At 40.6% G+C, this 54,851-nt stretch overlaps 2 protein-coding genes across 4 annotated transcripts; one reads left to right on the top strand and one right to left on the bottom strand.

Moving 5' to 3' along the window:
• Window positions 1-6,195: 6,195 nt before the first annotated feature.
• LOC124137684 (glyoxylate reductase/hydroxypyruvate reductase-like) lies at window positions 6,196-15,491 on the top strand. The gene is made up of 3 exons (XM_046504091.2): window positions 6,196-6,509; window positions 11,025-11,195; window positions 12,426-15,491. The coding sequence occupies exons 1-3, from the start codon at window positions 6,305-6,307 to the stop codon at window positions 13,025-13,027; spliced, it is 978 nt and encodes a 325-aa protein (XP_046360047.1). The 5' UTR covers window positions 6,196-6,304; the 3' UTR covers window positions 13,028-15,491.
• A 6,664-nt stretch (window positions 15,492-22,155) lies between these two features.
• Window positions 22,156-48,822, bottom strand: LOC124137683 (selenocysteine lyase-like). 3 transcript variants are annotated; one of them, XM_048391659.1, is made up of 13 exons: window positions 48,675-48,822; window positions 47,725-47,834; window positions 46,222-46,293; window positions 44,402-44,430; window positions 42,478-42,652; window positions 41,059-41,186; window positions 36,835-36,993; window positions 35,419-35,525; window positions 34,157-34,193; window positions 32,439-32,522; window positions 30,936-31,035; window positions 25,135-25,204; window positions 22,156-22,422 (listed from the first exon to the last, which is right to left on the bottom strand). In XM_048391659.1, the coding sequence occupies exons 1-13, from the start codon at window positions 48,689-48,691 to the stop codon at window positions 22,266-22,268; spliced, it is 1,245 nt and encodes a 414-aa protein (XP_048247616.1). In that variant the 5' UTR covers window positions 48,692-48,822; the 3' UTR covers window positions 22,156-22,265. The 3 variants fall into 3 exon arrangements, with proteins under 3 accessions (XP_048247616.1, XP_048247618.1, XP_048247617.1); XM_048391661.1 differs by lacking the exon at window positions 36,835-36,993; XM_048391660.1 differs by lacking the exon at window positions 25,135-25,204.
• Between the last annotated feature and the right edge of the window lie 6,029 nt (window positions 48,823-54,851).

Raw genomic sequence — 54,851 nt, forward strand, 5'->3', positions numbered from 1 at the left:
CGAAACAACAGTATTATATGAATGGACTTGGTGATATATACCAGCTAGTATGTGCTAGACGAATAATGTAACATGTGAATAAGTGTAAAATATGTGAATAAGATCAATAATGAGACAAAAAAAATGTTGCTGCACCAATGCTTTGGGAAAAGCCTGTGTAAGTCTATGTCTCCTGACCCTAGGTTCTATCAGATAAAGGACAGTCTCGCCACAACACAGCTGCTGCTGAAAGGGGATATGAACAACAACACAGTGATGTGGGTCAGCTCACTGACACTTTTAAGGGGGGCGGTCGGGTAGCCTAGTGGTTAAAGCGTTTGCTCGTCACGCCGAAGACCCGGGTTCGATTCCCGACATGGGTACAATGTGTGATGCCCATTTCTGGTGTCCCCCGCCGTGATATTGCTTGAATATTGCTAAAAGCCGCGTAAAACCATACTCACTCACTCACTGACGCTTTTAACGACACGTGTGGCGATCAGCGGTACGAGCCTACCCTATATGCTGGACAGTCGATAGCAGTAATGCTGAAAATCCTGTTTCATTTTCCAGTGTGGGTACAAGGGAATCAATGGTGCTCCTGTGCCATTTATCTGTTATATGACAAAAGCGGAGTAAACCAACACCGATTTACATAATCAATAGTGAGTGCGGTTTGTTCAATACTGCTTTGAACAGTATTCAAGTTATATCAGGTGTGTCAGCATAAAGTGGGTGAAAAGCCTGAAGTGATGCAGGTCTCAGACGTTTACCACGTTGGTGAAACCCACGAGCACGGGTATGGTGCTGTCAAACACAAAAGCATGCGCAGAATAAATCTGAGATTTGAATCCATGGTCATAGGGCTCTTGCCAAGCTCCTTCCCAGCGCGTGACACCTTCGTTACACTCCCGGTAACATCGCTGCCACCAGTGCGGGCGCGGCCATTACAAGAATCTTGAAATTTGCCCTCTTACCCCTAACGTAGTAACGTTGATACTTTTGTTTATGTCTTTGGGAATGCCATCATATTTCATTTTGAAAAGGTTTACGACTGACCATGTATTCCAGATGAATTTACTTTGTTGTTTTAATAATCAGATTGGTTCGAGATTGCAGACTAACGGAAAATCAACCAACTTCTCCCTTACATTCTTACTATATCAATAACACGATAGTTTTAATGAAACAGAAATTCAAGTTGACAAACGGAGAAAGTAATTTAGCAGCGAAAAGTGTGTTCGGCGTCACGACAGTCGTCGCTTGTTTGTAAACATAACGGTCATTCGGTTGAGAGTTCAACTCCAAGCATGGTTGTGGCCACCTATTCACAGTGGGGAGTTATGACTGGTGGCAGCGATAGTACAGAGAGATCCGCGAACGGGCTATCGCTGTGAGGAGCTTGGGCTTGCACGCAGACGGGACGCAACTCTGGGACGACTGGGCCACCCGGGCCCTAGGTCCATGAATAAAACCTTATTACATTACATTTTTCTTTTAAAAGGAAAGCGTATATGGGTAGGATTGGCCAACACAATGTTCCGTTTGGTTTCCTGTGGGAAGAACGTTTCCAGGATAACACTACGCCACAGAAACTCGATGATAGCGTGTATAGCATTATATTTCGTATAGAAAAAATCACTCCCCCCCCCCCCCCCCCACCCTATATACGTATATGTATATAGGGGAGTGATTTCTTTTTCTATACGAATACATTATGCTATACACGCTATCATTGAGTTCCTGTGGACTACGCATCAAACAAACGTGCCGACGCTGTGGAAGAATATTAATGGGATGCAATAATTCACTACACAGCCTATCCGTGGTATGCATTTATATATAAATTAATTGTTAGGATTCTTCTCATACGGTTAGCAGAACATTCATGACTTACGCTCGTGACTTGTTTTATGAATGCACAACTAATGCTTGGCACACATGTGAGCCCAGTTGAAAAGGGGGCTGTGGGGTAGCCTAGTGGTTAAAGCGTTCGCTCTTCACGCCGAAGACCCGGGTTCGAATCCCGCCATGAGTACAATGTATGAAGCCCATTTGTGGTGTCCCACGCCGTATAATTGCTGGAATTTTGCTTAAAGCGGCGTATAACCCTACTCACTCACTCACTCTAAAATTAAGTTGCTTTTGAAGAAGTCTGGATTTGGGTGTTTTTGAGAAAGTCAGGGCCGATTTACCTCAATTATATATTTCTGAATTTGTAACACATTCGAAATCGACCTACAGGCAGAACCAGAATTAAGCTAATATTAGTAGCCCTAAGATGCATCATAATGTTGTTGTTTTTAAAACAAATTTCGCTGTTGATTATTATTTATCAGTTGTAAATTTAGATACATTTAACTACGTTTATAACGAATACGTTTATAACGAAATGACCGATATAACGAACATATTTCTAGTCCCGGGCATTTGTTGTATATATGCTGTATATATGCTTATAACGAACTACGGTTATTACGAACTAAACTTAGTGGTCCCTTTGAGTTCGTTATAACCGTAGTTTACTGTACATTAAGATCGGCAATTGCGCTATTCCGCGGTAGTTCACATTCTTTACGTATGGAAACAGATCGATACGCAAATACTCCCAAAGACTAGAGGTTTTGTAAAATATGTGGAGGAAAAATCAAATAATACCTTGTTACACTGTATATTGTAACGCATATGGTAAACGTTATGGATAATAGCTTCTGGTTTATTGCTAAAAGCAACGTTTCGGTGAAGACTTACACCGTTATCAAGCTCGAGTGACAACAACCAAGGGATGGGAGGTATATATGCATGACATGTTGTGATAAGCAGCAGGTTAACATTGACAACAGGTAACAGAAACAAGTAGCATGCAGATAAAGGGATGAAGCCAAATGTACAGTAAGAATAACAAATAGCACACCTGCATATGAAACTTTTCACGTTTACTATCCCATAAACGCAAATACATGCATAGTGACTTCAATTATCATAAATATACGTCAACTATAATAACTTCACAGATTGCTTACATTACAAATTCTGTCAGCGCAATGATGAGCCCCGCCCATTCTGTTTTCAGCCAATCAGGATAGTTTGTTGCGAAAAGAAATTGTTTGGTTAGCAAATCAAATGCCAGGGAATCACTTGCAGTTGATTTATTTATCATTAATAAACACCTTTTATTTGAGTTACGAGTCAGGAAACTGGACCCCTTTGCCCCGTCATGTTTACCGGTTCATATCTTTCAACAAAATACAGTCAAGACGCAATTTCTGTTTTACTTCAAGGTAAATGGCTTGGGGCCAATAGGGGTATAAAAAAATGTATCAACGATGTTCTGTTATTTACCTTGTGACTTGTGAAGGCTGATGCAAAATCAGCTTAGGACTTTAGTAGATCGTTCTGAATGCGTGAATCGTAGCTATGTATTACTATTAAAACTTAGTGACCGTGGATGTCGGATAACTTCGGACCTATACAAATCACGGTGGACCATAAGGGACATGGAGTCTGCTTTTCAATATTTTGATATTTCCCTTACTTTCATCGTAACCTTTTGCAAATTAACACAATTTGTCATACAGATATGTGATAAAGCATGTGTAAAAACAACCGAAAACATGGAAAATGTACTTTCAAGTAGCTATTGAATCGCTGAAATGTCAAAAACTAAAATGAAAATGTCAAAAACGAAAAAGGAAAAGGTCAAAAACAAAAGCGAAAATGTCAAAAATGTGTAAAATGAAAATACAGAAAACTATTTCCACCGCGGTAGAAATATTATCACCGCGGTGGAAATAGTGAAATATTGAAAAACAGACTCCATGTCCCTTATGGGCCACCGTCACAAATAAGCCAATTTCATGGCCCGGTCGACTGTATTTTCATACTGTAGAATGAAATTTAACCTGCTTGTTTATCGTTTATCAACATGTACTGAAACGCGATACCTCAAACTCTAAATTGCCGATTGCGAAATAACAGAAGAATTTAGAGTTATGTCCCTTTGAAATAAGTACACGTGCACTGTGTTGTCTGGAAACTGTGAAGAAACATAGCAGATCGCCAAGTTCGTATTCTTATTTCTCGCATTTATTTGAAACAACCCTTGAACACCTGTGTGCTACTCTTGTAACTATCTTTAACCATCACGATGTGTCACTGGTAGATTTTACAGACGCTTCAGTTCATACCACCATTTATTACCCACGTGGTGAAGATACAGGTGATAAGACTCACGAGTGTCATACAAGGTTGACCTCGTTTTATTCGTTTTGATAAGATAACCATGATCTCTGTCACACCGTGACTACTTTTTTCATTCATAAAAAAATCGCGAGACGTCATTCACTTTTAAAACTACAAGGCAGAGCTGAAGGAATCTCACGAAAGCGAGAGACGTTTACACTCACTTTCTTAAACCAAACAATTCAATAATAAACAATATATAAAATACCACACTTTTGCTCGGTCAGATAACATAGAAAGTCCACTCGTTTCGTAGAAATGGTATCTGACGAGAATGAGTGTAGTATTCTCTATGTGCGAAGGTTTGTTTGTCAATCGTCACGTGACTTGGTCGATTATTAACTCTTTCCTTCTACCGTTTGACAACGGAAAACACAGATGTTGAAGGATGATAGACCGCGGATAGTTTTTTGCTCATTCTTTGGACACTCACTGTTTGTTTGACCCAGACTCGTTTAACCCGCACGGGTCACGCTGACATGACACGGGGGGTGTTATCTTGACCTCCTGAACAATCTCTCAAGTGTTGACACCATGAAAATATGTCCTTGAATCAGGAAAGGGTTGATTATGCCTTATTTATCCCTGGTTGCATATAAAGTACGAGTTTGTTACATATTTAAAGAGTCAGTAACTAAAGAAAACATTTAGGTAATTTATTATTTAAGTAACTATCGATCATGAAGACTTGAAATCGATCAACCTGGAGTTGAGTTGGAGGCAGGTTTGAGGTCAGCGCTACAAAACTATTATTTTACGAAAAAACCAGTTATGTTTCAGAGCATCCAGGATGACCAATGAACGTATTTGTTCACGAAGTATTGTAATGTATACATAGAAATGTCAATCTCACCAAGATGGGACACTCCGCCTCGATGCAAAGGGGGCGTGTATGTATGTAATATTGTCTAAGCTATAGCGTGGACTGATGCCGCTTTCATAGTGCCGGCCAAGTGACATATACATATATTATTACTGATATATAATGCCACGATTTAAAATGGATACCCCACTCAGATACAGTACACTGACACCGAGCTGGACGAAAGCTGAGTCTATTTTAATATATAATTTTAATGGAAACAAATAAATCCATTTACGTTGAAATGGAGACCCAGTGAGATGGGAGACTGAACCTGAGAAACCTAGACTTGCTTGATTTAGGGCTTTTTGCATTACGGAAAGGGCTGCTGCTGTGATATTGCTGGAATATTGCAAAAAAACCGGGGTAAAACCATACTCACCCACTCACTCACTATAGTGTGTTATGTATAGTGGTCGTAAGACGTATATGTGCCTTGTAATTAAGGGACGACATTTAATAGACGGAATATGTCGTAGGTCACTGCATCAGGGAATGATTTGTTTTCTTAGTGCATGGACACCGAGTGATTGAGTTCCAGGCCGCTGTCAACAAACAAACAAAATCACATTTACCACTGACACTGAAATGAACGCCGTTGCTGAAGTAGCACCCTTTTCCACGACAAAGAATGCCGTTTAACCCGTAAACAGACATAATGGAAAATTCCTCTATTAAACAGAAGCAGATGACACGAAACACGTACCACGAAATACGGGTGTGGTGTGGTATGCGTTACGTCATAGTCCTTTACATTGCAGAATACGTGGATAAACAATATTTCAATAGCCTCAGCAACAAGACCGCGTGCCAATAAACAATATTTCAATTATCACTGGCAATATTCATGCAAGCGAGCAGTTTACGTGATTTAACACGCGTACGGAAGCCTGAGTAAGGATTTCCGCACCCAATTGAGGGGGGAGGTATATTTTTAAAGAGGGATGTAAACATCTACAGTTTCGCTTATATCCGTTCTAAAATCGACAACATCGCATGTAGGCGAAACCGCACGTAGGATTCCCCATAATTACAAGGACGTTGTGACCTTGTGACGTCAGTGGGTGAACACAGCCAATCAGAGGACAGGGAATTCCACACGCAACCTCGTTTCAATATTGCAGCACAGCCTGTGTGGTATATATCATATTGCCTATGTAGTCCGGCATATTACCTCTAAGGCAGTGTTTGGAACAAACAAGCAGCACAAAGACGATCAAAATGACGGAAAAGCCGAAGATATATGTAACAAGGAGGGTTCCTTCCCCTGGGATTGAGCTTCTGGAGACTGAATGCAAGTTGACATTTTGGGACAGCGACGATGCTATTCCTAGGGAGGAATTACTGAAGAATATAAGCGGAGGATACGACGCTTTGTTCTGTATGCTTACAGATATCATAGACAAGGAAGTTCTCGAGGCTGCAGGTGAGCTAATATTTTCTACCCTTTGAATATAATTTAAATTAATTAATTTGTTACGATATATGATTTAAATATATTATCTCATTAAAGTTTAGTTTTAAGAATGTCCGTGTTATAATCTTTTTATTATGGATATGTCAAAATGTTCATTTCATACAAAGACAGTATTTTTGATACTTAATACCTTATCATCTTTACATATAAAAGCACTTCGAAAATGACTTTTTATGTTGTATTGCTGTTTGCTTTGCAATATGCTGAATATGCATTCCAAGGCAATCTTGAATATGACAATTGGTGTCTTTGCATGGACGATATTGTGTTTATGCAATACATATATGCATACTTTTGCGTGACCTAAAGGTCAATTCAATGTTGCATGACGAAGGTTTTTTTCCATTCAATGGTTTTTGTCAGTGTGACGTGAAGCCGACTCGAGTCGTTGAGCAACAATGAGAACGCTTTCTGGAGGACCGTGTATATATCAATGCCAGATGTCATTTTGTACATATCCTGTATTATTTAATATCGTTGACTGGCGTAGAGAGACACCACAGCATGTCTCTTAAAAACCTCTCGAGTGATTAAACTTCCATGTGCGTTTTGAAGAACATTTTACGTGTAGGTTTTCCAACATTGGTGCACATGTACTTACCTAACCCACTTTACCCATACCTCAATAATGTGGACACTGCTTATGTAGATATAAAACATATGCATCCTGTGTGATCCATGTTTCCTTTCTCGAGAAACTCAAGGACGATTTGAAACTGCATAGTCCGGTATAACGGGGTTGCATTGTTCTGAAACCTAAAAATACCCACTACTCGTTTCAACCGTAACGTTTCAGCCCTGAGTACTCTGGCCACCTCTTATTCTAAATGGGTGACAGTAAAATCCTTTGTTAAGCTATTTGTTAACAGGTCATTCGTTTATTTGGAGTAGGTGGTAAACGGTTGATAAGACCGCGTTCATAAATCAGGATATGAATTCTCAGGACGATCTCTAAGCGAGGTCAAGGCAGATAATTCACCAAACAGAAAATTCACCTTGAAGCTACGCAAGGTTACATTCAGGCATTGCAAGGACGGTCTTAATTATCCTTGGTTGGGGCCTATAGGAAAATCGATAAAGCCCGCAGCGCGCACGATTCATCGTGAGTCTTTTCACGCGGTTCAAGCATGTTTCGCTTCGCGTGTTCCTTCCTCAGTGAGAGACAGGATAAGACAGACACGATATAAGTGATCTTAAATACTGTCTCCGTGTTGTAACTTTCATCTGTAACTCCAGACCTACCTAAACATTATTCATAACGAGTAAATTCAGACGCGGACTAAAAAAGTAGCGAGGTCATTGCTGCTACTCGCCGGCAAGTCAAATCTCAATCGATCATGCAGGGTTAGTTTGAACGTGACAACATATAACGATCTGTATGTAGACACCCCCTCAGTGTGAACCTGTGTATTATTATTAAACATATTTCATTGTCCAAAAAGACAAAGGGATTGGGCACAAGTTCAGCACTTATTACCGCCTTCTCCCTATATTATACAGTTATACATAATATTGCATAATGAAAATTAACAATTTACAGTTGAAGCTTCACATTGTGGAAACATAGTGCGCAATATATATACAGTGTTCATATGAAGGATATGTACAATGTGCTGGAAAGTGAAGACAGTGTGCATCTCATACATATCCTAATATTATTCATTTTAGTGTTGTATATAGATTTAACAATGTTAATGATTAACAGTTTGGAAACAATAATATACTAGCTACTGAATCTGTTACTTGTTTCTATAAATTTGTGTACAGACAAGAATATTTTTGTATTCAGGAAAACATCTAAGTTTGGATCACCAAAAAGAATACTATGAAGAGTTTTTTGTCCTCCAAGATTATCGATAGCTGTCAGTAATGTCTCCCTAAAATCATCATAAAAGGTACATTCGAAGAAGAAATGGAATGAATTTTCATAAGGAGCTCTGCATTTACAGGAAATAGTATCAGATAAATTAACACGAAACAGGTCGGAATTTAGTGTGCTACAATTGTGTCTCAATCTAGTGTGCAATATGTTTGTAGATCTCTTACCGCAATTATAGTGTATAGGTGGTGATGTAGGCTGCTCAGATGCGACAGCTTTAGAATAAGATATTGACGGACTATCCCTGATTCCTGATGATAGATTATTCCATTGGACTAATGTATCTATAATACAAGTCCTTTTAAACATAGTTGTCCGTGCAAATGGAACTACAAAATCATGGCGGTTTCTGAGATTATAATTGACCTTCTGTGACACAGCTGGTGGTATAAGATCAGTTACATATGAAGGACATTCTTATTTATTATTTTATACATAGTTACACGTTTGATGGCGTTTCTTCTATACTCTAATGGCTGCCATCCAGTTTCGTGATAAAGGCTGCGACGGGAGGAAAATTGAGTTAATCCTGTTACTATTCTAGCTGCCTCAAGTTGTAGTAGTTCTAATTTATTAGCATTATACGACGAGCAACTGTCCCAGACAACTGAGGCATATTCTAAAGTCGGTCTGATAAAAACTAGATATATTCTAGCCAAGTTTGATCTACTTAACCGATATTTATGTTTTCTCATCGATGAAACCATTTTTGATGCACATGAAAGAATGTTATTGATATGATCGTTCCATTTTGTGTCTTGTGATAATGTAACACCAAGGTGCGTGTGACAGTCTACCCTTTCTATACATGTGTTATTAAAGACTATTGATGGTATTTCATCTGGGATTTTATGCGCGAATAATATATACTTGGTTTTGTTGGGATGGAATTGTACTAACCACTTTTGTGCCCAGTAATGTAGTTTGCATAGATCTTTATTTATGGAGTTTTCAATATGCTTAATATCTGGAGAGGAGATACCAATACTAGTACCATCTGCGAACAAACGTGTCAAATTTCTAATTTCATTACATATATCATTAATATAAATAAACAATAATAGTGGGCCAAGAACTGACCCCTGAGGGACGCCAGCGTGTGTATTTGATCCATTTACATACAAATAATACCCTCACCGCAGTGCTTGTCAAATTTTTGGATGACTCTCCCCATGTCCTTGTCCACGTTTATCATGACCCTCCCGGAAAAGACAAAATTCAAAATAACTATATATTTTATAATAAAATGTCTAATTAAACATTAGGCTTCCTAATTATTTGTTTGACGACTCTCCCCTAAAGACCTTCAGATTGTTTGGTGACCCTCCCGTTACCACCCCCCACCCCCCCACCCCACAAAATACCAAATTCTAAGCATCACGCTATATATCTTTTGTTTGTTTGCTGTTTAACGCCGTACTCATCAGTATTCCAGCTATATGACGGCGGTCTATAAATAATCTAGTCTGGACCAGACAATCCAGTGATTAATGTCATGAGCATCGATCCACGCAATTGGGATCGATGACATGCATCAACCAAGTCAGTGAGCCTGACCACCCGTTAGTCGCCTCTTACAACAAGCATAGTCGCCTTTTACGGCAGTCATGGGTTGCTGAAGACCTATTCTACCCCCCATATATCTGACACACTGTGTTTGACATATCGCCATACAACCATAGATCTACATACGAATGACCCCATCATTATTCTCGCCAGATAACTAAAACAACGTGTTTGGCATGTGTCTTTAATGAACATCCTGTGTGTACAAAGTTTGGAGATATTACCGTGTTTCCTGTAATAACAAATGCGTGAGATAAGATTGGTTGTATTCATTATACTAGTATATGTTCTCCTTATTGGGCGATTCACCTTATGCACCCCATGCTTGGTGCACCCGCTTCATATTTCTAGGGGTTTGATTGGCAGGAAGTAACACTGAATGTCAAGGTCACTGATAATGAAATAAACCTGACAATGTTTGTCGTCGCCATTTCCTGAATGCATGTAAGACAAATTGGACCGAACGTGACACACGTGATCTCGAGCGTTGCGTCTAAGTCAATTAATTATGAATGATCTTGTTAGCTTTCGTCTGATGTCTAGGTCATCAGAGATCAAATGAAATCGGGCGCAAACCTCAGGAATATTCGATTGTATTCCTTTGAAATAAGTTTTCAATCAGTGATAATAAATCGTTAACACCTTCATCAATACCGATCAAGTACCAAGGTTTTGTCACATGTCAAGGTAATTAATTTTTATTGTAATAGGTTGATTGGCCGTATTGTTTGAGGCCTCGTACATGCAACAGGCAAGATGCTTCCTACTTTACACATTCCCGCATATAATTCGTTTGACATGAAGGTCAAGGTCGGGTCACTCAGCGTTTCCTTTAAACGTAGATACGTAAATAGGCTGCTATCGTCCAATTAGAATCGAGTATTCTTCAAAGTGAGGACTCCGATAACTTCTTCATCTTCTTTTTGGACAACTTTTTTTATCCCTCTTTTTAACATTCTTTTACTGATCGACATTTATTGGAAAGCGAGTCACTTAACATTTTCTCGTTGTACATACAGGCTCTACCCTGAAGGTCGTAGCAACGATGTCTGTAGGTTACGAGCACATCGACCTGGACGAGTGTCGCCGCCGTGACATCGTCGTTGCCAACACCCCCAACGTCTCCACAGACAGCGTTGCCGAGCTGACTGTGTCCCTGCTTCTCTTGACGTCCCGTAGATTGTTAGAAGGTGAGCACTGCCAGAATATTACCACAGACCTGTACAATCACTAACGCATGCAAAAGCTTTGGGAGACAAGGTATGATGCTACAAAGGAATGCTGTGCTAGGCTGTACGACTGCATCTATTTCTGACTCAGGAACTAACCTGTTTTAAGCCTGTCAATGTTATCTGTGCGGGTTATGCAGAGATAACCCTTTCTTTTTAGAGAGAGTAGCGTGTAAGATATATTCTGGGGCTTTCTTTCAAGACAATTATTATTTTTGCCATATGTTCTTTACCTTTTTTAGTCCTATATTAATCAGACTAGCTTTTCCATAATACTGTGCAAATAGGGTTAAACCCTATGAAGGAAGTCCATGTATATTTTTTAAAAGTGGATAAAAGAAATTCTTCCGTTAAGGCAGAATTCGTTTTTATGAAATCCAGGACTCCCATATTTTGGTTCTCATGGGTTTTGTTAGTTTATCCCCAGTGGGTATTCCTGGTTTAATGGAATATGTTCCCAGCAACCTATGCTTGTCATCCAAGGTCACCTCGTGGATAAGGGATCACGTTCATGACGTGGAGGATAGCTTTTCAACGTAGCCCGACGTCGTGGATCGTTGTTCATAAGATCAACCACTGGTGTATTTGATCAAGTCATGATGACTTACAGACCGCCTTCATATACGTATAGATGGAATATTGCCGAGTGCGGTTTGTTTGTTTGTATATTTATTGTTTAACGCCGCAATCAGCATTACGGGTCTGTAAATGATCTGACAAGACAATCCAGTGATTGACATCATGAGCATTGACCTACGCAATTTCGATACGATGACATGCATCAACCAAGTCAGCGAGCCTGACCACCCGATCCCGTTAGTCGCTGCTTACAAGCATAGTCGCCTTTTACAGCAAGCATAGGTTGCTGAAGACCTATTCTAAACGGGATCTTCACTGGTGTTGGTTGGTTGGTTGGTTGTTTAACGCCGCACTCAGCAATATTCCAGCTATATGACGGCGGTCTGTAAATAATCGAGTCTGGACCAGACAATCCAGTGATTAATATCATGGGCATCGATCCACGCAATTGGGATCGATGACATGCATCAACCAAGTCAGCGAGCCTGACCACCCGATCCCGTTAGTCGCCTCTTACGACAAGCAAAGTCGCCCTCTGGTGACCGAGTGCGGTATAAGTGTTAAACAACAAACAAACATTGGTCGGTTATAGTGGACTGGTCATTGTTTCAGGTATCCAGGCGGTCAAGTCGGGGGAATGGGGGCCCTGGAAACCCATGTGGCTATGTGGCACCGAGATGTCCAATAAGACAATCGGGATCTATGGCCTTGGAAGAATAGGATACGGAGTCGCCCGACGTCTGAAACCATTCGGAGGCAAGAAAATCATCTACAATGACGTCGTAAAGGTGAGCTATGCCGACGACATCGGCGCTGAATACGTGTCCTTTGAAACCCTTTTGGAGGAAGCGGACTGTATCTGCATCTGCTGTAATCTGACGCCTCAGACCAAACACAAGTTCAACGCCGCCGCGTTCAAGAAGATGAAGCAGACGGCCATATTGGTCAATTCCGGAAGAGGTGGAGTTATCCAGCACGACGACTTATATGACGCACTCGTCAACAAAGACATCACTGCTGCCGGCCTTGACGTCACAGAACCGGAACCTCTACCATCCAATCATAAGTTGGTATCCCTTAACAACTGCATAATTCTGCCGCACATGGGAAGTAATACATGGGAGTCGAGGAATAGCATGTCTCTGACGACCGCTAAAAATATTTTATCGGTGTTTCACAAAGAGAAGGTTTTTGGGGAGGTTTCGAGTAAGTAATCAAACTTGTTGCCTGTCCCTTTTCAATCTGGCGTTGCGCAACAGTCAAGGCGTGCCAGTTTACTAAACAAATGATTTTTGTCTAACGCTCAAAATGGAGAAATGAATCTTTAAATCGTTAGTTTGATTTTCAATCTATTAACTCTCCTTGTATACTCTTATCGTGCAATGTTTATCTTCAGTGAAGCTGTTTGTTTTGCCAGTCTCGATCAAATCGAATCCTTTCTCCGTCGGTATAAAGTGAAGCCGAATCGTTTCAGAAAGCTGACATTTGATTGGCTACAAAAGTCCAATTTTTCATTTTGATTGGACGTTCACTCATGGGTCACCTGAAGGAGAGTTTGTCAGTTTTTGACAGAGATGCCGGTACCCAATCGGAGCAAAGAACTGATTTTAATGAGATTGTTTGTTTTCGATGCTTTTGTTTGCATTTAGTGTGTGTATAAGTAAAGTATCGTTACTTGCCATGAACAGAAATATTTATCAGCATCTTGTCTGTACGCAATGTTTCAATATTCGCTCAAATGTTCAATGGATTGCCAGTAACAAACACCATGTTACGATCCGGTGACTCGAAGTTCTGTATACCCTGGTGCTGTCTTATGTATTCTATTATTCACAAGAGCCAAGAGCAACACGTTAAACGTGCGCTTTCACTCAAATTACTGTATGACCCCATTGACCTTGGAATTACTATTGCCGGATATACCAGTAAGATCAGTTCCCTAGTCAAGTTGTCAAACAGGAACGAAATGTTGAATTACTATTAGAATGATTTCAAAATCAAGGTTGAGGGGATGATATTTGCAATTTGCGACTTGTTACCTGCACAATTAACGCTATTATCATTGATCAGAAAAACCGCCAATGTTCAAGGCCGATGAGGTCAAGAAATTTGATTTGATGTGTCACGGAAAAACCCGAGTGGTCACGAATGATACGTAAACGTCTGTTTACGTCCAAATGAGTGTAATTCCGCACATAATGTCAGTATTTGAAAGGGAATATTTATATGACCACTAGTTCGAATCTGAAGATTTTTAATGAGAAATCAGGAAGTGGTGTAGTGAGAATCTATAGTACGTTACTATGTGTGCAGATGTTTTCAGTTCCCGACACCTATTAACATTCCCAATATGTTATTCCGTGCAGTCTCCAAGTCGTTGTCTGTTTTCAGTATCTTACCCGCTGCCAAAGATGTTTGTTATCGTTCAGGAATATTTAGCCGGTAATAATTTGTTTCAACCGGTCCTCAAATATCTATTTTTACGATTATCTTATAAGCCAGTTATTGTCTGTGATAAACCACCGAGTTACCCGACACTAAGTCAGAGAAATTGAAGGAAGCCCGGTTGAAAACAACCTTTATTATTAAAGAAGGGGGCATTCAACTTCCATGTAACAATTTGATAACAAATAGTCCGACTATTTAACTTTTTATCAACAATTCCTGCCAGGTTCTTGTGTTCTCACGTCGCGAAGTACAAGGTCAACCAGCTTTCAATCAGTTAACTCCCTTGCGTCGGGAAGATTAGGGACAGCTTGACATTATACAGGTAGACTAAATCTTCAAGTTTAAGTCAAGTTATATATTTTCGAAGAAAACTACTTGACTGTATCCGACTGTCGTTTACCGTATCATATGTAAAGAATGCAACACCGTTGACAGTTGTTGTGTCTGTTTCATAATTGTAAATGTTAAATTTCCAAAATATTTAAAAAATGTGTTCCCTCCATATTAATGTATCCGAAATACATTGTGTAGATATGAATTATTATTACTAATTGTTATTTTTGTTGTTTATTTGTGTTACATTGACAATGAAACCCGGTTTAAATTTTAACTTTGGGAAATAATAACCTGTGGATTTGATAGTTGTTTTTTGTTATCCAGACATTCCTGATCTTGTTTAGGGGGGGGGGGGGGGGTGGAGGAGGCATAGTGGTCAAAGCGTTAGCTCGTCAGGCCGAAGACCCCGGTTCGATGACCAAGACCAGTACAATATAGAAGACCAAGCTTGGGTTTTCCCACGCTGAATTCTGACATAAGCCAAATCATTCGTTCACTGTATTTAGTTGTCCGACTGTCCGAAAGTTTATCTAAGTTTTTGATGGACAAATATTTAGATCAGAAAATACAATCTCATTTGCGAAAATGATACCACGTTGATTTGACGTGAGTAGACAGGAAAGCTTTAAAACAAGGATTTTTGTAGTTTGGGATTTAGCTGTGTATTATGAATAAAGGGATTCATGAAACATTTTGTTTCAAAATAGTAACCTTGTTAGCCCAGTAACACACTCATTTTATGATGAGAAAGTCCATTTCGGTGTCACGATGTATTAATACGATTTAGATATCTGTACTTTCATATGTCTCATTTGTCTGTTATTCACGTTTGATTGTATTTAATGTGCCATATAGACTAGTCATTTCGTTGTAAAATAAAATCTTAAAATAATATACAAATATTTTGTTTTGTTTAAGACTTCAAGTGTTTGTTTGCCGAGTTAGTAAATATTGTGGCCAATTTAGCTCACCTGGGCACCGTCGTCCGTCAGCCTCCATGTTGAGATCTTTTACTCCAATACGATACTTCTTTGCGTGGATATCTTGGGACACCTACACATCGAGGTATCGTATCGGAGTGACAGATCTGGTTAATGAGATTGGTCAGCGTCTGGAAGCTATATTTCTCAAGAAACAGTGGACCAATGAAGAGATTGAACCAAATGACACCTTAATTTGAGTTCGAGTCCCATTTTCAATATGGCCGCCATTTCTGCTGTTATTTAATTTGTAATAACTCAAAAGCAATCAGACTCAATAGAACGGGTTGTGAGACTAGTTAGCTTGGTGGATTACTAACAACGTTTGTCCAGACAGCCGGTGTTGCTGCAGATGCCTTCAGTCACTGGTTTGTCTGGCCCAGACTTGGTTAAAAGATTGGTTTGTTTATTTGTTGTTTAACGCCGCACTCAGCAATATTCCAGCTATATGACGGCGGTCTGTTAATAATCGAGTCTGGACCAGACAATCCAGTGATTGACATCATGAGCATCGATCCACGCAATTGGGATCGATGACATGCATCAACCAAGTCAGCGAGCCTGACCACCCGATCCCGAATAGCTTGTAAACTCTCGAGTTCGATGTTTGTGATCGTCATGCTTGATTGTGTGAATGTTCGTGGACGCCTCAGCTAACCAGGCCTATTCCAGCTGTACCCTGGCGCCATCTAAAGCACGCTCAGGCTAACGCGTGGTCGATAGCATGAGCAGCGAGCCACGCCGTCGGTGTAAGATGACACAAAACCAGCCAGGTCACAAAATATAGCAATGCATTTGCTGCTTGGAAAAGGTGGGCAAACGCTAATAATATGTGTGATCAGTTGCCCGTTTCACATTTGCATTGTGCTATTTATCTGTTGTCTATTGTGCAACAGAGTGAAACAATAACACCAGTGTTAACAGCATTTTATAGTTTAAGGCATGCTCATTGTAACATTGGACTAGAGAGTCCCACTGAAAATAGCCTTGTCAAGAATGTTTTGGAAGGAGCAAGGCGCAAACTGTCTAAGCCAGTGGTTAAAAAGGAGCCAATCACAGTTGATATACTTGAACGGTTGTATGATTCAAAAATGATCAATGCATCTTTAATGGATCTGCGAATAGTATCTATGTGTTTATTAGCTTTCGCCGGATTTTTAAGATCTGCAGAATTAATTCATATATCTCGTTCTGATATTTTATTTTATAAGTCACACATGGTCATTTTTATTGAAAAGTCAAAGACGGATATATACAGGGATGGCGCGTGGCTTGTTATTAGTAGGACAGATTCCAAGCTGTGTCCAGTAGCCTGTGTGGAGAGATATTTACAAGCTGCATCTATTCATCCAGATTGTGATCAGTACATATTCAGGAATGTAAGCAAATGTCGTTCAGGCTATGTTCTTAGAAAGGACAATGTTCCACTGTCTTATACCCGGTTAAGGGAACTATTTATTGATGCTTTAACTCCCTTTGTTGACAACATCAAGAAGTATGGTCTGCATAGCTTACGTAGTGGTGGTGCTACTGCAGCTGCAAATAATGGTATACCAGATCGTATGTTCAAACGACATGGTCGTTGGAGAAGGCGAGAACGCTAAAGATGGTTACATCAAAGATAGTATTGATAACAGAATGAAAGTATCACTTTCCTTAGGCCTATAACTTTCTTTGTACATCTCGGCCGTGTATCACACAGCGTATTCCCATGTTAATGGTGTTGTGTCTTGATTAAGTATGTAGGGGATAAGGAGAAATAATATTTCTCTCGTTTGAAGAATGAATAAGATAGAAATTATTTTCTCCTAGCGGTATGTCAATCAAGGTGATTATGTGCCCCTAGGTGGCGTGATTAAGGGGGTATATAAGGGGTAGTACAATTTTGAATTGTTCTCTCTCGCTCACTGTGCATGCACGGCCTCACACTTGTTTCTTATATTAATTTGATGAACATGTATATTAAATTTGGTTCTTCATTTTATGATTTAATGATTTCATGTGTTGCAGATAGTTGATGAAATGCACATTTGAGGGTAATGTGTACTGTTGTAAGTGATGCCATTGCTTGGCTGGCGAGTCTTTACAATACAGCGTTGCTTCATTGAGAAAGTCCATTGTTGGATGCAGTGATGTTGCTTGGCCGGCGGGCCTTTATAATAAAGCGTTGTTTTATTGTGAAAGTGTGCATTGTTGGATGCAATGATATTGCTTGGCCGGCGGGCCTTTATAATAAAGCGTTGTTTTATTGTGAAAGTGTGCATTGTTGGATGCAATGATATTGCTTGGCCGGCGGGCCTTTATAATACAGCGTTGTTTTATTGTGAAAGTGTGCATTGTTGGATGCAATGATATTGCTTGGCCGGCGGGCCTTTATAATACAGCGTTGCTTTATTGTGAAAGTGTGCATTGTTGGATGCAATGATATTGCTTGGCCGGCGGGCCTTTATAATAAAGCGTTGTTTTATTGTGAAAGTGTGCATTGTTGGATGCAATGATATTGCTTGGCCGGCGGGCCTTTATAATACAGCGTTGTTTTATTGTGAAAGTGTGCATTGTTGGATGCAATGATATTGCTTGGCCGGCGGGCCTTTATAATACAGCGTTACTTTATTGTGAAAGTGTGCATTGTTGGATGCAATGATATTGCTTGGCTGGCGAGCCTTTATAATACAGCGTTACTTTATTGTGAAAGTGTGCATTGTTGGATGCAATGATATCGCTTGGCTGGCGAGCCTTTATAATACAGCGTTACTTTATTGTGAAAGTGTGCATTGTTGGATGCAATGATATTGCTTGGCTGGCGAGCCTTTATAATACAGTGTTGCTTTTGATAATACTGCATATACTATGCGAGTTGCACTGTATGTAATAAATTATGAAATTCATTTGTAACATATGTTCATGAATTGTTAGTATTTCTGTTTGGACTTGCATATACATGTCATGAGTATACTGTATACCCTCCAGTATTTGCTGCTGCATCCGTTGAGGGAACACGGTTCCAGATGTTTTCTTATAAAGGTTTTTATATCTGGTTTTACGTGTCGGGCTTCAGCAAAATATAAATATTCATAGCAGATTGCTGACAATGTATATACAAATGTGTATTCAATGAATATCTTTGTTTTATACTATACGCAAATAAATCGGCCGTGTATCACACAGCGTATTCCCATGTTAATGGTGTTGAGTCTTGATTAAGTATGTAGGGGATAAGGAGAAAAGACTATCTTAAGCCTATGTTAAAGAATGGGAGTTACGATCATCTTAGCGCTAAGATCGCTTTGTGCAAGTGGGCCCAGGTACAAACATACTGCCACGAGTAAGAGTGACTGAGTTTGGTTTAGCGCCGCTTTTGATAATTTTCCAGTTATATCACGGCGTGTCTGGTTATTGTAGGAGAAAAGCCCGAAGTGATGCAGGTCTTAGACGTTTACTACCTTGGTGAAACCCATGAGCACGGGTATGGTGCTGACAAATCTAGAAACATAATCGGGGCGAACCGGGATTCGAATTCACAATTATAGGTTTCTGGTGTAGCCAAGGGACGCAACTCTGCACAGCGAATTGCAGCGCCTTAGACGACTGCCCCCGCCACGGGTAAGAACAAATATTATAGTAAAATAAAAAGACTAATGAAACTACAATTTCATTAAAATCAGATCTAAGTTCTCCCTGCCGCTCAGATTGAATGAAACTACTACTAACTAATGTTTTAAGAGGATGTGAAAAGGGATTTAACACCACGTAAATATACTAGCCACATAAAGAAACTGTGCACGGAGAAAATATATTCTGGATTGAAATACAACACAGCAAGAACAAAATGATGCAGACGCTGTAGCAGCTGAATGATCGGACCATAAGAAAATGTCAACGGGACCTGAACAACATCTGTTACGATGACGTCAGAAGATCAAAATGGAGCAGGGGGTCAAACGACAAAGTCACAAAGTCAATAACGGGTATGACCACCCTGTGCGTGAATCACAGCAGTGCATCGGCGACGCATGGAGTCCACCAAATGGGCATGGAAGTCCTGGGGAATGGCCTGCCATATCCTCCTCAAATCCTGTGCCAAGTCACGGACGTTATCTGGAGGATGTGGAAGACGACGCAGACGGCGCTCCATTTCATCCCACACATGCTCCATTGGGGAGAGATCTGGAGAAATTGCAGGCCATGGCAGTAACATGACATTGTTATGGTGAAGGAAATCCATTGCGACCCTAGCCGTGTGAGGACGAGCGTTGTCCTGTTGAAATGTCAATCCCGGGCCATGATGTTGCAGGAAAGGAATGAATCTGATCTCTGTAGCCAACACCGGTGAGATTGCCCTGAACAACCACCAAAGGGGTTCGTTGCCGTCCTGTTATCCCATCCCAAATCATCACAGAGCCACCTCCAAAACGATTCCTCTCGACAATACAGTTGCGTGCATAACGTTCTCCCAAACGCCGGTAGACACGTTGGGGCCCGTCACTGTGGGAAATGTTGAACCTCGATTCATCTGTAAAGACAACATTTCTCCACCATATTCGAGGTTGGCGAACATGATTTCGACACCATCTTAGACGGTGACTCGATGACGGTGTGTCAGGATGGGACGTATGGCAGGGCGTCGTGGTCGAATCCCGTACTGACGTAAACGATTCCTGACAGTGTTGGGATGGATACGGCGCAGTCCAGGAATTGTCTGGGACGTCGTTACTGCCGTTTGGAACCTGTGTCGGAGATGTGTAACTCGAATCCATCTGTCCTGTCTTGGCGTCGTTACTCGGGGACGTCCTGAATGTGGGTGGTCGGCAACGTCATTTGTGTTCTGATAACGCCTCACCAATGCCGATATCGTGTTACGATGGCATTGGAAATGTGTTGCCACCTGTTGTTGCCTCATTCCCGCTCGGATCATTCCAATGGCTTCATGACGCTGTGCAGCTGTCAATCTTGGCATGATTTGCTTGTGATATGCTTGTGTCTGCGCCTGAGATGTTTTGAATTTTTGAATGACCACAGATCATGCTTTCCAAAGTGACAGCGAATTTTGAGTTGCACATGCTGTGTACAGCTGCACAGGATGCACGTGCAGTAACACATTGCACGTCCATAGGCCCCCATCAATGACGTCATATCGCATGGCACGTGCATGAGCGTTTGAATGTCTCCAATAATTGCTGTGTTCAAACCTATCTTTCATATATGGACGGTGTGCCCTTATATCTATATTTTCTCCGTGCACAGTTTCTTTATGTGGCTAGTATATATCGACATGTATGCGTGCGTGCGTATCTGCTTGTACCCAAATCAAGACTTATTCTGGTTTTATAGGGCTAGCCTGTCATCATTTCAAGGACTATCCAATTTGTCATAACCCTCCTTGGCAAACCTAAACTCCCTCCCACAAGGGCGTTGTCATGTTGAAGATGTTGACTTTTAGAGAAAAAACAACATTTAGGAATCACATGTTTATACAACAGCGCCATATACGTTGTTTCCTTTAGCTGACAACAGACAGATGTAGGCAAGGAGGCTACATTTTGCAGTATTTCAAACACAGGGTCAAGGCGACCCTATGTGAGGGTCAAAGTGACCTTAATGTCACTGACCCTCTCTTGTACTGTTATCATGCATGTGACAAAATAAGGGGTGAACTTCCAGAATATCCTAATGGTAGATACAAATAAACACAAATAATATGAAATGATGTAGAATATCCGACTTACCAAAATACGCGACTAAACAATAACTTGTTTTAGTCTTTGGGGCCCGTAACTAAATTATGCTATTTTTTAAGGTGATTGGCCGGTTGGTTGGTTGGTTGGTTTGTTGTTTAACGCCGCACTCAGCAATATTCCAGCTATATGACGGCGGTCTGTAAATAATCGAGTCTGGACCAGACAATCCAGTAATATCATGAGCATCGATCCACGCAATTGGGATCGATGACATGCATCAGCCAAGTCAGCGAGCCTGACCACCCGATCCCGTTAGTCGCCTTTTACGACAAGCATAGTCGCCTTTTACGGTATGCATGGGTTGCTGAAGACCTATTCTACCCCGGATCTTCACGGGTAAGGTGATTGGCCGGGTCGTGTCCCAGGAAATTTATGTATTATTTTAATATTTGTTTATAACCTATATAAATGTATGCTCAAATGTAAACATATAGACATAGACAGAAGAAGAGTCAATCATAATGGCCAAATTCCACTTCATTATTAACATCCAATTTCTCAGTTCCCCGGGGAGTATACAACCCAAGCTACCCCTGAGGCGCTAGGAGGTTAACAATCAGATAACAGTCTGCTCCTGCCGGGTACCCATTCACTGCTGGGTGAACATGTGCTACATGCATGTGCTACATGTGCTTCAGTGTGGGGCAGGACCAACGCCCTGAAAATTCTAAGGAGTCGAGCCATCCGACTGCTCTCCGCGACCACCGGGCTGTGCACAGGACCAGTGCCACCACATTATGACACACACAAGTAGGTTCCGATTGCATGCAGACAGAACAAATGTTCTGTGTCGCCGTGGTGATGATCCTGATAACCAACGTCTTAAAAAGAAGGAAATAGTTTATTGTAAAATATCTTTATTACCCTGTACGTGAGAAAAAAAACAGTGAAAGGTGAAGGATGGAGATAATCCTGTCCAGTGAACAGCTCAATATCCGTCGGGAACCGACTTAATGGGTTTCCAGTGTTAAGGCTTGGACACACGTCTTGAGATCTCGGATAGCAATGTCAATGTCTCTTTTGGAGGTCTCCCTCCCAACCGAGAAACGCAAAGCATTTCTGGCAATGTCCTCCGGGATACCAATGGCCAGAAGAATAGGGGAGGCCCTGAAATAGAATTGGGTATGATCATTTCATGAATATGTAGTGGCCATAAAAGTTCCGAGTCCCGTGATGGGATTCGAACCACGGACCTTCTGATCCGAGATCGGACGTCTTGTCCACATGACCAAAGAGGTTAACCTGACAAGCTGACAAGGTAAGGATGTCATCTGTGGGACGACTCCACGCCCTGCTACAAATAGGAATTATCTTGTTAGCAGATATCGAATATATTTCGAAGCTGTTCACAAATACTGAATATCAATTGACCAGTCACATACTGGGCTTTTCCGCACAGTCATTAACGGATGTTATAGGCTCAGACTCGGATTTCATAACTAGCTCAGGTATGGAATATATTTGTGTAAAGGGAAGGGCTTGGATATTGTTTAAGTCGGAATATATTTTCAGTCAAGGTTTCAACAACAAAAACATGATTGAATAGTGCTGGTGTCCCGACGCGTTGTTTCAGAAGATCCATCTGTCCAGTCAACGATTTATTTACTTTTTAAGACCTGAGGACATTTTCTTGAACCCCCATCCTCAGAGGACAGAAAAGACAGAGAAATACATGGCAAATACATGGCCGCTATGCGTATCTAGTTCGGGCTGTATTGCAGTACTATCAAGTTATAATGAGGTTACTGAGACAACACCGCTTGTTCAAGTTTATCAAAATCAGTCTGTCTCATGACCCTAATTACTGACACAATGCTCCTCCCCCCCCCCCCCCCCCCCTCCCCCCCCCCAGTGTCATACAGAGCGTCCATAACAGTGTCGAGACTAACGCTGACATAACCTCTGACCTTGGTACACCTCGCGGTAAGATAAACAACCTCATATTTCAGAGACACACTGATATTCTCAAACTGACATCATGGTATTCATTCCAAAACAGCTCTGAAAAAATGAACAGAGAGAAATGGGATAGATCTTTGACTCAACTCATTATAAGCTTCATATAGAGTGTTTTTCAATCAAATATTTCTTTTTCGATTTTCAAAGCTGACCGAAAAAAGGACAACCAAAGTCAACATGGTAACATTTTTTTACATCTCACAGATGACACGCAAAATCCAAAACTATTGAATTTTAAAAATATTGATGAAACTGAGGTTTCTGATAAAGAAAATATAAATGAGAATCTTCTTGATTCTTCTTGAAATAAGACAGTAGATCGAAGTATGCACTGGTGCTTATTTTTCATAGTGGTAACTGTCCGGGAAAGTTTGGTTACCCTGTCGGTATCATTTAGAATTGCATCTGAAAAGATATACCATGGTTACGAATAGAAGGAATGCTATCAAGTTGGCTCACTGCAAGTGAACCACGCGTATAGATTGATGAAGGGAAGCTTGAACAATTTGTTTATTTGTTGTTTAACGCCGCACTCAGCAATGTTCCAGCTATATGACGGCGGTCTGTAAATAATAGAGTCTGTACCAGACAATCCAGTTATTGATATCATGAGCTTAGCTTAGCGCTAAGACTGTCGAAAGTCTATGTTATAGTATGGGAGTTACGATCAGCTTAGCACTATGACTGTCGTAATTCTATGTTAAAGTATGGGAGTTGCGATCAGCTTAGCGCTACTACTGTCGTAAGTCTATGTTAAAGTATGGGAGTTGCGATCAGCTTAGCGCTACTACTGTCGTTAGTCTATGTTATAGTATGGGAGTTACGATCAGCTCAGCGCTACTATTGTCGTAATTCTATGTTATAGTATGGGAGTTACGATCAGCTTAGCGCTACGACTGTCGTAATTCTATGTTATAGTATGGGAGTTACGATCAGCTTAGCGCTACGACTGTCGTAAGTCTATGTTAAAGTATGGGAGTTACGATCAGCTTAGCACTATGACTGTCGTAAGTCTATGTTAAAGTATGGGAGTTGCGATCAGCTTAGCGCTACGACTGTCGTAATTCTATGTTAAAGTATGGGAGTTGCGATCAGCTTAGCGCTACAACTGTCGTAATTCTATGTTAAAGTATGGGAGTTGCGATCAGCTTAGCACTATGACTGTCGTAAAGCTATGTTAAAGTATTGGAGTTGCGGTCAGCTTAGCACTATGACTGTCGTAATTCTTTGTTAAAGTATGGGAGTTACGATCAGCAGAGCGCTAAGACTGTCGTTATTCTATGTTAAAGTATGGGAGTTGCGATCAGCTTAGCACTATGACTGTCGTAAAGCTATGTTAAAGTATTGGAGTTGCGATCAGCTTAGCACTATGACTGTCGTAATTCTATGTTAAAGTATGGGAGTTACGATCAGCAGAGCGCTAAGACTGTCGTAATTCTATGTTAAAGTATGAGAGTTACGATCAGCTTAGCGCTACGACTGTCGTAATTCTATGTTAAAGTATGGGAGTTACGATCAGCTTAGCGCTACAACTGTCGTAAGTCTTTGTTAAAGTATGGGAGTTACGATAAGCTTAGCACTACGACTGTCGTAAGTTTATGTTAAAGTATGGGAGTTACGATCAGCTTAGCGCTACGATCGCTTTGTGGAACGGGGGCCTGACAATATTGTTTACAAGTGTCATATTCTGATACATAGGCTGGAATATTGCTCAGTTAAACAGCTATCACACAAAACATCACCCACCACATCATTAACCACCAACACAACGCACACAACAACCAATAACATTAATTAATGGGCCATACTACAGGCGATACAGCTGCTATGGTAATGTGCTGCCAGCAACTCTATACTTGCCTGTTCTGAGCGTGACATGCTGCCCCGACACTGGCCTGAATACACGCAGCCTTGTTCAGCACCTTGTGACCTTCAACACAAAATTGCAACATGGTGGAAAGGGCAGATCAACTCTTGACTTATCTATATCTGTGTTCAAACCATGTGTACCTTGATGGGACACAAGCATGGACACAAGAAGGTTGAGACACCTGGTTGAGACACCTACTTGGGGCACCTGTTGAGGAATCTGGTTGAGACACCAACTTGGGGCACCTGTTGAGACACCTGGTTGAGACACCTACTTGGGGCACCTGTTGAGACACCTGGTTGAGACACCTACTTGGGGAACCTGTTGAGACACCTGGTTGAGACACCAATCTGGATTCCTACTTAAGGCACCTGTTGAGACACCAACTTGGGGCACCTGTTGAGACACCTGGTTGAGACTCCTACTTGGGGCACCTGTTGAGACACCTGGTTGAGACTCCTACTTGGGGCACCTGTTGAGACACTTGGTTTAGATACCTACTTGGGGCACCTGTTGACACACTTGGCTGAGACACTTGGCTGAGACACCTACTTGGGGCACCTGTTGAGACATCTGGTTGAGACACCTACTTGGGGCACCTGTTGAGACATCTGGTTGAGACACCTACTTGGGGCACCTGTTGAGACACTTGGTTTAGATACCTACTTGGGGCACCTGTTGACACACTTGGCTGAGACACTTGGCTGAGACACCTACTTGGGTCATTTGGTAGGGAAGCCTACTTGGGGCACCTGTCTCAGACACCTACCTGGACTTCTACTTGGGGCATCTGTTGAGACACCTACTTGGGGCACCTGTTGAGACATCTGGTTCAGACACCTACTTGGGGCACCTGTTGAGACACTTGGCTGAGACACCTACTTGTGACACCTGCCTTGACACCTACTTGGGACATTTGGTTGGGAAACCTACTTGGGGCACCTGTTGAGACACCTATGTGAACACCTGGGGCCCGTTCCACAGTGCGATCTTAGCCCAAGATGACTGTAACTCCCAAGTGTACTTTAAGTGAGTGAGTGAGTTTAGTTTTACGCAACTTTTATCAATATTCCAGCAATATCTCAGGAGGGACACCAGAAATGGGCTTCACACCCATATTTTAACTTTACATAGGGCTTAGATGGTGTTGTGGAACGGAGCTCTGGTTCAGACACCTGGGTACACCTGCTATGTGGGAATTGTGACATTTTGAAAATAGCATCATAAAGCTTGAATTTTTCTTCTACTTGCTTCAAGACAGCAAAATGAATATAAGTGGGAGCAAAACAATTCCTCGGAATAGATCTGAGACCTTGTAAAATTGTGTACTTTTGTAAAATCCATATAAAACATACATCTTTTGTGTCTTAAAGGGGTATTAGCGGTAGGAACTAACGCACTCTGAGTGGGCACAGCTTATATGAGTGATCTGACAGGTCAATATGACCTCATGATAACACACAAATTTCATTGGTTAATGCATAAACAGGTGACGACATGTAAACACCCACCCACGGGGGTGGTTTGACAACAAGGTCATAAGGCTTAATCATGTTTAATGGTAATAAATATCTGTCAAACGATTCAAGATTCAAGACTTTTCAATAAACTCCTCTCAACACTTGGTTGTGTTTACATTGTCAGTCATGTTTGAAACTGAAACACTGCCACCTTGCAGACTGTTTATAGTCAGGGTGGGGCTTTGAATTCGAAACACAGGCCTAATGATGTTTAAATGTAAGTGGAAAATCTTTTTCATATGATTACATTGGCTGAATAAAATACAGTCTTAATCATCACGGAAATGTAACCTTCACATTATACACTGAAGCATACAGGAGTTGCGTCCCTTTACTGCCAGTTCTGTAGCTTGAATAAAAAATGTTTTGACGAAAATTTTATAGGGGAGACAATTTAAACGAGGAAATATTACCCATTGTCATATCACTGACCTCGGTCTGTTATTAAACTGGACATTTTTCTGTCACTGCTTCAAACATGCAATTATTTATAAGTAGGAGCCAAACAATTGTGAAGGAGACAATTTATGGATAACAACTTCTTTATTTAATGTCAAAGGCGACATTTCGGTTTCGTTGAGTGAGTGGGGATGGTTGATTGAGTGAGTGGGGATGGTTGAGTGAGTGAGTGGGTATGGCTGATTGAGTGAGTGGGGATGGTTGATTGATTGAGTGGGTATGGCTGATTGAGTGAGTGGGGATGGTTGATTGAGTGAGTTGGGATGGTTGAGTGAGTGAGTGGGTATGGTTGATTGAGTGAGTGGGGATGGTTGATTGAGTGAGTGGGTATGGTTGATTGGGTGAGTGGGTATGATTGATTGAGTGAGTGGGTATGATTGATTGAGTGGGTGGGGATGGTTGATTGAGTGGGTATGATTGTTTGAGTGAGTGGGTATGGTTGATTGAGTGAGTGGGTATAGTTGATTGAGTGAGTGGGTATGGTTGATTGAGTGAGTGGGTATGATTGATTGAGTGAGTGGGTATGGTTGATTGAGTGGGTATGATTGATTGAGTGAGTGGGTATGATTGATTGAGTGAGTGGGTATGGTTGATTGAGTGAGTGGGTATGATTGTTTGAGTGAGTGGGTATGGTTGATTGAGTGAGTGGGTATAGTTGATTGAGTGAGTGGGTATGATTGTTTGAGTGAGTGGGTATGGTTGATTGAGCGAGTGGGGATGGCTGATTGAGTGAGTGGGTATGGTTGATTGAGTGAGTGGGTATGGTTGATTGAGTGAGTGGGTATGATTGTTTGAGTGAGTGGGTATGGTTGATTGAGTGAGTGGGTATGATTGTTTGAGTGAGTGGGTATGGTTGATTGAGTGAGTGGGGATGGCTGATTGAGTGAGTGGGTATGGTTGATTGAGTGAGTGGGTATGATTGTTTGAGTGAGTGGGTATGGTTGATTGAGCGAGTGGGGATGGCTGATTGAGTGAGTGGGTATGGTTGATTGAGTGAGTGGGTATGATTGTTTGAGTGAGTGGGTATGGTTGATTGAGTGAGTGGGTATGATTGTTTGAGTGAGTGGGTATGGTTGATTGAGTGAGTGGGGATGGCTGATTGAGTGAGTGGGTATGGTTGATTGAGTGAGTGGGTATGATTGTTTGAGTGAGTGGGTATGGTTGATTGAGCGAGTGGGGATGGCTGATTGAGTGAGTGGGTATGGTTGATTGAGTGAGTGGGTATGATTGTTTGAGTGAGTGGGTATGGTTGATTGAGTGAGTGGGTATGATTGTTTGAGTGAGTGGGTATGGTTGATTGAGTGAGTGGGTATGATTGATTGAGTGAGTGGGTATGGTTGATTGAGTGAGTGGGTATGATTGTTTGAGTGAGTGGGTATGGTTGATTGAGTGAGTGGGTATGATTGTTTGAGTGAGTGGGTATGGTTGATAGAGTGAGTGGGTATAGTTGATTGAGTGAGTGGGTATGGTTGATTGAGTGAGTGGGTATGATTGATTGAGTGAGTGGGTATGGTTGATTGAGTGGGTATGATTGATTGAGTGAGTGGGTATGATTGATTGAGTGAGTGGGTATGGTTGATTGAGTGAGTGGGTATGATTGTTTGAGTGAGTGGGTATGGTTGATTGAGTGAGTGGGTATGATTGTTTGAGTGAGTGGGTATGGTTGATTGAGTGAGTGGGTATAGTTGATTGAGTGAGTGGGTATGGTTGATTGAGTGAGTGGGTATGATTGATTGAGTGAGTGGGTATGGTTGATTGAGTGGGTATGATTGATTGAGTGAGTGGGTATGATTGATTGAGTGAGTGGGTATGGTTGATTGAGTGAGTATGATTGATTGATTGAGTGTGTATGGTTTATTGAGTGGGTATGATTGTTTGAGTGAGTGGGTATGGTTGATTGAGTGAGTGGGTATTGTTGATTGAGTGGGTATGATTGATTGATTGAGTGGGTATGATTGTTTGAGTGAGTGGGTATGGTTGATTGAGTGAGTGGGTATGGTTGATTGAGTGGGTATGATTGTTTGAGTGAGTGTGTATGGTTGATTGATTGAGTGTGGTTGATTGAGTGAGTGGGTATGGTTGATTGAGTGAGTGGGTATGATTGATTGAGTGAGTGGGTATGATTGATTGAGTGGGTGGGTATGGTTTATTGAGTGGGTATGATTGTTTGAGTGAGTGGGTATGGTTGATTGAGTGAGTGGGTATGATTGTTTGAGTGAGTGTGTATGGTTGATTGAGTGAGTGTGGTTGATTGAGTGAGTGGGTATGGTTGATTGAGTGAGTGGGTATGATTGATTGAGTGAGTGGGTATGATTTATTGAGTGGGTATGATTGTTTGAGTGAGTGGGTATGGTTGATTGAGTGAGTGGGTATGATTGTTTGAGTGAGTGAGTGGGTATGGTTGATTGAGTGAGCGGGTATGGTTGATTGTGTGGGTATGATTGTTTGAGTGAGTGGGTGTGGTTGATTGAGTGAGTGGGTATGGTTGATTGAGTGGGTATGATTGATTGAGTGAGTGGGTATGATTGATTGAGTGAGTGGGTATGATTGTTTGAGTGAGTGGGTATGGTTGATTGAGTGAGTGGGTATAGTTGATTGAGTGAGTGGGTATGGTTGATTGATTGGGTGGGTATGATTGAGTGGTTGGGTATGGTTGATTGAGTGGGTATTGTTGATTGAGTGAGTGGGTATAGTTGATTGATTGAGTGGGTATGATTGATTGATTGAGTGTGTATGGTTTATTGAGTGGGTATGATTGTTTGAGTGAGTGGGTATGGTTGATTGAGTGAGTGGGTATTGTTGATTGAGTGGGTATGATTGATTGATTGAGTGGGTATGATTGTTTGAGTGAGTGGATATGGTTGATTGAGTGAGTGGGTATGGTTGATTGAGTGGGTATGATTGATTGAGTGAGTATGAGTGAGTGAGTGGGTATGATTGAGTGAGTGAATGGGTATGATTGATTGAGTGAGTATGATTGAGTGAATTGGTATGATTGATTGAGTGAATGGGTATGATTGATTGAGTGAATGGGTATGATTGATTGAGTGAATGGGTATGATTGATTTAGTGAGTGGTTATGACTGATTGAGTGAGTGGGTATGGCTGATTGAGTTAATCCTTATGGTTGACTGAATGTGTACGGTTGAGTGAGTGGGAATGATTGATTGAGAGGGTGTGCTAAAACATAATAAAATGCTTTGGTGGTGTAATAGGTTTACACTTGGACACCTGGTCCCCTATCAAACATACAAATATATAAATATTTAGCTTGCTTGACATGGGGTGAGGGTGGGGTACACTCCTGTAGTCTCGCTCTGGATCTACGTATGTCAGTCAGTAACAGGCAGCTACGCTTGTCGTAAGAGGCGGCTAACGGGATCGGGTGGTCACACTTGCTGACTTGGTTGATGCATGTCATCACATCCTAATTGCATGGATCGATACTCATGGTGTCAATCACTGGATTGCCTGGTCCAGATTCGATTATTTACAGACCGCCATCATATAGCTGGAATATTGCTGAGTGTGGCCTTAAACAACAAACAAACATTGCAGTGTTAAACCCAACTCACTCACTCACTCACCAGTGATGACTACAGTAACGCTGCTTGATTGCTTGACAGGCTTGACTGCTTGACTGCTAGCTGTGCTGATAATGCATGATTTTGGTTTTGCAAATAGTGGGTTTTTGCAAATAGACTCGATTATTTACAGACCTCCATCATAAAGCTGGAATATTGCTGAGTGTGGCATTAAACAAACAAACAAACAAACAGTGTTATAATGCCCCATCAGGGTTCATCTCTCACCTTCCAGACCTTTACCTTTGAAGGAAAAGTTGCATGTGTTTGGAAGTCTCTGGCTAGTCTTGAATTTACCATTGATGTGGATCATGTCTCCAAATTCTCTCTGCAAAAAATGTCAAACTATAGCTGGCAGACAAGCGAGGTGTTTGTGAGTAGCCTCAGTTAAAAAGAAACACGCTGTTATCAACACTGAACATATTGTTGAGCACCGCCAATTACAACACACCTAGGGTGAGTGAGTGAGTGAGTTGGGTTTAACGCCGCTTTTAACAGTATTCCAGTTATATCACGGCGTGTCAGCTTAATGTTGGAGGAAAGCCCGAAGTGATGCAGGTTTCAGACGTTTACCACTTCGGTGAAACCCACGAGCACGGTTAGGTGCTGACAAACCTAGAAACATAATCGGGGATAACCGGGATTCGAACCCACAATCATAGGTTTCTGGCATGCCCAAGGGACGCAACTCTGCACAGCGAACACACCGAGGGAGTTTCTAACTGGCACAACCTTTCCTGTAGGTTTTCTGGCTTAATCTATGATTGTGAAGATTATTATTTCAAGAGACAAAAATTAACAATAATAAAATGTGAGTTGTTATTTATTGAGTTAAACTGTCAAAAACCCTGAAAAGATCATTCTGTAGGATGGAACTCGTGAAGATCCGGGGTAGAATAGGTCGTCAGGAACCGATCCTTGCTGTAAAAGGCAGCTATGCTTGTAAGACGCGACTAACGGGATCGGGTGGTCGGGCTCGATGACTTGGTTGATGCATGTCATCATATCAACAGTGCGTGGATCGTTGTTCATGATGTCAGTCACTGGATTGTCTGGTCCAGACACGATTATTTACTGACCGCTGTCATTTAGCTGGATTTTGTTGGTGGGTTTCTTGTTGTTTAACGCCGCACTCAGCAATATTCCAGCTATATGACGGCGGCCTGTAAATAATCAAGTCTGGACCAGACAATCTAGTGATTAATATCATGAGCATCGATCCATGCAATTAGGATCGATGACATGTATCAACCAAGTCAGCAAGCCTGACCACCCGATCCCGTTAGTCGCCTTTTACGACAAGCATAGTCACCTTTTACGGCAAGCATGGGTTGCTGAAGACCTATTCTACCCTCGATCTTCACAGGTCTCATTTAGCTGGAATATTGCTGAGTGAGTGCGGCATTAAACAACAAACAAACAAACTGTAGGATTGAAACCTTGCAGCACTGGTTCATTGTAGTTCCACTGTCTCATGACTCCCTACACAAATATAGTACATTGCATGACTGTCATTACACAACAGATGCCAGGTTAATCAGGAAAAAGGTAATCCTTACAGATGTAGCGTTGTGTACCACTAGATAGTGAATCTTTCCATATACCCCAATTCCTTCTCCAGATAACAGTCAAAATTTAAGGTACAAGATTAATATATTTAGAAATAAAGGAAAGATAATTCTTGCAGGTGTTAAGTTGCATACCACTAAAAATTTCAATCTTCCCACATACCTCTAACTCCTCCTCTAGGTAATCCCGGACATCCCTAAGGTGTTTCTCATAGGCGTCAATATTCCTAACCACGAGCTCTGCTGCCTGAAAGGAATAAACTTAAATGAGGAATAAACAGATAAAATACCTTGCTACAATAAAATATATCGCAAGTTCAATTATCGTAAATAATCGAAGTTTCATGTTTAGGGAATAGCCAATGAGCTATAAGGCATTTAATCAGTCAGAATGATGAGATCTGATTGGTTCACAGGATCTCATAAATTACTATGTATCCCACCTGGGAGGAAAATAAATTTCTGAGCAGGAGAACAAATCCCTTGTACCCTGCCATGAAGAAGACACGCTGCACATGGAGCTGGGAGCGGGGGAATAAATCCCTTATACCAAGCTTCAAAGCAAAAGCTGTACGCTTTTTCCAAGGAAAACAAGTAAAACATGTCAGTTAGATAAATTCGGCGTAGCAGTATCACACGGGGTACACATACATAGTTTTATCCATCCCTTGTTCGGTTTTATACCAATCGCTTGTTAGTCTCAAGCTATAGATGTATGTATGGGGAGAAACTTACAGTATTCATTCCCAAGGGAAGGACAATCAATCATTCTAAGAGTAAATTATTCTATGATTATAGCTAAGATGGATAGGATTATCATTAAACCGCCCGCATGTTATCAGAAATGAGTGGGCCACTGTAACTTGATAATGTCCTCATATTGCTTGACGACAGGCCATTATCACGCCCGTTGTTAGGTGACGTCATGGAGATAAGTAAAGGTGACGTCACGTTCAATAGTGATGTCATCCATTGTTCATGACGTCAAGAAGTGATATTGTCATCAGAACAACCCACAACAAACTGACACACCATGATGTAACGTAATTACGACTCAAAGCAAAAGTCAATCACTCAACAAACGAATCAGCTTCACATGACATTCCACTGTATGCAAGCTTCTCATGGAACTATTCTCTGGTGAGAGTAGTGATGGTCATAAATGTCCTGAATCTTCGTAGACTGCACTGGTTCTCTCCAAATCCATTTGAATAACATACATTCAATATAACACACTTTTCAAAACATTTCAGTTACAGCTTATTAGTGATGTGAAAAGAAGGAGTGAGTTCGTGAGTATGGTTTTATGCTGCTTTTAACAATACTCCATCAATATCACGGCAGGGGACACCAGAAATAGGCTTCACACGTTGTCCCCAACGATGTAAAAAGAGGATTTGCTAATGTCCTGCAAGTAAAGCAGGCATGTGTCATCCCACTGACCACATCCGTCCTTTGTCACCTCTTTTTAACCACTTTTTAACCTCTTTTTTGGTCATGTGTACAAGATATCCAATCTCGGATCAAATCCAGTCACTGTACTCGGACATTTTATGACTGTTACATTGACACACAATGTGGGGATGAGTATGTTCATATTAAATTTCAGCAAAATATATCTCATTACCTACTATGCGGCCTGGGACGTGCCTTCTGTTGACAGGGGGTATGTAGCAGGGCGTGGAGTCATCTTATAGATGACATCCTTACCTTGTCAGCTTGCTCTTGGTCATGTGGACAAGGTGTCAGACCTCGGATCAGAAGGTCCCAGGTTCGAATCCCAGGGGACACAGAAATGTTATGGCAGCCACACATGTCTAACGATATCCTTTGTTCGCACCTCCAACATTACAAAGAGGAGACACAGCGTCTATCCCTTACCTTGCCAAGACCAGCAATCATGCCACCATTTTCTGTCCTAAAACAATACAACAGGATTATACCAATGTATTAGATCATTCATCAACTTAATTTTGATTTTAAGTGAGTGAGTGAGTGAGTGAGTTTAACAGTATTCCAGTTATATCACGGCGTGTCAGCTTAATGTGGGAGGAAAGCTAGAAGTGATGCAGGTCTCAGACGTTTACCTCTTCGGTGAAACCCACGAGCACGGGTATGACAAACTCATGACGTATGACGTGCTGACAAACCTAGAAACATAATCAGGGCAAACCGGGATTCTAACCAACAATCATAGTTTTCTGGCATGCCCAAGGGACGCAACTCTGCACAGCGAATTGCAGCACCAAAGACAACTGGGCCATTCGTGCCCCCTTTAACTTTAAGTTATTTTGGATTTGCCCTGAAAATTCCTATGGACATATATAACAGGAGCTAACAAATCATTAATAGATTGTAATCAGAGATAAAATATACAAGACATTTTCAACCTATAGGAAGATACTCATCATTTCATTTCATCTACTTTGAATAAGACTCATCATCTATAGTTTAAAAAGAAAACATGCCAATGTGATGCTAATTGATGGATCAAGAGGCATGCCAGAAACCATGATCGTGAATTCAACTTCTGGTTCGACCTATGTTTCCAGGTTTGTCAGCACCAAACTTATGCTCATGGGCTTCACCAAAGTGGTAAATGTCTGACTGACATCTCTTTGGGCCTTCCTCCGACATGAAGCTGACACATCCTAATATAACTGGAATACTGTTCATTAAATGTTCCAGGTTAGAATAAGTCTTCAGCAACCCATGCTTGCCATAAAAGGCAACTATGCTTGTCGTAAGAGGCGACTAATGGGATCGGGCTTTCAGACTCGCTGACTTGGTTGATGCATGTCATCGTATCCCAATTGCGTGGATCAATGCTCCTGATGTCAATCACTGAATTGTCTGGTCCAGACAAATTATTTACATACCGCCGTCATATAGCTGGAATATTGCTGAGGGCGGCGTTAAACAACAAACAAACAAACATTGCAGTGTTAAGCCCAACTCACTCGCTCACTCACTCACTCACTCATTCACTCACTCATTCACTCACCAGTGATGACTACAGTTAAGTTGCTTGACAGGCTTGACTGCTAGCTGTGCTGATAATGCATAATTTTGTTTTTGCAAGTATTGGGGCAGGCTTAAACTGAAACACTGCATGATCTGCAAAGTCTATGCATCATACGCACCCTGGTCGGAAATTCCTCTCCTGTCCTCCACCAAAGAATAAAGGGTAGAGTGGTGTCCCCTTGTCTATATCACGTACATAGATGGCGCCAACTCTTGGAGCATAGAACTGCATGAAATATAACAAGGTGTCAAACTAGAGGTATTTGTAAGTAGTTGCACAAACAGCCCCTCAACTAACATTATCTCATAGCTCCCCGAATCCAGTTCCACGCTGAAAACATCCATACCAGACAGCTGCCTACATTCGCTAAGATGCAACAACTGCCAAGTGAAGACAGATTGACTCCTTGGTGTTTCTAGGGCTTCGGTCCTGCCCCGCACTGATGCACATGTAGCACACATGGTGTCTCCCTGGGTAAGTGACTCTGTTGGCTATAGGCCTCTGTTCACCGAAGGGGGCATGGGTGTCCCAGTCGTCTAAGGCACCGCGATTTGCTGTGCAGAGTCCAAGAGACGCAACTCTGCACAGCGAATTGCAGCTGACCTTAGACAACTGGGCCACCATTGGCCAGTAACTGGCAATGAAAGATGCAACCAAGTTTCACAATAACCACAAAGACATTTTATGAGGTAGGATTTTATAAGATATATATAAATGTTTATAGACAATGATATAATGAACACCTGCCTCTAAAAACACTAGATCTGAGACAATCTCATTAAAATTCAAATCTTAGTTCTACCTATCGCTAAACAAAGATCTGAGGACATCCCATTACGCGTCAAGTCAGAACGACCTTTCATCCGACCAATCAAAGCATCACTTACCAGATCATGAAAGTGACAGTCGGAATGTGTTTTCTAATCATGCAACCTCACAACCGTTAACACGGGGGATTCTGAACGACAGTTACAGCCCTTACGACTGATTCCGTCAAAGTTATCGTCTATCTCTCGCTTCCGTGGGGTAACCATATGAACGGAGGAGGCATTGCACAGTACGTGGGAAGCACTGCCATAGAATCGCAAAGGTCATTCTGACGTGACCCATAATGGGATGTCCTCAGATCTTTGTTTAGCGGCAGTGAGAACTTAGATCTGATTTTAATGAGATTGGATCTGAGACAAAACAAATCTAAAATATGCACAGGGTCTTCAACTAGTCCCGGATTAATAAAATAATTTACAATCATCACTTTTTATCAACTGTATGTGCTACAATATATGTATTAATGAATAGTAATATTTTTTATAGACCAACAATAGGACTAGTCTTAAAACAAAACTGAATAATCCTAAGGCAGACCATATCTTCAAAATAATCATTTACACAAGGATTACCTTAAGAACTCAGAATTGGAATGTGGTCTTGGCAATGGTTACCTAATGTATTCCAAATAGTAACATGGTCAAGACAAGGGTTACCATATGTTCGACAACAATAAGATAGTTTAATCAAGGGTTACCATGGTTACCTTATGCCCCACAATAGTAAGGTAGTCCGCATGAATGTCACTGACATCGACCTTGACCTTGCCTAAAGCCTGTGCAGCATCAGTATGGAGCAGGATCTTGGAGGTCTCACCGGTCAGGCGCTTGAGACTCCGCACTTGAGAAAATATCTCTGAGATTGGCTGCAAAGAAGCAGTGAGGTGTAGCCATGGTAACAGTTATGATGATTTTTACCAGAATGAAACGTTTAATATTTGGACAATGTCACCTATGTGAGCTGAATTTAAAATTCATTGTGTGATAACTATCATGTTTTTACCAGACAGTCGGAATGTGTTTTCTAATCATGCAACCTCGTAAACGTTAAAACGGGGATTCCGAACGACAGTTACGTCCTGTACGACTGATTCCTTCAAAATTATGGTCTATCTCACGCTTTCGCGGGATAAACATTTGAACGAAGAAGGTGTTGCACAGTACGTGGGAAGCACTGTCATACAATCACAACCATATATTAGACATTCCGGAATGTTCATTTGTTCAGTTTTCAAAATTTTAATCGAGAACTGTGTCAACATATTTTTCAAGCGTAGTCTGAAATGGAAGTCGCCAGGTTGAAACGAGTGCCAAGAAAGCTCGAGAAAGCTGCTTTCTCATTGGCTGATATCGACTTCTTGTTATTCGTTTCAGTGGTCGGTCCAAGTTCGTGATAGGTCGTTCTGACGTGACCTTTAATGGGATGTCCTCAGATCTTTGTTTAGCGGCAGTGAGAACTTAGATCTGATCTTAATGAGATTGTATGGATAGGAAACGATATTTGGGTAATATGTCACCTGTATGATACCTGTCTCGTCATAACTGTCACCATGATGGCGTGGGGATGCACCCCTAAAAGTCCAGTTTCCACCCTTGTCCAACTGGGTTGAAATTTCCAGGCTCAATCGTAGTACCACGAGTGTCAATTACAAGTCATGTCCCTTCTATGTCACTCCTATTGACCAATCAGATTCAATCTCTCATATCACTTGCATTTGCTTCAAACAAAATGACGGTGCCCAGTCAAGACGATCTGATCGATCATCAAGATCCATATTGTAATAAAACAGGTCTTACTTCGTGAAGTGCATCAAATCACGTCAGCACCTCAATTAGAAACATAAAAGGATTTGGAAAATATCTGTTGATGCCAAGTTGGTGGTACATATGCTTTACAAATTGACCGAATATCGGCAGTTGGCGACTGGATATTAATTACGTTACGCGATTTTGACTGGACAATGCATAAACTAGTCCGGTCAAAATATAACTCTATAATTCCAGCCTAGTTTGGTAAGGGTGGAAACTGGACTTTTAAAGCCAGTTAGTTCCCTTGCATCAGGAAGATGGGGCGCACTGCACTCAGGATATCCTCCGGATGATGACCAGCAGGGCTGACACCTGTATAACACCTGTCTCATTGTTGGCCAGCAGGGCTGACACCTGTATAACACCTGTCTTGTTGTTGGCCCATGTGACTGACTTACCTGTATAATACCTGTCTCGTTATTGGCCCATGTGACTGACTTACCTGTACAACACCTGTCTCATTGTTGGCCAGCATGACTGACTTACCTGTATAACACCTGTCTCGTTGTAGGCCAATGTGACTGACTTACCTGTATAACACCTGTCTCTTTGTTGACCAACATGACTGACTTACCTGTATAACACCTGTCTCTTTGTTGACCAACATGACTGACTTACCTGTATAACACCTGTCTCGTTGTTGACCAACATGACTGACTTACCTGTATAACACCTGTCTCTTTGTTGACCAACATGACTGACTTACCTGTATAACACCTGTCTCTTTGTTGACCAACGTGACTGACTTACCTGTATAACACCTGTCTCTTTGTTGACCAACATGACAGACTTACCTGTATAACACCTGTCTCATTGTTGGCCAGCAGGGCTGACACCTGTATAACACCTGTCTTGTTGTTGACCAGCATGACTGACTTACCTGTATAACACCTGTCTCGTTGTTGACCAACGTGACTGACTTACCTGTACAACACCTGTCTCGTTGTTGACCAACGTGACTGACTTACCTGTATAACACCTGTCTCATTGTTGGCCAGCAGGGCTGACACCTGTATAACACCTGTCTTGTTGTTGACCAGCATGACTGACTTACCTGTATAACACCTGTCTCGTTGTTGACCAACGTGACTGACTTACCTGTACAACACCTGTCTCATTGTTGACCAACGTGACTGACTTACCTGTACAACACCTGTCTCATTGTTGGCCCACGTGACTGACTTACCTGTATAATACCTGTCTCATTATTGGCCCACATGACTGACTTACCTGTACAACACCTGTCTCTTTGTTGGCCAGCATGACTGACTTACCTGTATAATACCTGTCTCGTTGTAGACCAATGTGACTGACTTACCTGTATAACACCTGTCTTGTTGTTGACCAGCATGACTGACTTACCTGTATAACACCTGTCTCTTTGTTGACCAACGTGACTGACTTACCTGTACAACACCTGTCTCGTTGTTGACCAACGTGACTGACTTACCTGTACAACACCTGTCTCATTGTTGGCTCACGTGACTGACTTACCTGTATAATACCTGTCTCGTTATTGGCCCACGTGACTGACTTACCTGTACAACACCTGTCTCATTGTTGGCCAGCATGACTGACTTACCTGTATAACACCTGTCTCATTGTAGGCCAATGTGACTGACTTACCTGTATAACACCTGTCTCTTTGTTGACCAACATGACTGACTTACCTGTATAACACCTGTCTCTTTGTTGACCAACATGACTGACTTACCTGTATAACACCTGTCTCGTTGTTGACCAACATGACTGACTTACCTGTATAACACCTGTCTCTTTGTTGACCAACATGACTGACTTACCTGTATAACACCTGTCTCTTTGTTGACCAACATGACTGACTTACCTGTATAACACCTGTCTTGTTGTTGACCAACATGACTGACTTACCTGTATAACACCTGTCTCTTTGTTTGCCAACATGACTGACTTACCTGTATAACACCTGTCTCTTTGTTGACAAACATGACTGACTTACCTGTATAACACCTGTCTCTTTGTTTGCCAACATGACTGACTTACCTGTATAATACCTGTCTCTTTGTTGACAAACATGACTGACTTACCTGTATAACACCTGTCTTGTTGTTGACCAACATGACTGACTTACCTGTATAACACCTGTCTCTTTGTTGACCAACATGACTGACTTACCTGTATAACACCTGTCTCTTTGTTGACCAACATGACTGACTTACCTGTATAACACCTGTCTTGTTGTTGACCAACATGACTGACTTACCTGTATAACACCTGTCTCTTTGTTGACCAACATGACTGACTTACCTGTATAACACCTGTCTCGTTGTTGACCAACATGACTGACTTACCTGTATAACACCTGTCTCGTTGTTGACCAACATGACTGACTTACCTGTATTACACCTGTCTCTTTGTTGACCAACATGACTGACTTACCTGTATAACACCTGTCTTGTTGTTGACCAACATGACTGACTTACCTGTATAACACCTGTCTCTTTGTTGACCAACATGACTGACTTACCTGTATAACACCTGTCTCATTGTTGACCAACATGACTGACTTACCTGTATAACACCTGTCTCTTTGTTGACCAACATGACTGACTTACCTGTATAACACCTGTCTCTTTGTTGACCAACATGATTGAATTACCTGTATAACACCTGTCGTGTTGTTGACCAACATGACTGACTTACCTGTATAACACCTGTCTCTTTGTTTGCCAACATGACTGACTTACCTATATAACACCTGTCTCTTTGTTTGCCAACATGACTGACTTACCTGTATAACACCTGTCTCTTTGTTTGCCAACATGACTGACTTACCTGAATAACACCTGTCTCTTTGTTGACCAACATGACTGACTTACCTGTATAACAACTGTCTCATTGTTGGCCAACATAACTGACTTACCTGTATAACACCTGTCTCATTGTGGGCCAGCATGACTGACTTACCTGTATAATACCTGTCTCACTGTTGGCCTACATTACTGACTTACCTGTATAACACCTGTCTCGTTATTGGCCCACATGACTGACTTACCTGTATAACACCTGTCTCATTGTTGGCCAGCATGACTGACTTACCTGTATAACACCTGTCTCATTGTTGACCAACATGACTGACTTACCTGTATAACACCTGTCTCGTTGTTGGCCAGCATGACTGTCACCATGATGGTGTTGGGGCGCACTGCACTCAGAACATCCTCGACCTCAACTCGCCCGCTCAGCTTGGAGGCCGACACAAAGGTACACTCTATAACACAGGAATAAACCCAAAATAAAACTTCAGTGGTAACTTTCATCTGCCAAACCAAATTAAACATGATGAACCATACCCAACTTCAGTGAGTGCCAATATTCTCTTAGTGCTTGTATATTTTGGCTATCATTCAGATCCAAACATCCATTTTCATGTTATTCAGATTAAAAAGAAAAGACTTATAGAAATATCATTCATGATTAGAATCATAATTCTGGAAAAGAAATGATTTGTTTTACTTCCCTGTCGTTTTAACATGGACAATATACAGCTGCGTGCGTGCGTGCGGTGCGGTGCGGTGCGGTGCGGTGCGGTGCGGTGCGGTGCGGTGCAGTGCAGTGCAAACACTTCATCCACTTAGCTGCAGTGCCACCATGATATAATACCGAGTGACAACAAGTACGGGGGCTTCAGAATCGCTCAAAATACCAGTACTCTCACACATTCACATGAGTGTTTCTGAAGCTTTCTCATACATACAGGTAAGAAAAAGATATATTATTCATCTTCCCAAGGCAAGGGCGTTAACTGACCATAAAAGTCTAGACCATAAAAGGCTGGACCACCGGAGTTACAATTCTGCTGGGCTAACGAGTCTATGCACAGTCCAATCAAAATCGCGTAACAAACTAGACATCTGGTTCGTAAACAGCATTGATTTCAATGTGCAGACTTTGGTCGACTGCCGCATTTGCAAAGCATGTGTATCGTCAACGGGGCTGTGACAAATCTTTTCAAGTTTTTATTTAACCAAGGTGCTCAAGTGACTTCATCCACTTTGCGAGGTAAGACATCTTTTATTACAATATAGATCTTGATTAGCGATCAGATCGTCTTGAGTGGGAGCCACCATTTTCTTTGACGCAATGCAAGTGATATGAGAGATGGAATCTGATTGTATAATGAGACTGGAGCTAAATTAAAGGACAGCACCTAACTGCACATATATGAATATATGTCTGTATGATGAGGTGAGTGATTAGAATATATATTTTAAAATTATTGTATATACCTAAGGATGTAAACATATTGTGTAGGTGTCAGCCTATTCACACTCAACAGTATAATTCTAAAAAAACATTATAAATGGCAAGTAATAAATAAAATACTAAACTCGCTCCTGTGTAAAACCAATTTATGAAACTCGTGAAACTCGCTCGTCAGATACCACAACTATTCACTCGTTTCATAAAATTGGTATTACACGGGAACGAGTTTAGTATTCTATATTTAAACCATGGTAATATACAGAAATCTTGACACAACATAACTCCACCGGACACACCTGCTACCTCTGCAGCCACCATGTGTTCCAGCACCAGTTTAATGGAGTCGTGTTCCAGGTTGGATGTGATGAAGTGTGGCAGCCGCTTGTTGGAGTCCCCTGTGTTTCCTTTACAATCTTGACTCCGGTCATCGTGGTAAAACTTCACAGCAGTGTCCAGGATCCAGTTATTACCCTGAATTAATAGAAATCAGTGTTCCCGTTTACCGGTAATTACCAGTTTTTTACCACCTAAATTAGGCGTGGACCGGTAATTCATGTGACTGCCAGTCACCGTGGACCAGCAAATAAAGTACCTTAGAAATCTTGTTCTTGAACAAAACATCCGCGATATTCATATAAGTATATTTTTCAAATAAAGACAGCTTGTCTGTTACCATCAGGGTTTCCCCTAGTCTATTTTTAGTGCATGGAAATAACATTTTGCTTTGCTTCGAGGTTAAATATATAGTTGTAGATTTAGTCTCGAAATATTTAAAAAGAAAGAAAGAAAATTGTGACTGAACTTTGTGTGAATGACACGTAGATTTAACCAAGTTACTTCAGAGATGTCATTGCATTGAACCTGATGTTAAAAGAGTTAAAACCAGGTAATTTTCATGGTAACAATGTTTACAAGGGCATCTTTCTCCAAGCACTGAAAACATAACTTTTCGCAAGAACGGGTATCCTAGGTAATTGCCTAGTGGGTTTCTTTGTTTTTTGGCTTACGAAATCTTAGTAAGTTAGTGTGTGCTTGCCTGCACAGCTTTATTTTATTGCATGTTGAACTTACTGATTATGTTCGTTTTCAAGACATAGAAATGAAATGAGTTTGTTTGATGAATGCTTTGCTCACTCATACAGAGAATTCAGAAGCTGATCCAAAGTGAGAAGTATTGTATCAGAGATGTTAATGAGATTGTGAAGTCAATAAACTTGTTTGAATGCAACTAGTTGTTTCTTTGTTTGTTGTTTAACGCTGCGCTCGTCTATATTCTAGCAATACCTAAATTATTGAGTCTGGACCTGACAATCCTGCGATACGTCAACAACAATCCACGCCATCAGAGGACGATAATACACACTCAACCAAGTCACCAAGCCTGACCACCTGATCCATTTAGTCGCCTCTTATGACAAGCATAGGTTGCTGGGGATCAATTCTAACCCTGAATCCCTATAGCGGTTGAACTCAACCAAGTGCCATTGTGAAGGAAACAGGTTGGTGTTCTCCAAACCGTTTGCCAACTTCTGTTTGGCACAAATATGTGTAGTTGTTGCTTAGTTCCTCTTCAGTCCTTTAATATGCCAACGCCTTTTCGTAGCTAATGTTTCAGTCCTTAAATATGCCGACACTTTTTCGTAGCAAATGTTTCAGTCCTTTAAAATGCCAACGCCTTTTTGTAGCAGATATTTCAGTCCTTTAATAAGCCAACGCCTTTTCGTAGCTGATGTTTCAGTCCTTTAATATGCCAATGCCTTTTCATAGCAGATGTTTCAGTCCGGTAATATGCCAATGCCTTTTCGCAGATGATGTTTCAGTCCTTTAGCATGCCAACGCCTTTTCGTAGCAGATGTATCAGTCATTTATTATGCCAACGCTTTTTCATAGAAGATGTTTCAGTCCTTAATATGCCAACTCCTTTCTGTGGCAGATGTTTCAGTCCTTTAATATGCCAATGCCTTTTCAAAGAAGATGTTTCAGTCCTTAATTTGCCAACGCCTTTTCATAGCAGATGTTAGTTAAAAGTATGTGATATCTATGCAGTTTCTGATTAGATGAAAGCGACAACATATATTTGACAACCATTTACACATCAAATTCGAGTTTGAAAACATTATAATGTAGGCCAAAATATTTCTGAAAATAGTGACCAATTCTATTTTCAGTTTGGAAAAACAATTTGCAAACTGGTTTGGAAACATTAATCAGCAAACTTACCTCTGTCCCCCCTGACGTGAAGATGATGTCTGGAAGACAAAGTAACCCTGATCAGCCACAGTGTTGCCATGGTAATGTTTCAGTAATATCACTGGCTGTGGAAACTAGGGCTAGGACAAGTCCAAATTTACTACCTGGGTACCCACCCCCTTATTACCCGACCCTACCCGGGTACCCGCTGTAGGTCTCAAGAGATAGGTACAAACTGTCCGATTAGGAAAAGTTTCACTGTAGCCCATAAAAAAGTATTTAGATACATGTATAAAACAATCTGGTCATGCATACCCTAAAGTTTACTGCATGAAGTTTTATCTTTTTAACATGTAAAAGTCAGAAGGAATGCGTGCATAGTCAGAAAGAAAAGGGAACATTAGTGACTTGACCAAAGAGTTTTAGATAAGTTTTGTCATTAAACAATATATCAAGTGACTATCCACGGGTCCGGGTAGTCCAGTAGGTACCCGGGTCCTGCTCAGTACCCACCCGCCCCGAGTACCCGAGTTACCCATCCCAACCCTAGTGGAAACCGTTGTAAATGTATCTGGAGGAATTTTTAGTGGCAGCCAATGATTGGAGTGACAGCAAACTTTTGAGTGTGGTTGCCGACAGCGAGGAAATTAGAATTATCCGCCCCTGGTTGTTTACAAACATGACAGGTTTGACTGTTCGAGAAACACTTCCTTTTCTGACATAGTTGCAAAATGTTGAATAACAAAAAAAAGATTACATTTGACTACTTACAAACATGACAGGTTTATCATTCAAGAAACACTCGGAAGACACCACTAGAGCAAGTTCATATCAAATTTAGGCAAAATATGCCCCAGTACCCTACAATGTGGCTGGACTCACAGGACTTGGAAATTTTATGGCCGCTACATATGCATCAGTTTCCGTATTCCATGCAGTTTTCACTGACATTTTGTACTGGGCAAGGGGGGTAACTCTACACAGTCTGGCATTGCAACATGTCTTTCTAAATCTGGCGCTGTCTTGTGAACCATTATCAATCTCATTAAAACCAGATCTTAGTTCTCGCTACCGCTAAACAAAGATCTGAGGACATCCCATTACGGGTCACGTCAGACCAACCTTGCGCGAACTTTGACTGACCAATGGAATGACCAATCAAAAGGCAGCTTTCTCAAGCTTTACGGCACAAATTTCAAATTGGCGACTACGCTTCGAAACATATTTTGACAAATTCTCGATTTTCTCTGATTTTAATGAGATTGGAACCATTATGTACATTCAATGTTCTCTTCGCTTTCTACTTGTCCAAGTCACTACAGCCCCATTGCATCATGTTTCATAAAACATATAGAAATAAATAAAATAAATATTAACAAATTTGGATAGATAATAATCGAGTCTGGACCAAACGATCCAGTGATTGACATCATGTGCATCTATCCATGCAGTTGGGATATGATGACATGCATCAACCAAGTCAGTGAGTCTCACCATCCGATCCTATTAGTCGTCTCTTACGACAAGCATTTTCGCCTTTTATGGCAAACATGGGTTGCTGAAGACCTATTCTACCCCGGATCTTCACGGGGAGACAAGCATGGGTTGCTGAAGACCTATTCTACCCCGGATCTTCACGGGGAGACAAACATGGGTTGCTGAAGATCTATTCTACCCTGGATCTTCACGGGAAGACAAACATGGGTTGCTGAAGACCTATTCTACCCCTTTTCTTCACGGGGAGACAAGCATGGGTTGCTGAAGACCTATTCTACCCCGGATCTTCATGGCTAACTGCCAATGAGACAGATGAACATATGCAGCACACTTTGAAGATGATGAATACGAACCTGAAGGCTTTGCTCCGATCATGGACGCCACATTTCCCCTGGCTTCATGTATTATGGCCTTAGCCCTCTGTCCTGTAACAATAAGAGTGGGAAAACTAGGAGTGAGTGAGTGAGTGAGTGAGTGAGTGAGTGTGTGAGTGAGTGAGTGAGTGTGTGAGTGAGTGAGTGAGTGAGTGAGGTTCAATGCTTTTTAGCACGGGGGTAATCGGCTTCACACATTGTACCCATGTCGGGAATCAAACCCAGGTCTTCGGCATGACGAGCGAACGCTGTAACCACTAGGCTACCATGCTGCCCCGGAAAAACTAGTAAGGTATACTACAGTGTATACAGTCTTCATTATTACAAGAGAATTTTGAAAACTTTTTAATGTGAATGAAATCAGTAGATTCTCAATAACGTCTTTAAGACTTTAACTCAACTCCTCCAAATTAGTGAGTCAGCAATATTCCAGTAATTACATGACAGGTGACACACGGAATTGAAGCCCTTGAGCATGACTGGTGAACTATTCAATCACTTAGGCTGAAAAAAATAAGTCTTGGTTCTCAGGCACTGCCTGCATCATCATAACGTCTGCCGCATGTTAAGTTTCTATTTCCATTTTAAAAAAATAAATTTAAATCCTGACACTTAAAAACAATGTGATCCAGTTAGCATGCAGTTACTTCCCTTTACATGTGCACTGCTTTACTTCACATCTCGTGTTATGGTAATGGCGGCAATAGGAGTTTGTATGCTTGTTTATGTAGGGAGGCCCTTCCCCAGGTTGATGATACAACTGTTTATTTGGTGACATACCAGTTTGAACAAGCAACAACAAAAAAACAACCTCCTGCCCGCACTTTATTTTCAGAGGGCATGGCCTGAGAACCAATTTATTTATTTTTTTAGGCCTTAAATGCCTGTTTGTTTGTTTGTTGAACGCTGCACTCAGCAATATTCCATCCATGAACAGTCAATCCAGTGACTGCCATCAGACAAAATCAATTCACACAATTGGAATATGACGACAACCAATCGACCAAGTCACAGAGCCTGACAACCTGATCCATTTAGTCACCTCCTACTACAGGCATAGGTTACTGGAGATTATCACTAAGGTACCACACTGCTCCCTTCTAAAACACACAGGTCACAAAAGCAGGTGAAATTAGCTTCATGACATGTCGTGTCTTCTCCGGCAACTGACTTTGTTCGAAATGTTCCTCTGTTCACCCAGCAGGATGAGAGAGCAGTGTGGTTGTTCACCTTCTTGCGCCTAACTGGCAGCTTAGGTCATATACTCCCCAGGGAGCTGAGAATGATTGTCAAGTGCACACTGATCCAGCAACCGAGATAATAATAGAGCTTTGAGCATGCCTCTGTGTGGTATGGAAATATGCGCAACATAAATGGCCTATCATCATCATCATCATCATCATCATCATCATCATTATTATTATTATTTTATTTTTTATTATTATTATTTTTATCATTATCATTATTATTATTATTATCCACCTTGTTTGTATGAGCTGGAAGGGTTCCCCCATGCATCACGCAGGGTGTCGTGGATAGCTGTCAACACGTCTGGCTCCAGGGGAGTTGTGGCATTGTAGTCAAGGTACACGCTGTATCATAAACAGTGATAAGAATGTATGCAAGAGATGATATTCAATAATAGTTTTGAAATAAGAATATATCTGCAATAATAAGGTTATTGAAATAATTTCACACAAGGAAGAGCAAGGAGATTAACACAGCAGGGTATGAATAACAAAAGGAACATACAAATTGGAAAACTGAATAAACTTCAATTTTCTGACTTAGCATGTTCAACCACTACTCTGAATTGTCAAGTCAAGTAAATTTCTTTCTGTCTTGTAAACTAGATTTGCTCATAATAGCTCATATATTTTTTTATTATTGCATTGCCTTCATATATTACATTTGTGCATTTAGTATGTTTATGTTTAGTACTATCTTACATATAATCTGATATATAACCAGCTGTTGTAAAGTTATTACCTGGAGAAGTATTTACATAAGCAAGTTTTGCTTGTTTACCAATCCAGATTTCTTTTGAAATAAAAATATGTTTAAACCATATATTTTTTTTAAAATGGTTGTCATTAAATGTGTTTTTGTGTACACTCCTGAAATAGTTAATAGAATAGGGTGATATTTTAACCATCAACCATTATGGACATCTTGATAGCCTCAATGCTTGTATCACAACAGCACCTTAATTGTCATACCTACACCTCCAGATTACTTAATTGAATCCTCTCCTGTTAACCCCATTGGCTTTGCCATTGTATTGTTATCTTTGTACATTCGTCCCACCTTGTGTTGTGTAAACACCAAAAGTGTCATGTATTCATTACAAATTGTCATTGGTGAATTCATATTTTCAAAATAAGTTATATTCGGTAAAATTTACAGAATCTGTTTTAACATCGATAACCTACCTGGCCTTACTTGTCATAATTTACGTCACTCTGTCGTTATCTTCACACATGCACTTCTAAATATATATTCCTTAATAAACACAACAGAACACCCAGTCACGATTTGCCACGACATTTACTCGTCTAATAGCTATTTCGCTTCAAAACCCATTCCATATTTTATATTTTCTGATAACCTTTAAAACCTAACAACATTAAACGAATTCTTTATTTTTGTTTGATTTTGTCGCATTTGAAACTTTGCAAAAACTTCGTTGAAACAAAAACTAATTGTGTAAATGTTTGAGTATTTTGCGCTTGAGACCATTGACCATTGGCCCGGAAGTTAGTACCGACGGTGTGTGCGCATGCCCAAGCAGGTGCTTGTTTTGTTTACTTCGTCAGCTGGCAGAAGGATGACGCCTTAAGAAGAAGTCAGTACTTTCGGTTTGTTTTCAATAAGTGAAAAACAGAGCGTCGATGACAGTTTAGTTCCTGTTTGTTCTCTGTATAATAAGGTAAACTATTAACTGAATTTAGCTTTATTTGAAAATGAAAATCGGTTGGTGTGTTTTGTCGGGACAGTTGCCATCAGCTGGTGATGTTTGTCACTTTGTGTCACTGTCAGTTGGGAGAGTCTGTAAGCGATTTGCTCGCCGTCATTGTCTATTCTGATGAAATTAATTCATAAAGGCAATACAAACTTATAATGATCACACCCTTCTGTGTCTCATAATCATATTTATAACATACATAGGCAAAATATGTACGTGTGTTCAATTAAGAATTGACTTTCACTTTGTGTGAGTTCATTGGAGTATGAACCTTCATAGAATGAGGGCCAAACTGTACGGAGCTTGTGTATTCGATTTGGGGAATTCCCAGGGGTTTCCAGAGGAATGTGGAACTGTAAGAAGTCTGTTAGTGTTTACATCATTTCAAGAACACGGTCTTGTGATAAACGTATGAACATCAAATTGTGTCATTTATACAGTTATGAACGATAATTTTGTGGTCATGTGAACGACCACTCATCCAATAGAAAAGCCGTATATCATCGGAAACGTCAGCCATCTTGGCTAAAACAAGACAAAATACACATACACATTTATACACGTTTCCTCTCGCATCTACGCAATTCCGTTAAAAAGTACCCAATCATGCAATAGTCAGAAGAAATTGTGTGTGAAATTATGATTTTTTATAGCTAAAATGGATAGAATTATCATGAAACCGACCGCATGTTATCAGAAATGAGCGGGCCACTGTAACTTGATAATGCCCTCATATTGCTTAACAACGGGCCATTATCACGCCCGTTGTTAGGTGACGTCATAGGGATAGGGAAAGGTGACGTCATGTTCAATAGTGACGTCCTCTGGTTTGTTCTGTGACGTTTCCATATTTGTAAAAGTGGGTCAGTGACATTCTTGTTGATTGCAGTAAATGTTTCAAAACCGATATTGTTGTTTATTTTTATTTGATAACAAATTCTATCCATTTTAGCTATAATAACGGTAACACTATTTTTCAGGGCATTATCATTTGCAGAAGCCCTCAGTCTTTTCAACTGCCCTCCTTTTTCAGGCAGTAAATGGAAGACCTCGGGCTTCTGCAAATGATAATGCCCTGAAAAATAGCGTTCCCCTAATAATCAGAATAATAATATTGAATGATCAGCTGATAATGTTTTTTGAGATGGGGAAGAAATCGTGTCATTGGAAATCTTAAGTTTATTAAAAATGTAAGGCATTGCCTTGTATTAGCAATGTTTGTTTTACAGACAAGATTAAATCAATTACATGGACAGGTATGATTAACAAGTTTAACAAGTTTATTTACAAATATTACATGCTTACAAAATACACAGCTCTCATAAGTAATAGTATCGATAAATTCTACAAATATTGGTCATCTTGTCATCTTTTGTTTCCCACACAATAATTCTGTTCTCAACTTTTGTTTACTGCCTATGTATTACATTGTAGCCCATGTGTAAAAATGCAACAGAAATAAAGTTTAAAAAAAACAAACAAAAAAACAAAACAAGTTTAACAAGGTTGAATCGTCACCACTGATTGTGTTGATTCACCGCTGATTGCGTACAGCCAATTGTCAGTTATGTTTGACACTGAGTGAGATTTCTCAGTTCGCTATACACGTCACTAACTAGTGGTATTTAGGCTTGTCGGGGATCAGATATCAGTTCACTATATACGTTAGTTCGCTACAGAGGGTTTGTTATGTACGTAAATTTTATATGATGATATACAGAAGATAAATCGGGGATTTTTTAACAGTTTGTTGTATCCGTTTGTTCTCTCTGTTCGTGTTTGTTATATCCGTGTTCTACTGTATACTACTTCGCTCCTAATTGTAATAAAGAAGTTGTTTATTCATATATCTTATCCTTACTTAGTACTCCAAGTAAGGATAAGATATCTGGATGAACAACTTCTTTATTAGAATTAGGAGTGACGTTTCGGTGTAGGTTCTAACACCGTTATCAAGCAAGTGACGATGTTAGAACCTACACCGAAACGTCGCTCCTAATTGTGATAAGGAAGTTGTTTTCCATATATCTTATCCTAAATGGGAATACTAAGTAAGGATAAGATGTATGGATAAACAACTTCTTTATTACAATTAGGAGCGAAGTAGTAAACAGTAGAACACAGATATAACGAACAAGGAAGTTGTTCATCCATAAATTCTTATCCTTACTTAGTACTCAAACTTCTAAATGTCTATCAAAGAAGTTTACTGAAACCTACATTATCAACACACCACAAAACTAAAATAATAGTTATAGTCTTTATTCTCGTAATACAACATCACCAGAAAGTCTATACTCTATACATTATATTATCAAAAGAAGCAGAAGAAAATACACCAACAGGTATTGACGTCAGCAGAAGAAAGATATTTCCTCTCGTGATAATTATTATTTTGTGGTGTGTACTAACTACTGTTATTAGTACTGCCAACTTATCAATGCCTCTGAAAGAACTCTTTAGGAAATGTTTGTTGTTGTTGTTTATGATGTGAATGACATGTGTATTGACTTCTCCTAGGTTTCTTGTGGCAAACAGTCATAATGGGTCAGCAAACATCTCGACAGGAACTTATCAGCCAGGAGCTTGATGATCAACAAACACGAGACTGGTTTACTCTGAATGTTGCTCTGCGAGAAGCTACTAAGGCCTTGGCTATCAGTCTCCATCACAAGATATCAGTGATCCACAAGAATGTCAAAACATCGTGCAGAGGTTTGGGGGAATGTAACGAAAACTGCAGTGCCACAAAAACAAACTCAACTCAGTGGTGTCGACCATGCTCCTTGTGGCAAAATGAGATCCTTTCTTTGTGTGAACCGGCATATCAACACAAAATATCCTGGGAAAGATATCACTCTGCTCAATGGCCTTCTAATCCTTACGAGTTTGCTCGAGTTTTCATCCCTCGTGCTCACAGATTCTACTATAAGTCAAATGAATTTCATGAAGATATTAGGTATACGTTGAGCTTCATTGAAAACTGTGTTGAATTTGAGGTTCCTAGAGAAACAATCCAAAAGGCTTGGGTTGTCAGGAACAGTTTCAAAAGGAAAGGGAAAATGAGGGTGCGAAAGAATTATCTCCATGACGCAATGACTGTTTTGCTGGCGTTGTTGGAGTCACCAAGCATTTCAGATCATGGGGCGATTACACCTGCTGTGAAGAAACTAAGGGCTCTTAATGGAGAGCTTGAAGAGAGCAGTTGTTGTATTTCATAGAACTAGGACAAATTTAGCTTGATGCTCTTGAATCAAAGAAGCTTTACTTTTTTACATATGCCAATAAATAGATAGTTGGTATAATGTATGCCATTGAATAAATAGGTGGTATAACATATGTCATTGAATAAATAGTTGGTATAACGTATGCCATTGAATAAATAGGTGGTATAATGTATGCCATTGAATAAATAGGTGGTATAATGTATGCCATTGAATAAATAGGTGGTATAACATATGCCGATGAATAAATAGTTGGTATAACATATGCCAATGAATAAATAGTTGGTATAACATATGCCGATGAATAAATAGTTGGTATAACATATAAGGATGAATAAATAGTTGGTATTGATAAGTAACCATGGTGACCATGACAAGAAATTCATGAGCCAATGTTTAATCATGATTGATCCTCATTTTTCCAGTCAATCATTTGGCAGCAAATGTTGTTTGTTTTTTGTTGAGGGATTTGATAATTCAAACTGTTGTACAGTAGATATATGGTTAAATACCAGTGTATGCATCATGTACAGGGTACACTGTTGAACAGTTTACTTGAAATATTGTTTGTCATTTGCTTTGTGATGGTAGTTCCGGATCATCTTTGATTTCAGGTGATTTGTTTATAACTTGTGCCGCTGCTTGTCCAGTCTTTATGTTGTTTACAGATTACTGTTCATCTTGAAATTAATGCGTCTCCAAATTAATACGACTGCTGACCCCTAGCAGAAATGCGACCCCAAATCAATGTGACTCCCCCCACCCCATCCCCAGTGGAATGATACAAATCCTTACCTTAATCCAATCAAACAGCAAATAGCACCGCTTATTAGCACTGAGTAAAACACTTCTGTAATATCAATAAACAGTGTTTTCCTAAAATCAACACACAGTTTATATGTTTACTCTGTTGATTGGCATGAAGGAAGTTCAAAGGCAATAAAATAATTGAACCAACAACAGTTCACTGGTTGGAGTGGTCAATGATGCCTAGATTGAAACGAGTGGGGAAACTCTTGACCCCAGCAGTGATAACTCACCGGATGTCTATTGTGTGATTCCTATCCTTTAAATGACATTGTTATGTACTTTGTACAACTGCTGCTCAATAAACCGTGCTTGTGTTTATATTCAAGTTGGTATTTCCGCTATCCAAAGTGTGCAGTGAGGCCGTCTTATTGTTGATAATCATTTTGGAGACATAAATGTGAAGTTCATTAATTTACATTTTTTGCATTTAACATGTTTAATTCATGCTCACATTAATTTGAAGATTTACAGTATCTTGGGTCAACATGCAGGAGGCAACTGCTTAGCATGATTTGAGTTTGATTAGGAACTGTCTGTCATGTCTATTTGCTTTATCGCCATTGGCTAATTCTCCACCAATCAGATTATGTGTTTCTTGAGTCAATTGTCGAATGGCAGTCGGCACAGTTTGACCAGAAGATCGAAAATCAAGTTGATTTCATACATTTTGAATGTTCTCTTTGCCCTCTCTTTTTTCATTATGTCAAGTTCTTTAAGGTAACAATTGTGGAAGATCCAGGGTAGAATAGGTCTTCAGCATCCCATGCTTGCTGTAAAAGGCCACTATGCTTGTCGTAAGAGACAACTATCGTGATCGGGTTGTCAGGCTCGCTGACTTGGTTGATTCATGTCATTGTATCCCTATTTCATGGATCAGTGCTCATATCAATCACTGGATTGTCTGGTTCAGACTCGATTATTTACAGACCGCGTCATATGGCTGGAATATTGCTGAGTGCGGCGACAAACAACAAACAAACAAACAATTGTGTCAGGTCCTTCAACCTTGTCAAGGAGTACAACTGCCATGACTGACGATAACTCCGTAGGCGACCTGTCTCACTGTGCTATCGACAAATCGAACATCAACAATGTTCGGATAAAAATAGTTTGTTTATCTAAAGAAAACCATGAACCGTCTTTCTTGAAACATAAACATGTGATAAACATGAATTTTTACTACTTAATTCCTTCACACCATGCCAGAAACATGGTCGTGGATTCCAATCCTGTTCACTGTTGTTTCTAGGTTTGTCAGCACCATACCCGTGCTCGTGGGTTTCACCGAAGTGGTAAACGTGTGAGACCTACATCACTTCGGGCTTTCCTCCCACATTAAGCTGACACGCCGTGATATAACTGAAATACTGTTCAAAGGGGCTTTAAATCAAATTCACTTACTCACTAAGGAAAGTCATGTTAATGCTTTGTAACGCAGCTGTGTTTTTTATTGAATTTATTTCCATGACGAACAAGTACCACTGAAATTTTTATGAACAATAAGTTACCATAGTTACGATGATTATACGTTGTTGTTGTTGTTGTTTCAAATGTTGCATTAATATTTAACTCATTATTCTTTTACTGTACATTTTTTGATGGGTAATGCT

The sequence above is a fragment of the Haliotis rufescens genome, unplaced genomic scaffold (assembly GCF_023055435.1).
Source record: "Haliotis rufescens isolate VD_foot unplaced genomic scaffold, xgHalRufe1.0.p SCAF_94, whole genome shotgun sequence".
NCBI lineage: Eukaryota > Metazoa > Mollusca > Gastropoda > Lepetellida > Haliotidae > Haliotis > Haliotis rufescens.

Coding starts and splice junctions, on each gene's coding strand:
- LOC124137684 (XM_046504091.2), top strand. CDS start 6,305: ATGACGGAAAAGCCGAAGATATATGTAACAAGGAGGGTTCCTTCCCCT. Junction 6,510..11,024: donor GGAAGTTCTCGAGGCTGCAG/GTGAGCTAATAT, acceptor TTGTACATACAG/GCTCTACCCTGAAGGTCGTA. Junction 11,196..12,425: donor GTCCCGTAGATTGTTAGAAG/GTGAGCACTGCC, acceptor TCATTGTTTCAG/GTATCCAGGCGGTCAAGTCG.
- LOC124137683 (XM_048391659.1), bottom strand. Junction 32,523..34,156: donor TGATTGCTGGTCTTGGCAAG/GTAAGGGATAGA, acceptor TATTCCTTTCAG/GCAGCAGAGCTCGTGGTTAG. Junction 25,205..30,935: donor CAAAGGTAAAGGTCTGGAAG/GTGAGAGATGAA, acceptor TTTGTGTTGAAG/GTCACAAGGTGCTGAACAAG.